The following is a 72,089-nucleotide window of genomic DNA, read 5'->3' on the forward strand; positions in this document are numbered from 1 at the left end:
GTTGTCCAAACCAGTTGCCTTATGTACGTCTAAAGCTAAAATATGTTTCAAAACCTCGTTTTCATCCACTATGGACAGCTGAAAGAATTTTGTTCAACACCTTTCTTGTTGTAATAACGTTTAACATGATCGGGGCCATATTTACCAGACGCCTGTGGTAATTTATCAACCAGTATTGAAGATATATTACAAAAGTAATCATTGGATTTCTTTGCAACCTTATGCTTATCAAAACATAGACTGTCACCTATGACCCAAGCTAATGTTAGTCAAGTTACTTTTGATTTTCTCTCAGACATGCCCAAATTCTTCAAGGTTTTCCAAATAACTTTACTGTTATTCCCACATTCGTTTAGTTTTGATTTGAAAAACTCAGATTTGGCGATCCTAACGAGTCTACTGACTCTGTTCTTAGCTGTTCTAAATTGACGCAACAATGATTTATCATCGGTTGATTTCATTTTCCGTAGAATGTTATCTCTATCTCTAATTCCCTGTGAGATTTCGCTATTAATCCATTGTTCTGATCTCTATTTTAAAGTTGCAATATGGATCAAAATTGTCGATTTTTTTTCGTAAAACTAAAGCAAATAGACCATACTACGTTGAAGTACTCTTCTTAGCTAAGCCTCTTACCAATCCCGACACACAAATACGTTCATTTTGATACGTTGCGGCCGCCTAGAAAAGCTGTTTTGTAAACAAACTTTCAAAACAAAAACATTGGCGTTTTCTGCTGTGCACGTGACAAGTACAACCAAGAGTGATGACGTCGCACTGGAGTGCACGTCGGAGGGGCGATGTTGTTACGCGGACAGAACTTGACATACATAATGATAATTCATTGTAAACTTTGCGTTTGCCTAACTTTGATAGCATCACAATGTTTCAGAAATATAAGTATATCGATATGATAAAGTACAGCTCTACAAAAGATCGTGATTGATTTTTCTCACCCATATACATGTATGTCAGTGCCGCGCCGTGTGCACCTACTGTGTACGTGGTCTGGACGCTCGATCGATCGAGCGTCCAGACCACGTATGCCTACACCGATCTGGTAACCTGTGTGCCTGACAGCGTTTCCGCAATCCTCTCCCCGTTGCATGTTGTTATATTTTTCATGTTTAAAGGCGAGGTATCTGCACGCTATATTTATTTGAAAGCTTTGCCCACTTCATTATCACCCACCACTGCAGAAGTTCGGCAACTGTCTTGCCCCTCAGTCTGGTCTTGCATGGCCATGTTAGCGCGTCGATCGACGCGTCGTAAATGAGACCATGCCATGACATGTAATGATGGAGACTGCCGTTGTTCTTTGTTTCCGAAAAATGCATTTTTGACCTGAAGGATATAGATTATCAATGAATGCTAACAGATCTAAGTTATTTCCTTGCGGGGGGACTATGGCCCGGTTCACATTACAAATCGTGGGGTCCGCACGGCCACGGTGTTGGTAGGTCGGTGTTGCCCGAGGAAACACCGCTGGCTAGCAAAGTTGATCATCACACAGTGGCGACGTTGGTGTTTTCGAGAGAAACTGTAGACAGAGTCTGCCTCCTTGTCGTGGTGCAGTAGTCGCGTATCACTCATTTTCTGGTTCCATCTTTCGATCTGACCAAACAATCTTTATTTTGCCGACATTTTTGGCCAATTTCTTCCATTTTTGCAATGCCGAATCAGTCAGCAGAGACCCAGGGCGCGGGCAGAGACCTGACCGCTTGCCCGTGGGAAGGCTAGCTAGGCATGTTGACACGATGTTGCAATTTCGCAAACCGTTACCATGCACCAAATACGCATGCGTACGTATTCAAATAAAAAAAATGACGTTTCAAATTCTGTGCTTTACTCTCGCAAACAGTACGTACCAAAACAGCAATTTATTCGGTAATTAAATCAATTTACTCAAATTACAGTCATCCCCGTGTTCCTGTTAATGGTCGAATCTGCAAATGAAATAGTTGTGGATTTTTCTATAAGGTTAAATCTTCGAAATATGAAGGTCAATTCTGATCCATATTGCAACTTTAATCGCACCTCTTTCATGGGTGCTATTTTGTCTAACACTCCAATAAACAAGGTCTTAAATTTATCCCAGGCATCATTAGCTTGATCACAGTTGATCACCTGAAACCAGTCTATCTCTTTGAGCTTTGATCTGAATAGCTCATCTGAATATCCCTTCATCGATCTCATCTTGACAGTGTTATGAGTCCCGATATAGTCTTTATAGACCTTTCTAGTACAAAACGTAACGTAATGATCACTTATTCCAACTGGCAAAACACCAGATTGACATATTTTATCCTTGTCTGAAGTCAGGATAAGATCGATGATTGTCGCACTTTCAGCAGTAACTCTGGTGAATTCTGTGATTAATTGTTCCAAATCGAAAGCAATACAAAAGTTTTTGAAGCTGTTAAAAAGAGCACTATTATTTGATTTGTCAAGATTGCAGTTGAAGTCGCCAATGATTATCATCTCTTGTATCTGATACCCATCTATTCGATACAGTTGATCTTCAAGTAAGTTGAAGAAGTTGTTGATTCTTGGCGGTCTATAACACACACCAATTAAAATTGGTCTTGATTTTGGCAGGATAAGGCCAATCCAAAGTGCCTCGATATTATCATTTTGCATATCAATTCTTCGTTTAAATATGAGATTCGATCTTATGTACAGACAACACCACCGCCCTCCCGATTACGATCATTTCTTTCTAATACATAACCAGGTATACTAATTTCACTGTCAGAGATTGAATCATCTAGCCATGTTTCGCTAATACCAATTATAGCCGCCTTGGTGTTATTCGCCAGAATTTTTATTTCATCTAATTTTGGTAGGATGCTACGAGCATTTAGATGAATAATATGAAGACCTCTCTTATGAAAGCAGTCATAAAAGGAATCATCAAAACTGACGTTTTCTAAGTCTTTGTGATGATCTTTAGTATTTGGCTTCGGGCTAGATCTGGTATTGTGAATAAAGTTTGATCTTCCTCGTGATTTCCATCTTCAAAAAATGAGTCGGTGAAATGTGGAAGAGAACAAGATAAACAAAACCATGGTTCATTTGGTTTATCATATAAAGCGGTATAGACGTCAATTGAAATACTCTGACATTTGATGTGAAACCATTTTTCGCAAGTGGAACATAGCAGCCCATACTGATTTGATTTTACAGATTTGCAACATGTGCCGCATGGATATTTTAGATTAGGACCTGGGTTGATTTCAATATCACCAGCGAGTAGCAGTACGTGTATTAGAATTGTAAATGTGTTACCACCTGTTACTTTACACTGTGCATCGTAATGATGAGTTTGCCTATTGTTGATAACAGCAGGTGACATTATCAAGTCCAGACAGTTTGATGAAAGTATCATGCGAATGCACCACAAACTGAGCGAAGTCATTTTGTAGCTCTCGTAAATGTTAGGTTGAGACGACAAATTAAACCAGATATGAACTGAAAATGCCCACGTGTTTCATTATATATTGCAGTTATATGCAAACTGAACCCTTGCCACATTTCTGCAACTTCATTGAAAGTGTTATGATCAACATAACGAATAATATTCACCACAGATTAATTCTAAATCCAAATATATATCCCCAATCAGGAAAGTTCATTAAAATATGCAAATAAGGAATTGATTGAAATGTTCTCATTAAATATGCAAATTAGGAATAGGCTGAAGTAAAAATGTTAAATGACTTTTAATAATCTCGTATCATAGTATCTTTAATGTACAAAACAATTTGTCAGCTTTTGGTCTGGTCAAGACAGGTAAATATCCTTAATTAGGAAAGTTCATTAAATTTGCAAATAAGGTATTGGCTAAAGTAAACCAGATATGAACTGAAAATGCTCACGTGTTTCATTATATATTGCATTTATGTGCAAGTTTGAACCTTTGCTACATGCTTTGCTACATTTAAGAGTTATGATTGATCAACACAATGAATTTCACCACAGATCAAATCTAAAGGTCATTAAGTATTCAAATATGTAATTAGCTGAAATAAAAATAATTAATTTCTTTGAGTACTGTCATTGTATCACAATATAGCATGTGTAATTACCTTTGGTCAAGTCCTTCAAGCTCTATATGCCAAACCGTGAAAGCTTGTTAGCTATTTATGCAAATTATGAATTAGCTGACATGAAAATGCAAAATGACTTTCAATACTGTTATAACCTGGTATAATGATCAATGTACACAGCATGTTTCGCCAAATTTTATCAAGTAAATGCCAGTATATATCCCTAATTTGGAAGGTTCATTAAATATGCATATTGGGAATTGGCTGAAAAAAATGTCAAATGACTTTCAATAATCTTGTATCATAGTATCTTTAATGTACATAGCAAGTTTTGCCAACTTTGGTCAAGTCAAAACAGATAAATATCGCTAATAAATGCGGGATATCGGACCGCAGGCGGGCGAAGATTGCATTATAAGCGCGCCAACCCAAACTCACTGCATGGACATCACATTTACGAAATCGAAGTCCAAAGTCAACTACGTCATTGTTAGAATAAGAGAGGTTTTCCATCACACGGGAGCATACCACAACAAATTTTGCACAGATGGCGTTGCACTGGCATTGAAAAAGGGTGCATGGGAGCATGGGAACGCGGGCAGTTTCCCTCGCTATGGGTAGGAAATGCATTGAGCAAGACACACTTCCGGGTTCGCAAAAAAACGAGGATCCCATTTACGGGGCGCTCAAATATAACTATTTGCTGTGATACATAGCAGAGGCGTATATGTTTGTGATGCTGAGAATAACATCAGTAAATAAATGACGGGTTTTAAAAGTTGACGTTTTTTGTGATGAAACAGACTTCTGAAGGTAGCTCGCTTGGGGAACACGTCATCCCGGCCGCTGTCTGCTTTAACCCCAGTAATTCACACTGGTTTTGGTCGGCCCCAGGTACCCAAGTCACTTCGACCCCGTCACACTTTTGCCTACATGTCCACGGAGACGATTCAACATATTCCACAACAAAGCCAAGACAAAAATTGAAAATATCAATAAAATGGCTTCACAAAGGCTGAAATACACGATACTCGATGAAGTATGAAGTTTATGAAATGAAATCAAAATTGACAACACAAGTGTTTGTCTCGGGTAATACCACTTGAGGTTGAACTATTCTACAGACTGTTTTTTCCATACAGTGCAGTATTTGTCAGTGACAAATTAATCTTTGCAATACATTTTTTTGCGATGAGCTGGAAATTTGATTAATATCGAGTTAATGTACATAAATATTCCGTTATTTACTGGGACACGTTTATTTTCTCGATCCGCTATCTGCGGACTACGTGCTGAAGTACATTGACTGTTCATGTCAACGATCGTTTCTCCCTCTGCAGAGTTTCTGTATCCCGTTCAACAATGCTGTACCTCGATCACACGATAGTGACGCTATGTAGCTGTGCAGTATTGAATCATAAAATGGCCACCTCGTCTAACAGTAACACGTATTGTCGGGATTATCGTACGGAAAAAAGACTGCAAAAGTAAGACTTATGAATCTTCATCAGAATTGAACACATCATGATTGTACACGAGTATCAACCGTGAATGCACGTTGAGCTCGGCAGTTACACAAGCATGGTACGCTACATGCGTAGCCCTACGAGTATGGCGACAGTGTCCGGCTTTGGCTACGCCGGGGGCTACGCCGCCTGCCGGAGGTGGGAGGCGGCGTAGCCAAAGCCGGACACTCTCGCCATACTCGTAGGGCTAGCTACATGCACTGCCGCGATGCCGATCGTATGCATTCCAAGGCCTATCCCGGAATTTGTTTCACAAACAACCTCAAAGGAGAGCAAACATACTTCTATGGACAATGACGAATACGTTTCTTGGCGAAGCAAAATCAAAACAGTGCAGAAGTACATGAAGTAGGTCATGGCCTTGGACTCTGTGCACGAACCTGATTGGACACTTCAATACCTTTGACCCAAAGTAATATTATTCATCAGCACTTCCATGCCATGAGGCTAGGTAGAGAACGTATTAGCCCTGCGTACGATGCTGTGTGTTCCGCTACAGCTAATAATAGCCCCGCTCACCACAGCCCTGCAAAGACCCGTACGTAGAGTTGGTGACTTCAAATCCATTTTTGGACTTGACGTAAAAAGCCAAATTACTGCCGAAATTCAGCGTTCTTGGCCCAAGTCGTATCCCTGCCTACCTCAGCTACTCGATCGCTTCCAAAAATGCCAGTCTTTTATTCTTTTTCGTAAATAACCGTCGATGTCGGCAACTCTCTCGCTAGCCCTGCGTACGTACGCAGTGTACGCTGTGTGTTAGGAACGCACACAGGAATGCACAGCGTACACTGCGTACGTACGCAGGGCTAGCGAGAGAGTTGCCGACATCGACGGTTATTTACGAAAAAAGAATAAAAGACTGGCATTTTTGGAAGCGATCGAGTAGCTGAGGTAGGCAGGGATATGACTTGGGCCCAAGATGCTGAATTTCGGCAGTAATTTGGCTTTTTACGTCAAGCCAAAAATGGATTTGAAGTCACCAACTCTACGTACGGGCCTTTGCAGGGCTGTGGTGAGCGGGGCTATTAGCTGTAGCGGAACACACAGCATCGTACGCAGGGCTAAGAACGTATGTACTCATTTCTGGCGATCGAGCAGCGAGGGAAACAATCAATTACCAAGGATAAAGCTAATTTGCTAAACGATATTTTATCTTGAATAGTGAGTTGAATGAGTAATAAAATATCATATTTTTAATGTTCAATACGAGGTTGAAACACGGAGGGACCGTGGTTGAAACCAGAGCTATCCAGCTGCAGCTGTAGCCAACCTGGACAAGCACATTTCACAGCGCCCTCAAACAGTCGATTGTTTTCACTTGTCATACGCGGCGTAACAGAAAAATTAAAACTTTCATAACTTCATTAATATCCAAGCCACGCCCACCAAAACCTTTTCAGTTCTAGCCATTTGAATTCTGAAGATGTCTACCAAATTTGACTGAAATACGTTCAGCCGTTTTTGAGAAAATGGACCAACAGACAGACAGACACACAGACAGACAGACATCGCTGCGACATATGCCCACGTGTTCACACGTGGGCAAAAAGTGGCAACGTACAATTCTAAATAAATTACCAAGGAAAGGAACAAACAAAAAATCGGTCCAGAAACTGTTTTCGCCATTATAGACAAAAACAGTAGCCTAAAGTGTACAATGTTCGAAGAGATATCTTCAGTACTCGATTGGTTTCTTCGTAACAGGACAAAATATGATTACTTCAATAATGCGGAAACAATGATCAGGGCCGCAGTGTCCATCTTTTGTGGTCGTCACTAGTTGACTGCCATATCCGCAATCCGGGTCATTTGAAGAAACGATGGTCTTGTAAAAGCACCTAGATAAAAGTCCACGCAGTACAAACAGTTGAATATTCTTGTCTTCTCAGTAATGTCAATATCACACGAGTCACAAACAATACGTATCATGACTTTCAGACGGTTCCAATAAGAAAGTGAACGAGCACAGGTGACAGTAGATGAATTGTCTTGAAATGATTGTACACGGAACGGGGATAAATGATTTTTCGGTGTTTAGTGCTTCTGATAAATCGTAAATGTCTTGTGACATTAGATGAGATGACGAGTGGAAATTCGATGAATATCAAAAATAGTCACTGCAAGTAACTTACGAAGACTTGACTTCAGTTTTCTTAGGTCTTCTCGAGTCCACGACGCTGTGCAGTAACAAAATGGCAGCTTACACGTGCTGACACGTCGCTATTTGAGTCATACGACAGAGGTGCTACCAAAAGCTGTCAGAAACGTCAATATTAGACAGAGACACTTTAGGCTACTGTTTTTGTCTACTGAGAAGACAAGATTATAATACCAATTCAAAAAATAGGTCTCTGTTATGAAATCTAGTCAGTTTTACAGGTTCTGTAACAGAGAATATTTCTCAGTGTGTGTGAGAAGTGTCTGAAATCTGCCTTTTTTGAACATATTATCCTCAAGTCTGTTGAAACAATAAGCCTTTGGTCTTTAAAATCCCACAAACTGCATTTGTTTGCATTACCTTTATTGTAAAATGAAATACAGTTCATGACAATGTACTTATTTGAATAGACCTGTAGTTAACAGAACGTATATTTTGGAGACTGTGGGATATTCAAGTTGAGGGTTATTCAAAGCTATTGAAAAAAAGATTATGCCCAGTTTACAACAATATTACAGTTGGAAACATACATTTTAACATGCAACATTCCTGTCAATCATTATTATCGGAATTTGTTGAAAAAACTACAATTAGCATTAAAAACATCATCTACTTTATCAAAGGTCAATTGAAGGTCATTACACAATTTCTTCTTTTTAGCTCCGCTGTCAGCAACGCGGAGCTTATCAAATAGGTTGATTTTCTGTCGTCGTCGTCATCCGTCGTCGTCGTCGTCCGTCAACAATTGCCTTCTCCTCTTAAACCGCAAGTCCGATTGCCTTGAAATTTTATATGCAGTTCAATTTGGGTGATCTCACTTCAGTTTGTTCAAATCGTGGTGAAATTTGCATATTTGTATTTTGGGGGCATTTTTTGCTGTTTTGGGTAAAAAAATCTTCTTCTCTGAAACCGCTTGTCCGATTGCTTTGAAATTCAATATGTAGTTTATTTAGGGTGACCTCAGTTAGATTTGTTCAAATTGTCTAAAAAGTTGCATATTTGTATATTTAAGGCAATTTTTGTCGTTTTTGGTAAAAAAATCTTTAAAAACCTACTTCTTCAAAACTACCAGTCAGATAACTTTGATATTTGGTACATAGGTGCCTAGGGATGATCTATGTCAGATTTGTTCAAATTGTGCAGAAATATGCAAATTTGCATTTTTAAGGCAATTTTTGCTATTTTTGGTCAAAAAATGTATTTCTCAAAAAGTACTGGTGTGATAACTTTGAAATTTGGTAACAGGTTTCTATAGATGATCTAAGTAATATATATTGAATTTGTGATGAAATCTGCAAATCTGTATTTTTGGGGCAATTTTTGCCACTTTTGGTCAAAAAATGTATATTTTCCAAAATTACTCATCTGATAGCTTTGAAATTTAATATACAGGTTCCTATAGATGAACTAAATGATATTTATTGAAATTATGATGAAATCTGCAATTTTGAATTTTGGGGCAATTTTTGCCATTTTTGGTCAAAAAATGTGTATTTCCAAAACTACTCATCTGATAGCTTTGAAATTTGGTATACAGGTTCCTATAGATGAACTAAATGATATTTATTGAAATTATGATGAAATCTGCAATTTTGAATTTTTGGGGCAATTTTTGCCATTTTTGGTCAAAAAAATGTGTATTTCCAAAACTACTCATCTGATAGCTTTGAAGTTTGGTATACAGATTCCTACAGATGATCTTAATGATATTTATGGACATAGTGATGAAATCTACGATTTTGCATATTTTTGGCAATTTTTTCCATTTTTGGTCAAAAATGTATTTCGTAATTGTACTGGTCTGATAGCTTTGAAATTCGATATGCAGGTTCCTACAGATGAACTAAATGTAAATGTGATATATTGAAATTATGGTGAAATCTGCAATTTAGTATTTTGGGACCGCCGCGTTGTACCCTACCCACACCCCTTTCTTGCACTATAGTGCGACCATTTTTCAAGTCCTCTAAAACACCTCCACTACCCCGGAATCATGGGCGTAGGACGTACATTCAGCGCATGCACAGTAGTAAGTACTACCTACTCCTACCCATTGATGAAGGGAAGCTACGAACCTCTAACATTAAAACGACATGTATAAAGACAGAGGGGTTTCAAGAACGGCTCACTCTGGTGAAAGATATCAGAGAGAACACATGGCTTTAGCCGCTCTTGTAGCTGGTATTAGTGCTATACTAGACGTGGTCGTGTCATTGACAAGTATCTCAGCAGCAGGTACAGCTATAGTTGAAACAGCAGCAGCCGTTGGAGTTCCAGCAGCTGTGAGTATAGGAGCAGATAACGTGTTTCTAGGTGCAATTGCAGCAGAAGCCGTGACAGAAGGTATTCCAGCATTTGCTGAAGCCTTTTGGTATAGAATCTGCCGTAGTCGAAGGTGGTGACCTCGTCGTAGAAAATATTCCTACATTGACTGTAGGAAGTAAAGTAAAGTAAAGTAAGCCTTTATTGAAATCGTATCCCAGTTGGGATCTTGATCATAAAGTACAATAAAGGTTTTGCAAAAACAACAATGAAAGAGTATATATAATATATATATAAATATAAATATCTATACATGAGGTCAACATATTAAAGGTTCATAAAAAATAGTTTACTTTGTCTTTTTCATTTTGTCTTGTCTGAGTTTAAAACATGTATGTATGTATTTTCCCAATTCACATAGTGATGCTTTATCTGTCCTTGAAAAGATGCTTACAAGGTCTTGTGTGCCTCTGAATGCGTTTTTACAAATTTTAGTTTACTGAAAAAATCATGCCTAATGTTTGTGTATCCTTTGCAATGAAAAAGAAAATGTATCTCATCTTCTACTTGTTTGTTTTGGCAAATTGGGCATGCTCTGTCTATGACATCAAGGTTTCTATATCTACCTGTTTCTATGTGTAGTATGTGTGCACTAATGCGTAACTTGCACAGGGCTGACCTGTGATCTGGGTTTTTTATAATATGAAGGTAGCTTTCGAGAGAGAAATCTTTTTTCAACTCTCTGTATGTGCGAAGTTTATTTTTATGGTGCCCTTGTCTGGTATCATCATGAATCAATTCAAATGCACATTTTTCAAATAGCTGTTTAACTTTTACATTAAAATTAGTTTTAAACTGTTTGTCATTTTCTATCTTTACATTCATGGCATCTCCAATATTTACGAGCAGCAACGATTGTTTAATTCCTGACACCCAATTATCTGTATGTGCATTGTCCAGTTGACAACCCAGATCATAAGCCTCACGAGTCAGTGTTGTATCTGCTTTCTTACTTATTTTTAACCAATATTTGACCATTTGTGTTATGCTTGAAACAATTAGAGGATATCTACCCAGTTCCATTAAACATGCTATGTTGGATGCTTTGTTATTCACTTTAAGTATGTGCTTGCAAAATTTAATGTGCAACTTTTCAATTGTGTTTGTTAAGTTTGTGAGTATGGTTTTTGCATTTGTGCATATGTCTGCAGTCCATACTTCTGTACAGTATAGCAGAATAGGTTTTATCATGGCATCAAACATTTGTAAATGGACCTTAATTGGAATATTTGACTCTGCAAAGAGTAACTGTCTCAATTTAAAACATGCCTTCATAGCTCTGTTTTTCAAATCAATTTGTGCTCTGTTTAGTTTTCCTGTAATATTTAACTTTATGCCAAGGTAAGTATATGTTGACACATTTTCCAACTCATTACCATATATAGTAAATTTAAATTTGTTGAAAATTTTCCCCGATTTGTTGAAAACCATGATTTTTGATTTGAGAATGTTTATGCCTAAATGCCATTTTTCACAATAATGCCCTATTGAATTTATAGCATTCTGTAGCCCCGTAGGTGTCTCAGATAGTAGAAGTAAGTCATCGGCATAAAGTAGACATGATAAAGTACTCCGTAATAAAGTTGGTGGGTCATTGGTGACACAATTAAGCGAATCTTTTATGTCATTAATGTATAGGTTAAAAAGCAGTGGGCTTAAGCCGTCACCTTGCCTTATTCCTCTCTCCATGGGAACTGTTCAGTGAGTCCCTCTTTCACCCTAATGCAACCCTTCGAATTTAAATAAATTGACTTTATGATGTTATAAAATTTCCCTGTGATACCATACTTTATTAGTTTGTGTAGAAGCCCCACATGCCAAATTGAATCAAAGGCTTTCTGTAAGTCTATGAAACAGCCAAAGATATATTTCCCCTTACTCAGATACTTTGTAAGTAATTGTTTTAAAACAAATATATGATCACATGTACTAAACTCTGGCATAAAGCCAATTTGTTCCCTAATTATAAGGTTTTCATTTTTAATATGAGTAATTAGTCTTTGTTTTAGAACTGAAGTAAAAAGTTTACTTATTGTACTTAGCAATGTTATCCCTCTGTAATTTCTCGCGTCATTTTTGTCTCCTTTTTATATATCGGTACAATAATGCCTGTGTTCCATGCATCAGGAAAGTGACCGCTAGCTAAGATTATGTTGAAAAGAGTTTTGATTTGTTTAATTAATACATGTCTACTTGCTTTTATCATTTCATTTGTTATTTTATCCATACCTGGGGCTTTCCTGTTCTATAAAGGTATAAAGGATAGCGTGAGCGCTATTTCTAAACCTCTTGTATCAGGATACGACGCTATACAACACGGTCGAGAATTTGGTAAAGAATTAGAAGAGTTAGTCAATGAGTGAATCAGGAACAAGCGGAACCTCTATGCCTGGCGAGGAATCTCAAGAGCATGAAAACTCTGATCGCCGTCAGATACGAAGCCGTGAAGACGACGATACAGACGGTCCGCCGTCACGTTGAGCACCGTCGTTCAATACCTGGAGGAGGTGACGGCGGAGGTGGTGGCGGTAGTTTACTTACTTTACAGGGTTCTACTCTCCCAAATATTCCCACACCGTCGCTTGTATCGAAGCCGGACTCAGCTAATAAGTTCGAAGTGTGAGGAAATATACCTTGTATTGGAAAGATGGGACGGCACTCAAAACGGGCTACGATAAAACGGAGCCGAACCTCGTGGACTTTGGTTTCGTGCTTTTGCCGTTTGGTATTGAAGAAATGGCTATCGATTACAACGACATGTGGGCCCACAAGATACAATACTGCAAGTGGCGAAGAGTCAGTAGCAGTCTAGTGGTCGACAGCGTAGTACCGTTTGAAACGAAAGTAGTGCCTTCACAGAGTGACATGGTAACGAATGAAATGAAGCCGTATTACGAAGTACTCGTTGACAAAGATGGACGGCTTGGACGACCTCGTAAACATGGGCATGCTGATGCCATCGATTACAGATCTCTCATGAGTTCGTGGAACATATCGACATTTGCCAATAACGAAGTGAAGGCTACACCGACTGGTAACTGTATAGACCAAGTGGAGCATGTATTTCCAATAGGATTATACGACCTTCAACAACGTAATAAGTTCACGTATAGACGTAGTTTATTCGACGTAGATGAAAGAGTGACTCCAGTCGAATGTGGAGCTGGATTTTCATTCCATCACGAATTCCATGATCACTGGAAGAATACAGCACAGCATGATATGTACGGATGGAACACCGGAAATACAGTCGTAACCATGCCGACCATACCTGGAGACAACACTGCAGTAGACACTACAACATTGAAATGTACAAATATGCGTAGTACTGAACGTTACGAATTTGAAACCAACAACATCAACATGCTGAAGAAATCTGCGTTCTTCCAAGACAAACGCAAAGACTATGAAACCAGACCAGCGTATCGTCGGTGTATATGCGTTCCGTACATCCTATCCACGATGATTCAAGATCAGTTACTCATCGTATTAACATTATAGTCGAGAATGTATGGGAACTCTCTCAACGAAACACTATGAGAGGACTGTTAGCCTACTTGAATGACATTCGTGTACAAAGACAAGCAGGTAATTGAACACTGAAAGTATGGAACGAACCTATTGTTAAAATCGGTGGTCCCGTATTGTTTAATCAAACGATCTCACAGTACGACGGAATCATGCAGAACGAAGCACTCAACTCGAATCCCAAACTTAAATGGAAGTACACAAGGACAAGTAGATGTAAAATTTACTCATGGAACATTTATTACTGAATAAAACTTAACTTGAACATTTAAAAAAAAACGTCTGAACAGAGTCGTGGTTTTACATTCTTACTTCTTACTTCTAATCTATTTAATTCACATTATAGTTAATATTATACAATGCTTTAGCATCAGATATTTCATCAGCTTCTTCCAACACATTAAATGTTTCACTCTCTAAGGCTTGCTCTACATCTCTTTGAAATTGTGAACTATTCACATACTCAACTAAGTCATCGCTTAAACTATCGGAACTCTTAGGAAACTACCAGAAAGCTTAACACTACCTTCGGAATCATGCAAAGGCAAACTAATCGGCTCTTGAACAGGAACAACAGATTTAGCTGAAAACCCTTCAATAAATGCATTCTCTGCAGCACTACTACCAAAACCTAACTCGATTTGCAAATCTTGCCACTCTTGCTGAAGATTTTCCATCTCTTGTCTCAATTCATTGCGATCCTGTTGCGCCAAACTAGGAACAGCTTGACTCTCAGGTACAATCACATCAACAATTTCACAACTATTACTCTTATTTTGAGACGAAGTACTTACAAGCGTACTCTCAGAGGCAAATAATTCAGGAGTGTCAGGGAAAAAGCGTTGAGCATCTTCCCATACTTCACATGAGTACTACTACCTACGCTAGGAGGAGTTGGACTTTGAACAATATTTTCTCTTTCTTCAATCTGAGTATCAGAGAGAGGATAGAGTTGCATTGCTTGAAGGATGGTTTCGTTTTTCACCATCTCAGACTTTTTGTTCACCGTTTTCCAGTCACCGTCACTTATACGCAAGAACGCTTCAAATGCATCAATCAGCCAAATGGGGTTATGCTGTTGCATATCAAACGTGACCGGCATCTTTCGCAATTGTGTATATAAACATTCTATTCTTTATAGCTTGCTGTTGTTCATAGCCACTGACAAACCTCCAAGGCGTTTCGTTTGAAGTCATAATGACAGGCAAACGAGACAAGTTGTAATTGGTCTGCATTTTACGCGTTACACTCAATGTAGAACCTTCGAGCAAAGTGAGACAATCTTCCAATAACTCTGTAGTAATCTTGGCCTCGTCAATAAGAGCTATATCGCAACCAATAAGTGATTGGAAATGGAAATTGAGCGACGTATTGGTGCTGATACCGAATTGGGATAAATAACACGCAACATGTTTACTAACATGGTTTTACCTGCATTACTCTGACCTTGCAATAAAAGACCGTTAATCTTAGTCTTACATTTCGATAAAACGATGAAAAGACAATGCAATAAATATTCAGCTCGTGAATCTTGCATATCAAACCATTCTTTCATATGAACATAAGTATCCCGAAGGGATGCACATATTCTCTGCCGTCATACATGACTGGTTGATCTCTGTCATGACTACGTTTAAATTCAGCGAAATGTTCTTTCAAGTCCAGATGTACTCGAGTTTCATCGTATTCGTTAGTCGCGAGTTCTTCGGCAATCTTGTACTTCCCGTACGCTTTATACTTATACCAGGATTCTTTGACTATGTAACTATGTGAATTGTCTGGATCGATGCTTCCGGGATGATCTTCGTGGTCTCTGACATACTGCGCGATGCGTTTTCCGACAGAGTTGGTCGTAGTGCATTGATAATAGGTCATCAATGCGATGGCGTACGAGATATAATGTGAAATATCAAGTTTACCTTTAAGGTAGTATGCACCTCGAAAGTGAAAGACTTAAACTTTTGCTCTAACTTTCCTCAAGGAATCTTTCAATCATTCTCTTTCAAAATCAAGAATAAAAATAGGGGGTCACCGTGCAAATTTTGGTACTAGAGAAACAAATAACCCAAGATTTACCGATATTAGAAATTCAAAATGGCCGCCATCCCTGTGTTAACTCTACGGAGAAAAATAAAAATTTTCGAATTTCGAAAAACTAAGCCGATGAAAAGTTTCCTTTCACCAGAGCTTCAAAATGAGCCCCACATGTGGTATATCAGCAGAGAATTGTGAAAGTTTGGGAGTCAGAATGTCTGTCCCCGAGGTGCGTTCTACCTTAAATGCAGGATTGAAGTACGGCGGTTTCCCAATCACGGCCGGAATCTCTGCATCGGTACTTGACTGTGATTCTGTTGACGTTAAACGTTGTCGTTTAGGAGCAGGTGGTTTAGTAGACGTAGTAGACGTACTAGGTAGTACTTGAGGAACTTCTTCTAATTGCTTTAAAGCCTCACTGGTGATTCGTTCACCTGTTTCTCCGACACTCCCAATATGATCTCTCTGGAGTAAGTACTTCGTAAGTCCTGGAATACTTCTAATATTTTGCGAAGTAACATTACAGTCCAGCATCTTTCGAACATCCTGCAACAGTAGTCAGTATAAAGCTTCGTGCTTTTCCGATTACTATATGACCTTATTATTTATTTATTTATTTATTAGCCGTGTTCACAATAATGACATTGGCTCAGAAAGAAAGAGAAGGGGAAGAAAATGTATAACACTGAAAAGTTTTCAGATTCACTTCATTCACATTAGCTCAAAAGTAATTAAACTTTCTGACTGAAAATCTGTAACAATTCATTCATGTATTTTGCAACAACATGAACAATGCAACTGTCAGTACATGACAAAAAGTACTTAAAAAGAGAATCATTGTCAAAGCATTTTAGCTGGTTCTGAATGTTAAAAATCATTTCTAAGTAAATTGTTCGTACAGTGTGTGCTGGTTTACTTGGACATAATAAAATACAATGGATTTCATCACCAACACCAGAATGACAAAGGGTACAAAGTCTAAGATGTCTTGGAATGTTTTTAAAACGACCAATTTCTATTGCAAAAGTATGATCAGAAATTCTTGCCTTTGTCAAAGCAATTCTGTGAAATGGAGACTTAACAAGTGATAGATAATTTTCACATTTAAACATGTTTTTAATACTACAGTATACATTTAATTTGTTATTTTTTGACAAGGCATTTTTCCAGGCTTCCTTAAATTTAGACTTTAAAGACTTTTTCACAAGTTCGATAACTGTTGAAGGTTTACATTTCTCACAATTCAAAATGCTAGAATTGCACAGTAGAAGAACAGACTCAAAAAATGTAAGAAACACGAGAAACCTTTCTTGTGTAAGCTTTTTTCGAGTTCAAATGCAGTATACAGCAAACTGCCCTTGGACAAATTCTTAAGGCGAACCCAAAATTTAATAACATTCAAAATAACTGATATCAGTAACGGGTAACGCCCAAGTTCACCAAGACAAGCATGGATGCTGGCAGTTTTACTAACACCAAGAATGTGTTTACATGCTTTCATATGAATTGACTCAAATTCACTGACAGGTTTTGCAAAATAATCTGTAAATCTTTCCACACTGACTTTTCTGAATAAGTAAGCACCCCACACCTCAGATCCATAAAGCAACACAGGTTTTACTAATGAATCAAATAAATGTAATTGAACCCCAACTGGTGTTCCATTGAGAGAGTTGAAAGCTTTCATGTAAGCGAACAACGCCCTCGATGCTTTGTTTTTCAAAACTGACCTGGCTTTTTTACAGTTCGCAGATGAAGTAAAAGTAATACCCAAGTAGGTATAGGAGGGAACAATCTCCAATTTTTTCTTTTGGATAAAGATACTAAATTTGTGGGGATTAAAATTAGCATTGAAAACCATAACTTTTGTTTTCTTGAGGCTTATTGAAAGTTGCCATTTACTACAATAAGATTCAAGCAGTTGAAGTGAATGCTGTAAACCATGCACTGTGGTTGATAAAAGTACAATATCATCAGCAAACATAAGTATTGGTAGTTTTCTATTGACTAGTAATGGAGCATCAATACATTCTTTGTTAAGTATAGATGGCAAATCATTCAAAAAGAGATTAAACAATGTAGGACTGAGATTGCAGCCTTGTCTGGTACCAATGTGTGAATGAAAATAATTAGTAAAACCAGATGGTAACTTGATACAAGATGTAATGTTGTCATACAGAGACTTGATAATATTTAAAAACTTACTGCTAAAACCTTGTTTAGATAACTTATAAAACAATCCCATATGCCAGACACTGTCAAAAGCTTTCTGGAGGTCAACAAAGCATGTAAATAAATGTCTAGATCTACTCTTGTGCTTGTAGTAATTGATAAGAGATTTCAATACAAAAATGTGATCTGAAGTGCGATGACCTTTTTGAAAACCTATTTGTTCACAATTAAGTAAATTATTCCCGTTAATAAACTTGTTTGCTCTGTTATTGAGAATCACAGTAAAAAGTTTACCAATACAACTACTAACAGTAATACCTCTGTAATTTGTAGGGTCATATTCTGACCCTGACTTGTGGATAGGCACTATATGTCCTTTGGCCCAAATAGTAGGAAAAAGTTCAGAACTCAACACAGTATTGAAAATCTTAAGTAAAGCTGGCATCAAAATGGAAGAACCACTTTTAATCATTTCATTTAAAATTGCATCATCACCACAGGCTTTCCCTGATTTTAGAGATCTGATTGCAGCTGACACTTCACTGGCAGCAACATCAGAGTCAAGAATTGCATTGTAAGAAAACTTAAAACCATTAGCAAGCTGTTTTCTTTACCTTTGCCTGAAAATTGGTATCAAAATGTTGAGAATGTAAACCTTTCTGTGCAAGTGATTTAAAGTGGTTGTACCAAGCATCAGGAGAAATTCTGTCACTAGCAGAGTTATTTTTGTTTTTCAGGGTATTAACTAACTTCCAAAATTTTTTTGGATTTTTCTTTTCAGCATCTGCAATAATTGTTAACATATTTTCTCTAAATGAACGCTTACGGTGTCTTACAGTCTTAGTGTACATTTTTTTATAACGGAAAAATATGCCTCTAATGACTGGGTCATAGGGGTTTTTGTGTAAAAGTTTACCCATCTTACAAGTCTCCCTTTTCAATTCATAACATGAGTAATCATACCATGGTTTGTTGATTTTTCTCTTCTTTTGTTTTGTTCTCATTTTAAGATTTTTACATGCCATGTGGATGATCTTAACAAAATCACCAACTAACAAATTAATGCCACACATGTCAACATCATATTTCTTACTTAATAACAAATTAATGTGGTTTTTAACCATTGGATTATTTAATCCCTTAATAAATGGTTCCGAATTTGACCAAATATAAGAGTGGGTAAAGCACTGAGAAGGTTGTCAAACTGTGTATTGGATTGAACATGTGGTAACTTAAAACCAAGTGAAATCATACAGTGATCAGATAAATGACTTGGATAATCTACGTGAAAATATTCACACAGCTGTAAAACATCATGACTAACAATACCATAATCTACTGTGCTACAACCATTATTATGATAGCAAGTTGTCATGCCCAACAGATCACCACTGACACGGCCATTTAAAACTAATAATCTACTTGTTGTACAGAGAGATATTAACTTCCTGCCATAAGAATTAACAAAATTATCTCTGTTCTTTCTAGCAAAGACAGATTCATCACAATCATTTTCCAGATTTTGGGGTAGCTGATCAGAAATAAAATCCTCTAACGTACCTGTGCGTGCATTGAAGTCACCCAACATGATGACTTTACCAGAAGAAAGATAGGTTTGCAACTCCTTTTCAATCATTTCATAAGGATCAAAATCAGTAACAATTTTTGTCATTCGTAACATGTAACTTGAATTTTCGGGAGGAAAGTAGACAAAGCAAATGAAAACGTCATGACTGATATGTGTGTGTACTGTGTTCTGTGTCTGTGTGTCGTCTGCTCCACGCACACCGTGGGTGCGTTTGGGTGCGCTGTTCTTGACCCGAGAACAACCCGAACTACTTCGGTTAGCGTTCGGGGAAAACCCGAGGATTGTTCTCGGGTCGAGAACGTACTCCTGTGAAAACCTAGGAGCAGACGAGAACAAGATGGCGGCAAAGACGGAAAGTTCTAAAGGTAATTTTTCATAAATAGTTAAACAAATCGAAATACGTGTTAGTGCATGTGCTAATGAACACGAATCAATCAGACGTGTTTGAAATTTTATTTTTCCAATTCTTGTCAAGAACCAGTTCAAAAATGACTTCATGTATTGCCTAGCTAGGTCCCATCCGTGGAATATTACCGTACGGCTAGTTCAGTAGTTGTAGCTTGCACGTTGATTTCCCGTTGACAAAATATTTGCTTTTACAAGGCATCGTTTTATCTGCTGTCAACAATGCTCACCTACCGCCGTCTGTCTTCATTCTTGAAGCCGATTGCGTGAATATATTATATTTTTTTTTGTATTTTCAAATCCCCAGTGATGATGAAATTGTCAATTTGGATGTTGTGTACAATGATAAAACGTATACAATACGAACTGGTCGGAGGAATGCTGATAAAATTCAAAGTGGTGAGTAAAGTCAACACACTTTCATGATTTTTCAGTTGCTTCTTTATTTCTGTGGCTTCACCTGTTTCCTTGTAAGTTATATTTAGGGAAAATGATTCGCGCGGTGTCTTGTGTTGTGATACACCTTCGTCAGGGTATGTAAATCATTAATTTTAATTGAGTTATAGGCTATGATTTAATATTTTAGCAAACCATTTTTTTTTCATCATTAAGATTTTTTTTCATTTTTTTTTGTAAAAAAATTAGTGAGAAGAGTTTTCTCCTATATTGGCATAAGTCTGTGGAACTGATCATCACGGCAAAATTTATTTGTCCTAAAAATGTTGGTTTTGTGATATCAAAATTAAATTAAAAATTGAAAAAAATTGTTGTTTTATTGTTGTCACTGTAGGAATAGAGATGTGAATGACCTTAGGAAATGAAACGAATCATGGCAAAACATGATCCCAGGCAATATGACTCTGGGTCCAGTATACAACTTACCTTTACTTCTTCTATACTTCTATAAGAATAACAGTATTTATACTTGGGCAATTCCGTAAGTCAAAGTGAATGTAATTATTTTCCATAGATTCAAACTTCTTGCTTGGCATCATGAAACAAGCTACAGCAAATGAAATCAACAAACTCACCGGCAATGGAGCACCCAAGCAACAACCTTCAACAACAAGTCAATGTGATGTACCAATAAGTCATGTCAGTGATAAAGCTGGAGCTGACCAACAAGTCATTGATACCCCTACAAAGTGGCCAAAGGGAGCAGCTACAGCTTTAGTTCAGTTACGGCTGAATATGGACGAAGACTTTCATAAACACAAGGTACACAAGCTCACAAAATTAAATGTCATGTATACATATGCAAATAGTTATTCATATATACTGAAATATGTTTTTGTCTGTCCATATATACTAATATATCTAGTTATTTGTATGTATCACTGTTTGTGTATAGTGTACACATATTTATTTAGTGTGTTTATCCATTTATCCATCTATCCTGCCATCCATTCATTTAAAATTAGCATATGCATATTTTAGAAATATTTTTGATGTTTGAAATTCTGTCTGATTGATGCTGTCAAAGTAAACTAGATGTTGTATATTTTTTGCTATTGTGAAAGAGGAAAAAATTATTTCACTAAATGGTTGATCAAATTAAAGTTCAAGGTTATTGCTTTCTGGAAGGTAGAAGCATTCAGATTCCTAATGATGGAGATCTTGGTTTCTGTGCAGTGTCTGTTAGGGACTGGTCAGTTTCTTCAGCCTTGGGGGGCCGGTGGATTCATGGGGGGGGGGGGGGGGTTTCACCCTGTTTTTGACTTTGGTGATAGGGGGTCACCATGTTTTTGAAATGTCCAATTGGGGGGGGGGGGGGGGTTCAGTGTGTTTTCGAATTTCGACACAGGCTCATCATTGCCTAGAATGCATCGTGTCAGCCACAGATTTCATCATTCAGTTGTATTTTCGGCGCGCCCTTTGGGCGCGTAACTTTAATAATCAGACATATTTTTCAGCACGCCCAACTTTAACATATCAGGCATACATATAGCAGAGATATCTGTATGTTCAATATTTTTCAGCGTGCTCTTCGAGCGCATTACTTTAATATATCAGACATTTTTCAGCACGCCCTTCCTGACAAGACATATCAGAATATCAGGATGTTTCATATTTTTCTCCATGCCCTTCGAGCGCCATACTTTAATAAATCAGGGAAGAACGTACCTCAGGAAAAGATATTTGGACACTCAAATTTTTACAATTCTATTCTCATTTACCTTAAAGGGGAAGGTTACACAGCGATTATATGTTTATCAATAAAAAAATCATGAAAAATAGATGGTGTGAAATCTGTTTTGTTATTCACTTTCATTTACTGATAACACGACGGCGCCTGTTTTAAAACCATTGGTTATAGGTAGAAGTGATGTAAGAGCTTAGCACTGCACTTATAGGGCTTCCCCATTCTCTACATCTGGGGAAACCTATGCTCTTCCACAGGTCTATAAACAAAGGTTTTCAAATGGGTGCCAGAAGCCCTATCAGTAAGTCAAAATTTCTCGCCAGTTTGTCATAGATTTTTTATTGATGGACACAACCCACTTGGCTGATCCGATATGTTTTGATATTATTATTTATAGTTAAAAAATATGATGACATCGTATATTTTCTTTTTAAACCTGTAGATCCATAAACAACTCTGGACCAGAATAAAGAATGAGATGCAAGATGCGGTCCGACCAATGTTTAAATAAATGGAAGAGTATCAAAAGAGAATATAAAAACACAGTGGATCACAATTCCCGCACGGGCAATGAAAAAAAAACGTGTTTGTTTTATGAAGAGTTGAACCAATTATACGGAAACAAGTCAAGCACCCGACCAGAATTTACCATTGAATCCTCAGTGGCAGCGAATGATGGTAGTCATCAGTTGAAAATGAATCAAGATGATGACGGTGATAGTGATCATGATAGAGAGAAATCTGTGACGAAATCAAAAAAACGAAATAAGCGCTCTAATGTTGGACAGTTGATGACATGGCTATCGTCATTTCAGGAGGAAAATAAAAAAATTGTCGCAAGACAAGAGGAGTTTCAGAGAAAAATTCACACTGAAAAAATGGCCAGATTTGATAGATTACTTAATATTCTTGATAAATAAAAATCACAAAAATTTAAAAAGCAAAAATTCAACCACAGAGCAGAGTGTGTCATCGTTAGTGGCTTGTTTGTTTTATATTTATTGTTAACAAAAAACAGTTTGAAAAATGTTAAAAAAATGATTTGGTATTTTTAAACTTTGACAGTTTTTCGCTCCAAGAATTTTATGAAACTGAAAAATTGTTCATTTCAAGAATTTTTGACAAATACAGAGTTTATTATTTATTATATTACCATACCCTGCCCGTCGCATTTTGATTGGTCGAGCTGAACCACGTGACTGACCACAAATACACAGTAATGGTTTGTTTACATGCCCGTGAATATGAATAATAAGATACACAACTCAAAGTATCGTAACTTTACAGCTCAAACGTAAATCATAATCAATCATAAAATAAATGGAGCACTTGTAGGTCAAGTTGAGATACTTTTTTCTGAAAACATCTCCGGATTTGCCAATTTTTTACAGCGCGCGTGACAGTGCGTCGCGTATTGCTCAGTTTCTGGGGCCCAGTTGTCGTTCGCTCCTGAAATTTTTGGAAATTTTGACGGTTTTCTTGGGTTTGCTGTTAATATAATGGAAATAACAGACTCCGCTCTGACCATTAACGTTTATTTGTGGGCGCGGGCTCGAGGAAAGCCAAATTAACGGCTCGGCGTTAATTTTTGACTTTCCTCTCGCCCTTGCCCACAAATAAACGTTAATGGTCAGCGCGTCGCCCGTTATTTCTATAGTAATTGAACAGTTTTTAATGACATCAGAGGCGCATGAACTTTGTTACGGACTGGCTATGTTAATATCCTTGTGAATTCATATATAACAGCTACTCACACAAAATTAATTATTGATTTTATCGATCAATAAAAGTTTTTTCTTCAGACAAAAACAACTTTTATAATGCGTATAGATCTGCCCCATAGGTTTAGATTAGACTTTGAAGAGTGACGAAGTTGCTTGCTCGTGGTATTGGGGGAATTTTTTGATATTGTTGTTAAACTCACTGGTTGTTACAATTCAATTCATACCATGTATATGGGCATAACATTTTGCAATTAAGTTCAATTCAATACTTCTTTATTCATCCCAAATACAGAGCAATTACAATTGTGACTCAATTAAAGACATGTACAAATTAAAACTACAACAGAATAAATAATAAACATTTGCCTTAAAAGCTTAGATATCATTCATTTCATTTCGTTTAAAAGCTGTATTGTGTTTGCAATAAAAGAATGTTTGTGCCTGCTTGACCTGAGCGAGCTAAGATAAATTTGTCCATTATATTTTTTACTGGATCACTTGAACAATTCTATCACGGAGAATTACACCATTTTTCATTATTGTGGTAAATATTTTCATACCCATTGACATCTTCAACAGCTTCTAAATTGATGTATGTTTCAATATCATCATCGGTCATTACACAAAAATTATGTAAAATACATGCACACATGACCATTTTACACACAGTAGAAATATGGGGGCTGCTTATTTCTTGCAGCCTACGAAAACGTCCCTTTATATGACCGATAGCCCTTTCAACAACTTGACGCGTAGAACTTATTACTCTGTTGTAGTGTCTCTGTGCCTGTGGCAAGTTACCCATATCTCTAAATGGTGTCATCAGCCATGGTTGTAATGGATAAGCACTGTCCCCTATTATGTACATTCCTTCTGGTATACGTTGGGCTGCTGAAGTGTAAAATTCAGAATTACGAAGCACACGAGCATCATGCGTTGAACCTGGCCAGCCAACAAAAGCATCATTGATGATCATATGATCATCAACTACTAGCTGAAGTTGTACTGATGGGTAGCCTTTCCTGTTGATGTAATCACCATCTTGACCTGGTAGATTTGTGATCCTGATATGAGTGCCATCAATCACTCCAACTACTCCTGGCACTCTCTTCTGTCGCCGGATAGATGTGGCAATATCAATCATCCTGTCATTGTCTGGCCATTCAATGATCTTATTCTGTCATGCAAAAGAAAACAAAGTTATCAGTAAATACACAGATGCATGATGTTAAGAAACCTGAGGCATTCCACCAAATGGATTATTCAATTATTTGATTTCACTGTACTTGGCGCATCCCAAGGGAATTGGGGCTTTTTGTAACACCAAAGAAGGTTACCTACCTATTTGGCAAATGTAGCAAAGTAACTTCCTAGGCCAAACTGTTTCCTTACTGCAAGTTGATAGGTGAAATAGAAAATAACGCAGCAGGGCATCAAGCTAAAGCTGCCCTGCTGTGTTATCTTCTATTTCACCTCTCAACTCTTAGGTAAGTAAACACAGTTTGGCTTTGGAATACTTTGGCACATCACTATATCTCTATCCAAAGTGGTAAATAACCTACTTTGGTGTTAAAAAAACACGTGTCAAGTCTGAAAAAAAAACCAGGTAACATTGAGAATCACCGCATTGATAACCTGTATAATTTATAAAAAATAACCATGTCCTGTGTTAATGAAACATAAAAACTACATGTGTATGTTCAGTTCAATACTGGTAATTTCAATATATTATTAAGGGTTTGGAAAGGAAAATGAGTTTGATACATTATACAAAATTGTAAAATAATGATTTATTTATTTTGGCAAAAACATGTGAGGAAAAATATAGTTAATGCATTACACATGAAATGTATTAAAAAATACAGAGAAAAAGTAATATAAATCACAATGAGTAGTAATTACCGAGGACAACACAAAAATAAAAATTTATCTTTTCCATTGCCATATACTTTAGTGTACTTTGTTTCACTGAAATTTATTTTTGCTGAAAAAAAAATTCTGGACATCACAGTGATTTTATTTTCACTCTTCCTTGTCAGTCTATGTGTAAAGAATGGGAAATATGAATATTGTCACTTGGATTTTACTTTAGTGGAAAAGTGAGTCAAGCAAAAATAATGAAAATAAGTTCAAAGTGAAAAATACAGTATTTTAAAGTATACTAGGTCACCCACAGGCATTAATGTTAGTAAAGAAATGTGAAAATTATTGTTATTAAAGGAAATATAAAATTATTATTATTATTATTATTATTATTATTATTATTATTATTACAAGTTTAGGGGCTATAAGTATTATATAGAAATTTAATAACAGTTCATTGAAGCTGTGGGAATTCTGAAAAAGAGGTGTTCGAATGCAGGTTTATTTTAATTTTGTCAAAAGGGGTGACTTCTAATTGTTGTACGTGCAGTGCAGAATTATACATAATACTGTACGGAGAGAGGGACATCATTAGGCCAAGGAGTAATTAAATGCTTGTCGGAAAAGTGACAGTAAGCAGTTTAAAGCGATACCCAGCAGGCCCAGACTTTTAACTTGTGTGCGAACTTTATGGATACACATTCAATCGGAAGCCACAGAACAGTGCCACAAACGGCAAAAATTAGAGAGGCACCATTTTCATCATATAGGCAGAAATCAATGTATATTTATTGCCTTATTTGTATTGTACGGTGATTGTTTTAACAGCACAATGGCAAATTAACTGTAATTTATTGTACGTGATTGTTTTAACAGCACAACGGCAAATTAACTGTAATGTTATTAAAAATTACTTCAAACCATAACATAAATGATCAAAACAGGCACGTGCATATAGAATAAAACATTTTTTTTTATTTCTTGAAGTGACAAGACTCAAATAAATTACATGTACCGATAACAAAGTTTCGGGCAAACATCTTTTACAAACTCTCTGAATATCAAAAGTAACTTATCCCACAAAGTTGCATTTTAAAAAAGGGACAAATAAAGAGCTAAACAAAAAATATAGGAAACGAAAAGGAAAGGTACACAGAAACTGAAAAAAATACAAATTGAAATGATCAAATACCTTTATTTAAATACAATCTGAAAATACAGACAAAATTAAAAAATGAGAAATACTTGAAATCAAATGGACACCTGCAACTTCCAGGGTCGTTGTATTCTGTAAATAGATAAGCAAAACAAGGTTATTTACATCTGTACTTGTTAGTATATATACTAATCATAATGAAAGCATTTAGAAGTATTTCATTCTTATTTTCATGCTAAAAATTTAACTTTTCCAATGATATTTCATGTAAGATAAAACTGAAGGAAGTTTCATTTGAACATGTGAAAACATCCTAAAATGGTAAGTCATCATTACATATACTGGACTTACCATAAAGATGACTTTTCAAGCATCAATTTTAAATTGAACAAGTCGTTGATGGCACAGTCCCCACTTGTTCGTTGGTACTTTAATTAAAAGTCCTCAGAGAGGATAGAGTCCTCTTCATTAATTAGGTCTATGATAAAAATACTGTGATACAGATGGCGCTAAATGGCCAAGAATGAGTTCCATGGTGGTGAAAACATAAAACCAATGTAGGCCGCCATCCTAATTACAAAATGTCATTAAATGAGTCAATTAGTAATGATCAACAGGATGTTGCCGAACATTTTTGCATACTATCCTAACACTAATAGATTATCACCGGTACCATATTTCATAAAGTTTGATGCAGTATTTACAAACTATGAGATCAACATCTGTACCTAGTTTCATCAAATTTTGACGCAGTATTTGTGGATATATAACTCTAATTAGGAAAGTTCATTAAATAGGCAATTACAAATTAATTAAAATGACACTGATAAATGCCTTTTTCATGTTAAAGCAATGTAAGCTTAACATGTGTACCAAGTTTCATGAAATCTGATGCAGTATTTCTCGACATATCAGTCTAATTATGAAACTTAGGTAATTGACATGATACTGCTACACGCCGTTCAACAAATCAATGTGCATATGTATGACAAAGGTCAATGTCCTTCTACCAACTTTGAATGATACTGGTGGAAAGATGTCTGAGTTATGGCTCTGTACATGAAAAGATCGTAACAAAATGGCAGCCATGCAGCCATATTTAATCTTACTGTCTAAAAAATCTATATGCATATGTATGACATAAGTCAATGTCCATGTACCAACTTTGAATAAAATCGGTTGAGACTTGCCAGAGTTATGGCTTTCGACATGAAAAAAAAACATAACAAAATGGCCGCCATGTGGTCATATTGGATCATATCGTGAAACAAATCGACATACATATGTATAACATGAGTCAATGTCCTTGTAACAACTTTGAATAAAATCGGTTGAGATATGATTGAGTAATTGCTCCGTACATGAAAAAATTGTAACAAAATGGTGGCATGGTAGCCATATCATGTTCATATGTATGACATAGGTCAAAGTCCTTGTACAAAGTTTGAATAAAATCCATTTAGACGGGCCTGAGTTATGGCTAAGGACATGAAAAAATTGTAACAAAATGGCTGCCATGCGGCCATATTGGATCATATCATGAAACAAATTGACATGCATATGTATGACATAGGTCAATGTCCTTGTACCAACTTTGAATAAAATCGGTTGAGATATGCCTGAGTTATGGCTCCGTACATGACAAAATTGTAATAAGATTGCCGCATGGCAGCCATATTGGATAATGTTGTGAAACAAATTGATGTGCATATGTATGATGAAGGTCAATGTCCTTGTACTAACTTTCAATAAAATCGGTTGAAACATGTCGGAGTTATGGCTCTGTACATAAAAAAATTGTAATAAAATGGCCGCATGGCGGCCACATTGGATCATGCATATGTATATATATTGGACGTGCATATGTATGACATATCAAGTAATCCTTGTACCAAGTTTGAATGAAATCGCTCCATGTATCTCTGAGATATCTGCGTGAACAGACGGATGCATGGACGGACAAACGCACACACTGACACACGCTCGGACATGACCAAACCTGATAAGTCCCCCCGGACGGTATCTTGGGGACTAAAAATACAAGCATCAATTAGTAAAAATATGATTCATAGAAAGAACCAGATTTCAATGTTTTTATTTACATATTGGTTTGTTATTGACTTAATTAATTTGTTCTTTACATGTTTATTTTATCATGATTTATCTTTACTTTTATCACTATGGCCATCATTATTTCACGTTGCTTATTTGGTTCTGTATGAACCCCTTTGTGTTTTTGGCACTTTCACATGACTTGAATTGGTCATCACATGATGCTCCCTTACCATAAGTTCTAATTTCTTTAAACCATTATGGCCAGGTACTTTACTATACCGGTCCATTCCCTTCCTAATCTCATGATGGATACTCTCTACACCGTTCTGTGAGGAAACCAAAGCCAAACCCTGTGTTTTCAATCTGAGGGATGACATGATCTTCTAACATATGCATTTGGTGGGATACTTTCATTAGGAAAGTGTTCTCTGTAATATGCCATTAAATGTGATATGTTTGAACTGAGAATGCTAATATATTCATCTGACATTCTATTGCTTGTACTCTAAAGATTATGGCAGGCTGCAAATTTTGAAAATATTGGCTTACACAGACCACAAATGTGTGCAGCCTGTTCATTCAGCTATGGGCATATTCTTGCTGTGGTCCTGATGACGCTCTTGCCAACGTTGAATGTTTTCTTCCTGAAACACAAAAATAAAAAAAAGGATATGATAACTTTCTTTCAAAGAAGCAAACAGAGTTGTTTCACTGAAAGTAGGTCAAAATAATGTAGACGAAATACATCTTCTGTAGTATATATATAACACACAATAAATCTGACACTGAAAGCTTGAAAATCCTGACAAGCAGAATACTGAACCTTTTAATGACTTTAGCAACAAAACAGTTTACAGTTGTAAAACACATACTTTACAGCACTTGTTCACATGATTTCCGATGAATGCCTGCCCGTGGTAAGAATGACGTCCAACACCAAATGACCGCAGAGCTTGGTCAATACCGCAGACTACAAAACCACATTGTTTTGGCAGTTTCGCTTTTACGTCTGTAGCTTCAGATATCTAAGAAAACAAAGATAAACACTGTGTTGTCTGGAAATGACTGCACTACAAATGTGCACAAGCCAAAATTCTGAAAATGCAGCATAGACATGACTGTGCACTTGAGATTGACAATGTTATTGCTTATCATCACAAAAATGATCTTACTTCTGGTATCAATATGCCATTTTCAAAGATGAAGGAGACCCTCTGAGATCTCAGGTTGCTAGACAGGTTATCTGTGGGTGTTCTCACATGATACAGGCTAAACAAACATTACATGTTTATTTAAAATGGCAACTATTCCAGTTTGATAAAAAGTTTGACTTGGCTAGCAACTCACTGCCACTGTAATTAATTGTGTCTCACAAGATTTCAAAATTATCACAAAATCATGTATTTTTATTTTGTTAATGTAGTATGGTCTTCTATTAATAAATACTAACCTTCCTGTCAGCTTCTTCACTGAGTTCCTGCACTTTCTCCTGGGCTTTTTTAACTTTGCCAAAGGTCATTAGTGGCAGTCTGCCATCATCTTCACTGTTGTCGTCATCATCATCATCATTGTCACAGTCATCATCAGCAAGGAGAGCCTTTTCAACACTATCAGCCAAGGTCTTAGCTTCTTCTTGGAGTTCTTTCGCTTCACACTGTAATCTCTCTACTTGTTTCAACATGGCTACATATGTGTCAAATCTAGCAGGCTTTAGCACGGGTTCATCAATGTCATCATCTCTCTCCAGAGTCGTGATGATCTTGATATCCAGTACTGCACAGCTAGCTTCCATCATGGTGAAAAACTTTTAAAACAAGCCAGGACTGATGTGCAACCCTGGGACTGCAACCTGTGATAAAATATAAGGGTTAGCACATTTATCTTTTACTTTTAATGTATGACAATATCTTGTAACTTTCATACCTACCTATTTATGAAGAAAACACTACATACAAATATACAACAACTAGATTGATCACAAATGCTGACATATGTGCTGGCTTCATTGTCAACTTGTTTTCTCATATAGCTTCACTAATAAACTTCTATTTGTGCACACCATTATGGACATAGTGGCATGCATACATGTAGATAGGTCACAGTGTGGTCTGTTGAACTGTTCAGAGAAAGGTAAAGTGAACTGATTGAAACAGAACAGAGCTATATGTTTAGTTGGTCAATGGAAGCAAACAACATAGTGGATTGAATTGATTAGTACATACTCTGTGCAGTGGTACATTGAAAAGTGGCTTTCTGACGCTATTGTAGTGCTGCATGGCATGCCTTAGGTTTCCACCAGTTGAAAGAAATTCACTGTGACATTTTCTGATATCATCAAGGTTCTCATCTTCATGATGACAATAGTTGTTCCTCCTTCAGCAACTGTGCTTGTTCCTTGCTGATCACACAGCATACGCAAAAATATTTCCCTAAAATATTTCAATGTGAGGAAGACAAGGAACAAAAACTGACATAATTACTTAAAACTTAGTAGGTATAGACATGACTGGTGTTCATGAAGTCAATTTGATGTGCATGTGTGAACTCTTGGAGAGGATGTACCTGTAATATGCAAACTTATCAATTTAAATATTTATTTCAAAGAAATTCATGGTTACTACATTTTGCATTGCCAGTATACATATTAATACTATGTGTAAGAATTAAATTGAGAAATAAACACAAGAATTTCTACAGAGGAAAACAATCATTTGTCAAAGCTTGCAAATATTTATCAAGATCTGACCCACTGTGTACCCTTCCTTTAAATTTATCTGACTAATCAATGTTAGCTGTGAATGTCTTAAGTCAACGAAAAACTACAACAAATTATCATAATTGTGTTCTACAGCATATCATACACAATGCATGCTGATTATTAACAGTCGCACATATTGCAAACTGATAGGTCAAGGATGTACACATGTAAATCATAGGTAAAACTGAAGTGTACACAATAAACTGCCTGTCCTGTCAGTGCCTCAACTTTTCTTATGTATAAATCATAGCATGCAAGTATACATTTCATACCATTGGTCCAGACAATCCATAACTCTTGGCCAGATACTCATAATCTCCCATCATCCGTGCTAAAAGTGTCTTGTCCCTGAAATAAATCAAAGTGGAATGTAAGACAATTGTCCACACCATTCTAAATTAATGCCCATGTTTCTACACATCAATGCATTTTGTACATGCAAGAAAACAACTTTGCCTTTTGTACTATTTAATGTAGGTATCATATTTATGCTGCATAAGTTTGGTCAGATTTGCACATTGTTTTTCAGATTTTTTGATCAGCAGTATAATGCATGTATTAAACTTGGATAACCAATATGTATGTATCTTAAGTTCCAAATATTGTACCAAAATAGATATATGGTACAATCTGTTCATTGTTTAGTAAAACACAGTATGCATGTTTAGACTTACTTCCACTTTGTGCCATCCAGTTTGTCTACCTGACCTCTGTTAACAGCTAAAGCTATTTCTAAATTGTAATAGGAATCAGGTGCTGCAAATGTACTCCAAATCACTGTATTATCTGCTACATTTGGATTGCTGATGTTAGCAACTTGGTAAACCATTCTCAGGGTTCCCTGACCCTTGTCCCCACCTAACTTTATCCAAATTTCAGTGGTAGGTATTGTACCATGCCAGGTAAGTTTGCTAGACCTGAAGACAAATATGAACAAGATGCAAAAACAACAGTAACACTTATATTTAGTAATATGTGATAACAAGATTACTTATCCACAGTCTTTCTCTACATGATCATAATAGAGTTTGCACACAATCCCAAAGATCTGACTGCAAGCCTGCTGTCCCAATATTAATACTCATGTGCTTATATAAGAGCATATAAGAACAATCTAGAACTTTTATTGACATGCTAATCACTGTTCTAAATTCTCTCTCTTACACAACTAATTAAATTTCCAGAAAATTCCAAACATGACTTATTAAATTCATGGTTGTGAGGTCAAGAAGGACAGTGACCTTGATGAGTGTGGGGGAAAATGACCTGCATAACATACCTCACTTCCAATATTCACATGCCATGCCTTGAAGTAACGCCGTAATTTCCTCTTAGCAGCCCATGTTGTTCCCATAGCAACTTCCAAAGGAAGGCCAGCACCTGGAGGTATGTCAGGAGTGAGTCCCAAGATCTGGAGGATTTTCCTTCTTGTCCTTTTGTTGGTGTCTCACCTCCTCTCACTCAGCTGCAGCATTGCATCACCACCACTGACAATGTCTCTCCTCTGACTTAACTGCAACACCCTCTGACGTCTTGTCCTGGTGCTAGCTTGTGAGGTTGTTTTTCGTGGCTTTGGTGTATATGTTAAACACAATGGCTGAAAAAAATCACACCAAAAATTAAAAAACCAAATTTATCTTTCAAAAGTATATGTGGGTGATAAATTCATGAAATTGGACTAGCTCATTACTTGATGAAATTAATTTGTTGAACCACTACCAGGTCACACATGTACTACAAAACCAAATAAATGTTATTACAAATACAAATTTACAAATTATCATATTCCATGATAGCTTTATCAGAAGAATTTACTCCAAAATCTAACTGTATATTGATATGTGGGTATAGATCAGCAAGAGTAATGCTGGTAAAAAACTCACCTGGCCCTTGGTTTTAACCTTTATCAAACTATCATCACTTCTGTTTGCTTCTATTTTTTTCTTGACAAGTGTTGTTGCCATTTCTTCATACTGTAGCAGCATATGCACCGCTGATACATTCTGCAACACAATTTCTGCGGCCTTCACTGCACATATATTGTTCTGCCTATCCCTTGATGTTTCATCATTTGATGTCTCGGTATTGATTGGGTCAGGAATGGGGACTGGAGTATGGTGGCTTCTGATGGGAAATGGGCTCACTGACGAGAAGCAGTGGTCTCCAGCAATGGACTGGTAAACACACCGTTCCGTGTTGTGTTGCAGATCTTGCAGTGGCACAACTGACTTACAACCGACATTCCCATAATCACATGTGACTGTGGCATTTGATAGCATGTTTGCAAAGGCAATGGGGGACTTACAATAGATTCACACATAATAGAGAGACGGCACACAGGACAGGATGAAGAAACTTGCAACCACTGACACAAACATTCAGCACAAAACACATGTGGTCCATCACACAAAAGTTGTATTGGTCCATCTATTATGTCTTTGCAAATGGGACACTCCATTTCTTCAATGAGATCATTGAACCTCTGTCTCTGCAAGGGAATGAATCTTCTCATCTTTTTTCCTGCCCTCTGTTTTACAGCTGCTGTTAGATTTGTACTGCCATGAGTTTCACTCTGTAGTTTCCCCGTCTTTCCTGTCTCCTTGCCAGTGATACCAGAAATGTCACTGCCTTGGTATTGACTTGGTCTGCCCCTGTTTTTACTGTCTTTCTTTTTCTTTCCTGCCTTACACAATGCATCACACACCGCACATCTCCGTACTCTACAGTGTCTGGACCATTTCACTACGTGTGTCCCTGGCCGATAGGTTTTCGTTATTGCTTTCTGCCTGCTGCCATGAAGCAATGACTCTCTTACAGAGACAACAAAATTGGACGGGTGAACATCAGAATGTCTTCACTAAAACTGTACTCTGAAACAATTCTTTAACTCCACGATAAAATTGGAGCATGGATAACTTGTGCCATTTATTTTCCATGCACAAATACGACACCGGTTTTTTAGCACACGAGCATGAAATTCGAATGACATTTTCACAGTCTAGGCCAACAGACGATTGAAAAAGGCGCCAGAAAATATGCAGTGTGTAAACAAACCCGTTACCAGGGAGACATGCGTGATGGTCCGAAAAAACTATGCTCAACTGCAACGCACATATGGACGTAAATAAAAACCAACACGCATAAAAATAAATAACCCTTGACAAATCACACCATAAAATGTACAGATTAAATCACTGCGGACACGGTTAAATCGGTTTCAATCTTGTTAAAATTGATTTACTTAAAATCTGAACCTCGTAAATTACACAACACATTAATGAAAATACTTACAGACCGCATGCTTTATGTTATCAAGTTGTCCGTGCTAAGAAACTTCTCCTACAAATGTCGCGAGGTCAAGGTAAACTAGCGATAAACATCCAGCTATGCTGATATGCCACCTTATTAATTGAGAACAGCTTTCACTATCACATTTGAATGCATTTTTTAAATGATTATGGGTCAGAATTCGAGGAACAACACGCGCACGGCGAGCGATCGTCTCGGTATGCTGCCATCACTGAGAGTGCGTTCGGCTGTTCGTAATTTGTTTCCTCAACCTAAGTTGCCAAGTCGGCCGCGCCGGAAGCAAAACACAGGTGACGTAGTCTGCCAGTATGAGCATGCGCAATTGAGCCTGGGAGCGCGAGAATGTGTATATATAGTACCGTAGAACTGTCTCGCGCTATCATGTCGTTGAGCTATAAAATGTGTGCATGTTAACAGAAACTGGAATTACTGCAGAGAATACTTTCCAGGACATCACATGTAAGTCTCTAAGGTACCAAGGAGGACGTTTAGGAAATCCTTTCAGAAAGTTCACGCCGTCTGTGGCCATTTTGTGGAGTATATACGTACCTGCACTGGCTGCAGCGTATACAGTATTTCTACTGTACAGTGCACATATTGCCGGTTAATATGCGATGGAATTTTGCGTTTCACGTCGTTCAATCATTCAGACGGAAATACCGCCCTTCTCAAAACTTTGAAAAAAAAGGTGACAGGTTTGGAATGCTAACTCTTGTATATCAAGAATGACGTAATTTAATGAGAAGACATTTGTATTCGAGCACGGCTACAGTTTTTGATTCGAAAACTCTCATCATGGACCGTGGTTGTATTCAACAATCGAGAGGGTTAGGTGAGTCGAACTTTTCCTATGTCCATGTAGCACTTGTGCAAAAATAACCGAATCCACAGGCCTTTGGCGAATCAATAAATGCGTTTTTCACCAAGCTGAAAGGTTGAAAGATGCGTCCGTCACTTTGGGACGAGCTAGATAAATGCAGTCAAACCCAGCTGGGCATAGAAATTTGCCATAATATGACTTTGTTCTGGAAATTACGAAGACAACCGGCCGTGCGGTGGAACTTTGCAACAAAGTTTCAATATCTGAACTGGCATACTTGAATGACAGACACAGGAAACGATGGCCAATAAAAACGCATTCTCGTAGCATTTTGATAATAATGTATCAATCACAATGACACAGAAATTATGCCTCCTCCTGACAGAAGGGCCATGGCCTATTTGTAGCCTTGCTACACTATGTCTTATTGCTGAAAAGGCCATGTTGTTGTCAGGTTGTCATGGCGACTTTTAAAATTTGCATACAACTCTGAGGGTTGAACAGGTTGTTAATGGGTCACAAAACTTTGGAGTCCCACTGTCGTCCATTATACCTGTTTCCTTGGGTATTAAAGGTGTGAAGTATACACATCAAAAGACTAGAAAATTCACTTCATGGGCAGAATCTTATAGAATATAAATAGCCAATGTCTGGTTAAAGAAAAAAGATACCCCTGATCTAAAATATGCATGGGCTACAAGCCACTGTCACCGGGCTACAAACTTCAGAAAATGGTAGCCCAAGTGGACTACCAGGGGAAAAAGTTTATTTCGAGCCCTGGACAGTATTAAACATGAAACATTTAACTTGTAATATTTCCCCCTTGTCTTGGCCTGCTGGGTTAAAAAAAATGTTTAAAGGTATGCAGGCACCATGTTCAAATTTAGTCGTTGCTTCCGTGGAAAGGGAAGATCTAGCTAATAATAAAGTTTATGGGGTCACACAAAAAATATTGCACCACTACATGGTCATTATTTTACTTTAGTTAAACAATCAGAAATAATTTTTGTTCATTATTCTTCCTGGAATGAGGCAAAGAAATCAAAATAAATTATTTAGAGGTTATAAACGGCAAGCGAGGGTATTTGGTTGCGGATATAAGACCTCTGGGGTGAAAATTAGCATATTTGGCGGGAAATAATTTCACCCAAATATGCTAATTTTCACCCCAGAGGTCTTATATCCGCAACCAAATACCCGAGCGCACCGTTTATAACCTCATTATAATATGCTAAAGTTAAAAACAAGTGGGCAATTTCGTTATTTAGGGCCGAAGTTGGAACGAGAGTTCAGGAGCGCGCAGCCTCATACAAACTCTAAAAAAGAACGTTTCAGAACGCGCGCGCGTGCACAGTTGAATTCATAAAATACGGTTACGCAACGCATCAATATCGCGATTAGACATCGAACTTGAAGAATTTTACTTAAAAAACGCTCAAAAAACTTTAAAAAATCATGTTGTTGTTACATAGCCTCCGCTCCTTACAGAAACTCTTCATTTGTTGGTTCGTCAAGCTGCACTAGACTAAAATTTAACAAACAAAATCAATCTGAAGCCATAGACTTGTTCGACATTATGGCGCGTTGAGCTCTCAAGTTGGCGTTCGAAATTTGCGCGAGCTCAAAAATGTTACGCGGCGCGCAGGTCTTCTTGTTGAGAATATAAACCCTGGCTCCAGCCAATCAGATTGCCGGATTCCAGCCAAGCATATTATAATATAGAATGAATATTAATACGTTGTTCATTATAATATATAAAATAAATAAGCACCAGTGAATTATGTTTTAAATAAAAAAACTGTGCGCTACTGTAACTGCCTGTGATAAATAATGGTACACTGGGTGATAAGGGGAATTGGGTTCATAAAATTAATTGAGATACTAGTAGAATTAATTTTAAGCACATAAAATTAATTTGAAGGCATAAACATAATTCGATGCATAATGAGTTAGTACTGTACTATATAACACTTAGCCTATTTGGATGACTGCATTAAACAAAATAAAAAATACTTCAAAAATTATTTCTGGTCTATATAAAATTAATTCTAACACACTAAAATTAACGGAAAATATAATTTTGACCAGAATGGCCCCAATATACATTATGTTTACTATTCATCCTAGAATGAAGGCAAAGAAATTACAATTATTATTATTATAGAACAAATTTCTTAGTTGTTACTTAGAAATCCATTAAATAAATAAAAAACAGTGAATTATGTTTTAGCATAGATCCTCTCGAGGGTCTATGGTTTAAAAAAAACTGTGGTTCCAAAATGGTTACCAAGGCAACATAAAACAAAAATGAACATGGAGTTCATGCTGTGATAAATACACTTAGGAAAGCATTTGCATAGTAACTGGGATTACTTTTAATGGAATTTGAAAAAAAAATTGAAATTTTAAAATGCAAATAGGTTACTATGGAAACACAGGGCAGTAAAAATTGATATCATATTTTGTCTTTCTAACCCAAAATAACCCTTTGGTATAATATTTCTGTTGATTACTGGATTTTTACACTGGATATTTGGTCTTTCTAACCCAAAATATCACTTTGATATTACACATTCTGTTGATTACTGGATTTTAGGTGAAATCTTTAAAAAACTGGTAATTTTTACTCCTGAATGGTTGCCATGGAAACATATCACATTAAAATGAGTGTGATATTTTTTGGTGTGCAAACCAGAAAAACCCTTATGATCAAATTTGAATCAATCGTTCTCTTATAGGAATTAGGGAAAAAGTAACATTTTCAATCCCAAAATAGTTACCATGGCAACTCGAAACATTAAAATAATTCTGGTTTTTGTGTTCTCTGACCCGAACTCCCCCACTAGATAATTTTCATATAAAATCAAAGTAACTTTTCATGGGATATTAGAAAAACTGAAATTTTCAACCCCTAAAATGGTTACCATGGAAACATGGGGCAGTGAAATCAATATCATATTTGGTCTTTTCGACCCAAAATACCCTTATGGTGAAAATTTCACGGAAATTGAACCTACTATTATTCGCGTTATTATTTCTATATAATACTTATATTAATTATTATTATTATTGTTGTTGTTATTATTATTATTATTATTATTATTATTATTATTATTATTATTAAAGAAATATGAAAATTGCAATCACCAATATCATCATCATCATGCTGCACCTGCACTGGCAGCACTAGTGTTGAAAATCCTACCAGAGTTCGTCCGCCTCATGTAAAGTACATGTACTATCTCCCCTATTATAACTATAGTTAAATAGTGAAGAGTACTTTAGATGAGGCGGACGAACTTTGATAGGATTTTCAACACTGCCAATGGTGCTGCATGATGATGATGGTATTGGTAACATTTCTTTAATAATAATAATAATAATAATAATAATAATTATAATTATAATAATAATAATTTTCATATTTCTTTATTAACATTAATGCCTTCTGAGTACCTTGTGGGTCACCTTAAGCATGGCTTCACTATGTAAAAAATACCAGAAATAGCAATAAAACAAGAAACAAACAACCGCTATTTTTTTTCATATACAATTGCATTTCACCAAATAACTTCATTTATATTTCAAGAAGTGGTTTACACGTTTATCCTACTTACCTTTAAAGTTAACAAAACATCCATTATCCTCTGGCAACAAAAGTGGATGGTATACTTTGAAACACCAAAGCGTTCAGCAACGTCTCGCATACATGACCTGTTACTTATGTACCAAATAAAAATTAGAAACTGCTTGGTTGGCTCTACTGGTAGGTGACCTCCATTATTTGCCAGAGTTAAAAGTGGAGCGACGCTTTGAAAAACTATCTCAAAAGTCGTCCTGCATAGGCGAAAATGTTGCCGGAAATCATCAAGGTTGTAGGAGGGAATTACGGTTTCAGCGTAATCGATAATTTTGGGAACGTTCTCTCTCCTATTAAAGTAAAGAGCTATCACCATTGGTACTGTGCGACCGTTGATGTCAAAAATAACATCATCCTGAAGAATTTCTTTCAAGAAAATTAAAAAGTGCTACGCTCGTAATATCGTCGCCGATCATTACAGGCGCCGCCATATTGGAGAACAAAGTTGCTTTCGTTTGGGCGAGCGTTACGAGAACATGTATCGTATTGCAGCGATGAGGGCGTGATTCCAATCGCAAGAACAGTGCACCCAAACGCACCCCGTGTTGTTTGGTCGCGCTCAGAATTGCAACATCTAAGTCGGTTACTGTGACCAACTCTTTTGGGTTGGAAACAGTGGCCGACTGGTTTTGTGTGAGGCCTAGCAGCTAGGCGATGTTGCCGTGAGTGTGTGGGGGTTCGAATCCCGTTTGGGTTATAGTAAAATTTATATTTCTTTAACCTGAGTGGACAGTCCTGCTGGTGGATATTTACTTGTCCCGAGGCTGTCTGATAGCTCAGTATAAAGCTTCGTGCTTTTCCGATTACTATATGTGTGTGTACTGTGTTCTGTGTCTGTGTGTCGTCTGCTCCACGCACACCGTGTTGTTTGGTCGCGCTCAGAATTGCAACATCTAAGTCGGTTACTGTGACCAACTCTTTTGGGTTGGAAACAGTGGCCGACTGGTTTTGTGTGAGGCCTAGCAGCTAGGCGATGTTGCCGTGAGTGTGTGGGGGTTCGAATCCCGTTTGGGTTATAGTAAAATTTATATTTCTTTAACCTGAGTGGACAGTCCTGCTGGTGGATATTTACTTGTCCCCGAGGCTGTCTGATAGCTCAGTATAAAGCTTCGTGCTTTTCCGATTACTATATGTGTGTGTACTGTGTTCTGTGTCTGTGTGTCGTCTGCTCCACGCACACCGTGTTGTTTGGTCGCGCTCAGAATTGCAACATCTAAGTCGGTTACTGTGACCAACTCTTTTGGGTTGGAAACAGTTGCCGACTGGTTTTGTGTGAGGCCTAGCAGCTAGGCAATGTTGCCGTTAGTGTGTGGGGGTTCGAATCCCGTTTGGGTTATAGTAAAATTTATATTTCTGGCCACTTGCATTGAGCTATCAAAGATTTCCACCTTCTTCATCAACATGTGTCAAAAATAGTTATTCTCTACATAAACACAGCGGAGCTATATCGGCCGCTAGGTCGCTTGTTTTGTTCTGTAGAATTATCATTTAAATGTTAAAAAATCACAAAGATTAAATTATGACAAGTGACTCTGGACCAAACGGTATGTACTCATTTTCCCAGTGTGAATTGCTCTCAGGTGAAAATACTTGATTTCAAGTTCTTTAAATATATATTATACTTACTATATACATATATATTGTATGTATAATTGAAATATATGTTTCACAATACTGCATTTTTGTTCAATCACAGAGGAACAATACAATCTGGTGTAAATAGGATAACATGTGGGTAACTGCATAGTCTTTACATTTTCATCAGACAACACTTTTCTATGGAATAAAAGCACCATTAGCTGTATCTTTCCATGTTATTTTTATCCTGACAATGTAAAATCAAAGTTAATTTAGAATGCAAAAGTAATTCCCAAAGTATGACCATAGTTAACAGAAAGTCTTCAAACATTAGTGAACAACATACAATTTATGTTTTGACCAATAAATAATTTTTGGCCTGCAAACCAAGTACGGCTGCCACCACTGACTATTATAGGTGTTCAAATTTGATTGACAATCCATTGCCAAGGATTGAAAATAGTAACATTTTCAGAGGTAATATGTCTTTATGACAGAGAATCAAAAAACACATCTTTGAAGACTGGATGTCAAATTTTGGTTAGCAAAATACTGAAAAGATACAGCTAATTTAATAAAATTGCAGTAGCATGACTGCTTTGTTATAAAACACAAACTGCCTGATCTTTATTTAGGCTTTGAACATATACAACTATCCCTCATGATGGCAAATTGCAAGTAATGCTCACTATCACCTTTGACCTATGACCTCATGATGTATCTACAGTATCCATGGCAATTGTACTCAACCACAGTATGTGTAATTGCCCATAATTCTGTATGACCTTTACATATTTCACCATCGATGAAATATTTAACTGTTGGCATGCAAACATCAAATAAAGATATGTTGAAAAAGAATCCAAATTGTTAATGTTAAACTGCATTAGAAAATCTAAGCTTGTGCATGCTGTAAAGTCTTTGCTTTTCTTAGCAATGATACAGATTACAAAATGTCACTGGCTCAAACACAAATTTCATTTGTCATATTCATAAAAAGCCGAACCTTATTCTTGGCTAAATACGAATGCAGTTCCAGTCTACCTATTTCACTACAAAATGTTTCAGATGATTTTCAAAATTGTTGTCTATATACAGAATAAATAATTATTTTTCACAATATCAATCAAAATATAGTATTTGGGGAGACATGCATTGGAATTACTATGGCTGATTTTGAAAAATATGGTACTGGGAAAATTTGTTCCCAGACTGGATTATGGGATATGTCACATGCTGTGAGGTTGAACATGTAAATACATACAAACAACACATTATTAGCTACAAGTTTGCATTACGTTTCCTAAGAGGAGTATCATCAATTAAATTGTGTGGATCTTCACCATGTGTGTGTCCCCTCTTTGGCACCAGAGCAGTGGCACCAACCACTCTTAGTTTATTCATGATGTGCCTTACATCATTCATATACAGTTGCATTAGTATATGACCCCCCTTTATGCCTGTATTGCCCAAAATGCTGCTCAGTTGGGTCATAATTGAAGACACTGGTTAGTACAAATGGCATACCAAGCTTTAAGACCAATTTGGTGGTGTTTCACACAAGCTACAATTGACATAACAGTTATCTTAAGCCCGTTAAGAGTCTTGTGTGACAACATTCTGATATGATCACTTTTTGAGAAGTTACCTAGATGTGCATTAACAGCTGCCACTCTTCAAATAGCCAAGAAACTCCTGTAACAAATAATTAAATCTAACATTATTTATATCAGTACATATGGATGTAGATTTCATTCCTTTTATTGACATTTTCATAACAATTTCTGGTATTCAGGCAATCAAAGAATTTGTTCATATGTCTAATAAACTGTATGGTTTCTTGTGTTTGATCTCCATAAAATAAATCTAGTGCATTTGCAACAGTTGAACTCAGTACCTGAGCAGCTAGACTGACGTTCATTTGACTATATGCTATCAGATCTATGTGTGACCTTCTAAGTTTTGGACAAGCAGTATATAAATTATTTTCACAGTGATCTTTATATAAATCAACAATATGCATCCAACTGATGTCCCTTCCATCCTTCCACAAACGCCTTGACATTTTATGTGCATATGAATTAGTAAAACAATTACGGGATGTTTGAGAAGGTGGGGAACATCTGAGATGAAGTACAACTTTCTCATATCTGTAGGATAGATGTTATCAGTGGAGAATACAATTTCGTTACCCAGTTCTCTATCTATGCATGTTAAAGAATTTTCTGTTAGGTGATGCACCGTTACAGGTTATAAACAGCACTTTCAGAGAAGCTGAAAGCTCAACTATCTCAACAGCCTTCCACAGAATCGAATATAACAACTCACATTTGATACCATCAGTTGCAAATGCTGCCAGTGGGTATTTCAAGTCGCTACCAGCCCCACGAACGATAAAAAGAAGTACAAATTTGGCAAGAGGGGCGGGCCCTGCTTGTCACTGCCCTCCCTATTCAATATGTGTTCCTGTTCCAAATTCACTAATTGATTGCCAGGTTTATCCAAATATATATAACCAATTAGTTCACCTGTATGATGGTCATAGACAAGATCTTCTTTCACTTTGACTTCATCTTGTAAAATATAATGCCTATACATAATTATTCTAAGGTTTATCAGTACAGTACATGTTACGTTTATGAGCATCTCAACTGCATCAACCTGAAAACCTAGCTGTCACAGTTTTCATGTAGTGGAAATAGTCATACAGGGTTCTCTGTGATGGTAATTTAATAAAACCTAAATCTCTCAAATATTCATGTGTTGGTGATGATCTTGACTGAATATAAAGGCACCAGCAGATAATCATTGGCAGCTATCATTGGATGACATCTCATAGATGATTTGTTCTGCTGTTGGTTGAATTTGATTTGCTCATTCCAAAACAATCTCTGAAAACTATTGGGATCTGGCCAACTCTTTTCTACATCCTCTTTACATGCATCAACCAAATTTAACATATCTCATTACATATATATGTATTACGTATATTACATTTACCATACAGTGTGTGAGCATGCTCCTGGATAGATTTCTGAATATCTTGAGGCATTAGACTGAATTTGATGTTCCAAAGACTTGACATGACATTTATACTGACCCAATTTTTCACAGAGTTCCGTCCTGGGCATATTTGAATGCGCTTTCTTGGATGACAGTAAATTATCATAACCAATCTCAGTTTGCTTACTTTTTTCAGATCTACACTTTCAAAGAGCCTTGGGATATATCATACATTCTTTACATCTCTGCCCAATACATAACAGGAAGCATGAATATGTCCTTATTGTACAGTTATAAGCCATGCTTAAACCACATTCTCTGTAATGCTAACTGTGTGGTATTTGTAAATGAATGACCTAAACTCATGCCAACTGGCAACATGTTTGCAAAATCTTCGTCAGGATTACCTTCACATATGCTGCATTTGTCAATTTTGTTTAAAACTGACAGCAGATCATAATGTTCTTACTTTACCAGGCAACCCTTTCCAAATTCATGTTCAACATCAAGATGCTACTCTGTGAACATACAATGTAGGGACAAAATTACAATCTATTTTCAAAGACATCTTTACAGATGGACATTCTGAGTCCGAATAATGAGAAACAAGCTTGAGATTACATTTACTGTCTGAAGTGTATTCAAAAATCGTGAATCCAAACAAATATTGTTACACTGTTTAACATCATTACAAAGCTTACTGAAAATAAAATTATCAACATCAATAGCAGGGTCATACACATAAGGTTTATCTAAAATTACAATAAATTCATTAGCAGAATGACCTTCAATATCAATTTCTTCTGACCCAATAACTTTTTTTCATAATTCGTAAAATCATTAAAGAAACCAGCAACATGATAGATACTGATCATCAATCTCACTGCGACATAAATAAAGTGTAGATTCTGAGATTTCATCACTGTGTGGTTTCTTAACAGATGCCAACGCTGAGCCTTGGATGTAATGGTATTTTCTGTGTGTCGCTATTTTCTTGCGTCTTCTTTTCCTGGAGAGTATACGTTAAAGTTAAAAATTAGTTTTTAGTCTATGACCATACAATGTAGGGACACAATTGATTTCTTTGGGTGATGTTCTGATGCATTATGGGTGAGGTTTAGTGCAACAGCAGCCTGTAGAAAATTGATAGCTTTGAAATAGACATTATTTGTGAAAACACTAGTCACAAAACAATATCAAATTATAAAATCTGACCATCTAGTTGAAATGGTTTCAGAGTTTTTGGTTGACTAACAATGAGTGTTAAAGTTAAACATCTCCAGAGAATTTTTTTCAATTTTTTTTTATATCTATTATCAATCACCCAGATTCAAAACCATAATACACCATGTCCAAATAAAATCTACACCATTTATAAACTTAGAACAAATAATGAACAAGTACACACCTATTTCATTCTTATAAAGAAAACTGAGACATTACGGCTTTGACTATCATGAGTTCACAGTAAGTAAATTCTTGGTTTTCCATTATTATTGTACCACAGATCTATTTTTTTAAATTACAATGAGATTGCCAGTACTATTTAATTTTTTGTTTATCTCAAAACTTTTTATGCGTAAATTATACTTTGCAATGAAACTTTAAACATGTGTTAAATTTTCTGAGTATTTTGCAACTACCTAGCAGGTTACTTTTCAAAGTTTTGAATTCATGCAAACAGAGAATTTACATATTTTGGCCAGACCAAATAAATAAATAAATACCTTTTAGGTCCCTGGGTAGCAACTTCATCTTCATTCTGGAGAGACACAGCTACTGAGAGGAGATGGTCTGAGGTACATGGCAATGATACAGCAGTGGTAGCCTGAATTGAACTGATAAATATATAAGAGAACCAAACATTGTAAATAAGTTGCTGTAGCAACTATTTGCACACACCTGTACCAGCCCTGTGACTGTTGCAGGGGTGTGTGTGTTCTTCTATATATCAAACATCTATCTCTAGTCTCAGCTTGAATTAGAAGCAGTCACCAAACTTTGGAACTTATGAGATATATATTTAATCGGTTTGCCAAAATGGTTGGAGAAGTAAATTACCTTGCCTTATTCTTGTTAGCAACTTCCTCTTGACTCAGTTCAGACACAGATTTCTTGCAGTGATGGGTGTGACTTGAAGGACAATTAACACCCTGAAGTGGATTGACAGACCTGAAGGAATTGTTAAAAAAAACAAGTTAACCAAACATGCTGATTCATAAAGCTCAGTGTTTCAACCACTAAACAAGCACCAAATCTTGGTGTAAAATTGTCAAATACACTTGACTTTCTAGCGTCACATTACTATTACTTGCAAATATGGTGAAATATGACTTCAAGTGCACTTTCCAATGACAACCAGAAGAAGATCCAATTTAGGCCCATTAAGTTGAAAGGTTCTGTGACGAGGGTTAATTTTCTGGGGCTGATCAGACCCTAGCTGTAACAACCGTGTCCTGTAAAGAGCTCATATTTCAAGCTGTATATTCCTTTGCCATAAACAAAATGCTGTGAACGCTCTCAAAACATACATTTCAGGTGTCCACTGACAAACAGTAGTATGTGGCATACACCGTTTGCAACTCCCATAGCACTCTGTAACCAGAAAGTATAACTACCTTGTTGGTGATTGTATTCAACTTCATTCTTATAAGTCAACAAGTCATCGTTGATGACACAGTCCCCACTTGTTAATGGGTGCTTTGATTACAGGTCCTCAGAGAGGATAGAGTCCTCTTCATTAGGTCTGTGATAAAAATACTTTTGAATAAATTCGCTTGATACATGTCTGAGTTGTAGTTCAGGAGATGAAAAAATCGTAATAAAATGGCCACATGGTGGCCATATTGGATCGAATCACAAAACAAATCAATGTGCATATGTATGACATAGGTCAATGTCCTTGTACCAAGTTTGAGTAAAATGGTTGAGATATGCCTGAGTTATGGCTCTGTACATGAAAAAATCGTAACAAAATGGCCGCATGGCGGCCATATTGGATCGTATCACAAAACAAATTGATGTGTATAGCTATGACATTGGTCAATGTCCTTAGTACCAACTTTGAATAAAATCTGTAGAAACATGCCTGAGTTATGACTCTGTACATGAAAAAATCGTAATAAAATGGCCGCCTGCTGGCGGCCATATTGGATTGTATCACAAAACAAATCAATGCGCATATGTATGACATAGGTCAATGTCCTTGTACCAATTTTGAATGAAATTGGTTGAGATATGCCTGAGTTATGGCTCTGTACATGAAACAATCGTAACAAAATGGCCGCCTGGCGGCCATATTGGATCGTATCACAAAACAAATTGATGTGCATAGCTATGACATTGGTCAATGTCCTTGTACCAACTTTGAATAAAATCTGTAGAAACATGCCTGAGTTATGGCTCTGTACATGAAAAAATCGTAATAAAATGGCCGCCTGGCGGCCATATTGGATCGTATCACAAAACAAATTGACGTGCATATGTATGACATAGGTCAATGTCCTTGTACCAAGTTTGAATGAAATCGGTTGAGATATGCCTGAGTTATGGCTCTGTACATGAAAAAATTGTAACAAAATGGCCGCACGGCGGCCATATTGGATCGTATCACTAAAAAAATTGAAGTGCATATCTATGACATTGGTCAATGTCCTTGTACCAACTTTGAATAAAATCAGTTGAAAAATGCCTGAATTATGGCTCTGTACATGAAAAAATCGTAATAAAATGGCCGCCTGGCAGCCATATTGGATCGTATCACAAAACAAATCGACGTGCATCTGTATGACATATGAAGTAATCCTTGTACCAAGTTTGAATGAAATCGCTTCAGGCATCTCTGAGATATCTGCGTGAACGGACGGACGGACGGACGCACGCACGCACGCACGGACGCACGCACACACGCACGGACATGACCAAACCTATAAGTCCCCCCGGACGGTGTCCGTGGGGACTAACAATTCACTGAGATGATAGCAGGTTTCAGTGACATACACTAGTACTGATGGCCCTCCAACAGTCTGAAGTAAATTGGTAGCACTGAAAGTGAAGAAGATTAATATACAACTACAGTTAGACATTGCCTCTCTCAAATTAATGTACACTGAAATATTGAGTTAAAGGATGCATTTCTTATTGTTCACCTATCTTTTTAAACTTAGGAAAGCTCTCAGTCACACCCTCTGTTTTTAGTCCTTGCGGGTGCAGTCCACAGTAACTTATAGATTGGGGTCTATCTGTCTAGATCTACAGCTGTTACTCAGACACTCATGAACCTATATGGTTCAAACTTGACACAAGGATATTTCAGTATGATCATCAGCATATGCAAGTCAATTTATTTTTATGATGATCCAATATGGCCACTTTGGTTCTTTGATCATCATATTGCAGCAAAGATTGATGACCTTGTGTATGTCACAGTAAATTGTCCCTGTCCCAAGTTTGAACAAGATTAGTGTAAGGATGTCTGACTAATGGCTCTAAACATGATAAAAATTCAAACAAAATGGCTGCCTGGATGATTTGTTTCTAATCAGAAGTAAAGATGCAGTATTTGTAAATTCTTATCAATGTGAACATCTTCTCTGTAAGTTTTTAATATCATTATATTGTATTACAGAATTCATGTCAACTCAGATATAAATTCAATGAGATTATTGAATGTGAAAACATTCACAAAAGTGGAAAAAGTAAATCAATATCCTTGATTGTTCCTTGGTAACATTATCCTCGCTGCGCCATATTCCTTAGTGTCATATTCTGTGGTACAAGTGTAAGCTGAGGCATGAAGTGGTGACATTGAAGTTATAGAACTGGAAGAGGGTATATGTAAATACATGATAATGTTACTTAGATGCAGGCATATAAATACAGTGATATCAAAGATACGTATTAATTTCAGCAACAAGTAAGATAGATCTCGTTAGTTGTTTTACATATTCAATCATGCCATTTTTTACTAATATATGTCATACACTAATTGCCAGGTACCATTACATGTTTTCAAATCAGATAACACTATAGTACTATGATATGCAGTGATGATCTGCAAACACTATTTGCTATTTGTCAAGACATCACTGTTGTATTAACAAACCAATGTCTAACAGGAATGAGAATGATTGAGAATGAACATGATAGGACTACCAGCCAAAAGGAGCAGCACCACTTGATTTACTAAATGAGAACTTGAATCAAAAACATAAACTTACTCTACCAGTACATTTGCTAGGCACTTCATGTCTACAATAATCAGAGTACAAATTTAAACAGTAATTTCTAACAATTATCCCCTTGGTAACAGATAATTAGTGATGGCGAATACATGAACAACAAATTTGACAATGACTGATAGTAACTCACTTGAAACTATCTTTATCTTGACTTCCACTTTCAACCTTTGGCTTTGTATAATAATGGTACTTTGGCCATTGGGAAAAAGTTTGTCTTTTCTTTTTAGGCATCCTGTATATTAAATCTTTACCACAAAGTCCAAATTAGTTTGGCTATTCTGCACATCACTCATCCATTTCATTAAAATCACCAGACAAGCAATATGACAAGAATGTATTGTATATTGCACTAAATAAAAATCTGTCTTGGTGTGCAGATTGTTTTTATTACTGTAGATACTTTGATCAATTTTTCAAATAAATTAATATTTCCATTTTTCAAAAATAAGACATTGTAATCATATTAGTGAACCTATGTTTGTGAAATCTTTTAAATAACAAATTGATTTAAAAAAATTTTTGAGCAAAATATGAAATATGTTAAGATGGAGTTAATTCAGACAAAATTTGGATCAAGAAATATACCATTGTTATGCTTACAGGAAAATGCTATTCTTGCATCCCAAATGAATGATTGTACATCACTTTTGCATGAAAATAAAGTCTCATGCAATCAATCTTCAACAAATCTTCATTTTAGTATATAAGTTGTCCATATAAAGTGATTTTTTACAAAATAATAGGAAAACTTGTGTGCTATCATGAAAACTGGTAAAAATTTTGGATTTTTTCACCAATGTTCTGACTTTGCACATGACAATGTAAACATTATTTTTATAGGAAAAAGAACCATTTCCTGCAATTTACTAGTACAAAACCTACCTTTTGGTGAAACAATTATCAATATAAAATCTTTTTTCACCATATTTTAAACAAATTGCTATAATTGACCTGTTTAAGTGAATTTCCGTGAGCACAATTTGTGGTTTGAATAATATAGTTTTATCGTGAGACATGACAAATCTTGTATCAATTCCACAAAAAATAGACACTTTCTTGCAATCAAACATCACAAACACTACATTTTAGCATGTTTATTTAAAAAAAAAAACGTTATGTTAAACTTTTTTATTAAAAAATCCTGGTTGGGTGTATTTAGGTTGAAATTTTAAAGGTTAAACATAAATATTCTTACATTTGACACAGTAAATTGAACAATACATTTAGGAAAATAAAAAATGTCTCTTGCAATCATACAAGTATATCTCCAAACTTTTGTTTCTTACCAAAATTATGTGGTTGTTATCAACAAAATAATAGAAAAAATGCTTGCTGATGTTGTCATCTTATGAATCTCGCGAAGCATTCTTCAGCGTATATGGAGCAGTAAGTGTGTACACTAGTGGGGATTTTATCAAATAAATAAAACTAATCTGAATTTATTTGGTCTTAAACAAATACAAAAGTAATTTTCTTGGTTTGCACAAACTGAAGAAAGTCATCTACTTACAACTGTAATGTTTATAGTCCAATCACAAAATTTATTATTTTTATCAAAATTTGAGGTTGATAAAATTCGAACATACCTGCACCAGAGTAGTGTATCGAGGTCAAGTTGTTGCCAAATGGCATCTATGTTACATGTTATAACTCACATAATTTTTCCAACCTTATCATCCATCACAACACATAATATCATCTCAGATTATTCTCTGTTGTTTAAATCTCATTTTTGTAAAAACTACCAACAAAAATCACAATATTGTGTTACATGATGGTAAACAATGGGGTGACGTATTACGTCACTCCATTCCACAGCATGTTTTCGAATTGCCTAAAAAAAAATAGCCAGAAATTTTCTGTCTGTCTACGTTGTTTCCAGTGTTATCAACTCATTTTTCTTAAAAACTAAGTGTAATACCTTGCATTTAGACTGAAATTTTCAAAAAAAAGTAGGAGATTATTTACCATTTCATTCCAAAATGTGCCGACTGAAATCATCTGTTACAGAGTGTCTGCCAGGTTGACTCTACGCACTGTTCTGGAAAACAAGATGTTGCTATGTGACCAGCATAAACAATAGGGCTTCCAATCCCTGTGTGTATATTCATCCCACGTTAGAGTTTAAATATATGGGTGAAAAGACCAAAGTCATACAATGATTTGAGAGACAGCAATATGCTGATTCTACCATCACGAAGATAGCTGGCTAGATACAGACCATGACTTCCAGACAGCTGGCATCAATGATCAAGTTTTCCAATGGATGTACATGTACTCAGCAGCTCAGGAGGCTAATTGCATACCATCTCATGACTGGGCTGGTGGGCTTATCCATGATGAGACTATAAGTTACAACAAGACCTGATTCCGTCAATAAGAAATGGAAAACCAAAGCTACCGGTAGTAGTATGGGTAGATGTTGGAGAAGAAAGTTTCAATTTGCAGATCTTGAAAGATGGCAATGTCACACGCAAACTTTCTACTGAAGTAGTACAATTTGTATTTCTTGGATACACAGGTTTTCGCTTCCCTATTTGCCATTTTCCGACATGTGGTATAAAGGCCTCAGAGCTCCATATCATCATTTGGAATGTTATTGCAAAATTGCAAAATGCAAAATGAGACCCGCTGGTTCAAAAACTGGATGACATTAGTTACAAATTGATGCAGATGAAATAAATAAATAAATTGCCAATTTTAACGGTCATCAGCTGACTTTATCCTTTCACCAGTCTGCTTTGGTCCAAAACCATTGTTGCCTATGTTCAAGTTGGATTTTTTTGAGTGAAATGGTATACACACATGAATACTGTAATATCACCGTGCTGTTTTTCAGTCAAAGCATGTAAAATTGTGTGACACTTTGTGTAGTCTGGCTATTTGAGGAGAAGATTTCACTGAACAGGAATAGTTCATTCTGCAATGTCGTTAATAATCCATCAAAATCACAGTGTTCTGCAGTATTCCTCGACAATTTCCTGAATGGAACATTATCCGTACAAAAGTACAAACATTATGAATCATTCAGCTACATATACCACAGCACTAGAAATTCAAAGTAGGACAGTAAACAACAGGCTGGCGCTGTTGAAAAAGGGCCATGAGGCAGACACAAGGCATGCTTACTTTGACATAAAAGTGATAAAAGTTGTTCTGTAATTGTGATTACAATAATTAAACTAATTGTTGAATAATGACATACACAATCCAGTTTTTATATAATCCCCTATGAAATTTGATGTTTCCTTTGCCTCATAATGTCAGATGGGCCTGTTTGCTCTTGTTTCATATTGTACATTCTGTCTGCTCAGTCACGGGGAGTGCTTTCGGAAACATTTTACTGTTGTCTTTTGTGTGTAGAAAATGCGTAACAATGAAAAAAATGCGTAGAGAGTCAATTTCAATGTGTAATATATGCATTCTGTTGCGTAAACGCGAACACTGATTAACCTTTCTAAAACACTTCAATCACTTTACTCATGCATGCATATTGTGTAAAAATAATTACACCTTTACAACTTTTGTGTGCCACGAATTGAGCCCAACTGTCAATTCTCTGTTTTTGTCAGCACTTGGTTCAAATTTATAACACACATAATTTCCAACACTGTAACCTCAAAAACATGTATGCAAATGTTTCGTATTTCTATTGCTTTGGCACATCAGTGTATCAAAGGCAATGAATTACTAGAATACAAATGTCACAGCCTCAACATTTATTCATGCCTTAAAAACACAATTAAAGCCACACTTTTCATCATATATGGCCATACTTAAAGGGAAACCTAAGTCCAGCGACATTGACCGTTTATCCCTTCCAAAATCACCCTTGAATAAAATGCAGCTCAAATTTGCAACATAATTGCACGCGCCGACGACTACGGAGCGACGAAAAGAGACATTGAAGTAGACGACATTTATGGAAATAAGCTCGGAATCCCATGGGCGCGAAGGGGCTCATGGGAGAAGCGTGCGTGACGTCATCGGTGATACACGAACATGCGTGACCGTTTACCAAAGCATTGGAGTCTATGACTGCAGCAGTGCAGTTCTGCACGTTACGACTCTTTAATGCTCAGTTGCATAAAAATGATTAACTGTTGTTCAGTTGATTGCAAAAATCACTCAAGGAAGAACAAACGGAGTCAGCTTTTATCGTCTTCCCACAGAACTGCTTTTTCGAAGACAGTGACTAAAGAAAGTCGGGCGAGTTTTAAATCTCAAAGATACAAAGTTATGTTCTACTTCTTTCAGGATGATTGTTTTATAAGGGATTTCGGGACTCTGATACCGATACAAGACTATACTACACAATGCGGTCATCTTGACATGCTGAGTCAGCCTACTATCGCCGGTTTTAACCAGATAAATGTTAATATGGCGATTTCGGGACTCTAAATCCGAGGACGAAACTACACAAAGCGTCTCTCATCTCGACAGCCCGGATCTGCGAAATCGCCCTTATATACCCGCTAAATATAGGCAATTTCGTGACTATACCTGGTAATATTGATATTACAACAAGATACTGGAATGACTTCTTGCCTATTCTCGACCGCGGAGTGACGTCAGTAGGTGAAACACATACGGCGAACGAGGTGAATGAGAGATCAGACGATACAGAAGAGCGAATGATTACAGAAATTGTGTGGAAAAAAGCAGAACTAAAAGTTATGTCATTTATGTATATTGAAACTTTGAATATTTCTTTGGTGGTTGAAAAATTCGAACTTCCAACGGCGCTATGACGCAAAAATGACGTAAGAATCCGCAAGTACCCGGATGGCCCGCATTCGAGAATGACGTGTCTCGATCGGCACGCCGGGTCTGAGAAATTGCCGATATTATATCTACCCAATAAATATCAATTGCGCCGGGACTCCTTGGCTAATATCGATATCGATACCAGACGATACTAGATTTACGTGCACTGTGTGGGTCTGCGAAATCACGGATATTTATCCGATAAATATCGGCGACTTTGGACATTAACTCTGATACTAGACGATACTTTGTCAAAATGTGGGTAAATATCCGATGTATATCGGAGATTTCACCACGTGCCTAACAGTTCTGACCACCCGACCACCTCTGTCCGACTCTTAGTTCATAGCATCCGTGGCCGATAGTCAAGAATACTGTATGTTTTACATTATTAGAATTATTCATGCACGAAATACATTTTTTACATGTAAAGGATTTTTTTCATTAAATTTCCACACGAACTTTCATACACTACAATCGGAACTTCGTCGAGAGGGCCGATCGGATATCACCGTGAGTTGGGGAGCGCCTTGCACGAATTACATTCTTTACATGTAATACATTTTTACTTGGCGATCGGGACTTGAACAGAGGACATATCGGACATCATCGAGAGTTTGGCTGGTCTTGTATGAAATACATTCTTTACAACAATATAGACGATACTTTTGTTTTAAATAGCGGGCAAATATCCATTATATCGGAGATTTCATCACTTTGTAGATCTGACTTCGACACCAATTTCGAAAAAAAGACGACACTATACATTTGTCAAATTGCGAATAAATATTTTCCGATATATATCGAAGATTTCGCAACCTTAAAGATCTGGCCAAGCTCGACTTACGTATCATTCACGAACCAAAAATAATTTTAAGCGACTGATAAAGAAAACTCTGTTTTAGAAACGTAGCGCTGAAGGATCGCAGAGTCACTCAGTGTCTCCAATCCAGTTCGGGGTCTGTACAAGCACAGTGACTCCCTCCGCGGAATTATGAACGATGTGTGGAAATGCTTTCCCATTATTACATATCTTGGTTCAAATTAGTATGGTTTGATTTCAGTCGGGAAAAGTAATACTCGATGTCAGAAATATCGCTGTCCGAACTCTCCAGAGTCGTCTTACGAACGCGCTGAACTGTTCACGGTACTCCTCCAGCTGCAAGCTGCAATCGTCTGTATCGCCGATGACGTCACGCACGCTTCTCCCATGAGCCCTTTCGCGCCCATGGGATTCCGAGCTCATTTTCATAAATGTCGTCTACTTCAACTTCTCTTTTCGTCGCTCCGTAGTCGTCAGCGCGTGCAATTATGTTGCAAATTTGAGCTGCATTTTATTCAAGGGTGATTTTGGAAGGGATAAACGGTCAATGTCGCTAGACTTAGGTTTCCCTTTAAGACAAACCACATAATATTCTTCCAACTAATCTACATAAATTTTTCACAGACTGAAAGCTTCCTGACATTTCTTTATTGTAGTCCATATCACCAACTCCCCTACACCATGCTTTGATAAATAAAAAACAACTGAAACACAACAATGCTTGAATATGTACAATAAGATTTCCAAATGTATGAGCAATATTTTCTCTTGTGAAGGTTTCTTTCCATATACTGCATTCACTTATCAATACACACAAGAAGATAATGCACATCACATATTTAATCCATCTCACTCTTCTATATTTTTTGCACCAAATGCCAAAACTAGTGAAAACAAGCAACCTAGCGGCTGATATAGCTCCGCTGTGTTTATGTAGAGAATAACTATTTTTGACACATGTTGATGAAGAAGGTGGAAATCTTTGATAGCTCAATGCAGTGGCCAGAAAAAAGTGGCTAAAATAGCTGCAAAAATACACAATTGAAGATTTCATCATACTTTGAATATATCACATCGGATCATCCCTAAGAACATGTCAAACAAAGCTATCTGATGAGTAGTTTTTTTGAGAATAAAATTTTCTGACCAAAATGGCAACAATTGCCCCCAAAAATAAAAATCGCAGATTTCATCATAATTTCAAAAGATCAAATTTAGTTCATCTATAGAAACCTGTATACAAAATTTCAAAGCTGTTAGACCAGTACTTTTTGAGAAACACATTTTTTGACCAAAAATGGCAAAAATTGCCCCAAAAATACAAAATTACAGATTTCATCAGAAATTCAATATATATTACTTAGCTCATCTGTAGAAACCTGTATACCAAATTTCAAAGCTATCAGACCAGTACTTTTTGAGAAACACATTTTTGACCAAAAATTGCAAAAATCGCCCCAAAATTACAATTTTCATCATAATTTCAAAAAATATCATTAAGGTGATCTGTAGGAACCTGTATACCAAATTGCAAAGCTATCAGATGAGCAGTTTTGGAAATACACATTTTTTGACCAAAAATGGCAAAAATTGCCCAAAATTACCAAATTGCAGATTTCATCATAATTTCAATAAATATCATTTAATGCATCTGTAGGAACCTGTATACCAAATTGCAAAGATATCAGATGAGTAGTATGGGAAATATACATTTTTTGACCAAAAATTGCAAATATTGTCCCAAAAATACAAAATTACAGATTTCATCAGAAATTCAATATATATTACTTAGTTCATCAATACAAACCTGTATACCAAATTTCAAAACTATCAGATGAGTACTGTTTGAGAAATACATTTTTTGACCAAAATGGCAAAAATTGCCTTAAAAATGCAAATTTGCATATTTCTGCACAATTTGAACAAATCTGAAATAGATCATCCCTAGGGATATATGTACCAAATATCAAAGCTATCTGACCAGTAGTTTTGAAGAAGAAGATTTTTAAAGATTTTTTTACCAAAAATAACAAAAATTGCCTTAAAAGTACAAATATGCAAATTTCACCACAATTTGAACAAACCTAAGTGAGGTCACCCCAAGTGAACTGCATATAAAATTTCAAAGCAATCGGACTTGCGGCTTCAGAGGAGAAGGCAATTGTTGACGGACGACGACGGACGACGACGGAAAATCAACCTATTTGATAAGCTCCGCGTCGCTGACAGCGGAGCAAATGAAGAGTGGTCAGGAAATCTCTGCTGACATAACAGTAGGAGATGATACAGGCTCAATCCATGCAAGTTTATGGCGTGAATTGGCCATTTCGCCGATAAAAGTGGGTAAAAACATCTTGTTGAAAGATGTTACAAGGAAATACTCTTCATACACCAAGGACCAGTACTTATCAGTAAATTACACCATACCGGACTCACTATTCTTCGATTGTAATCACGTGACAAAAATTTGCCCTCAATCGGATCGCTGCCATTTGTACAGAAAAGTGTACTGTTGCAGACGACATATAGGACATGTCAGCCATGGCAATGACCATAGACCTTGTGTTGGCAGCAATTGTGAAAACTTTTCAGAGTATTTTACATCCTTGGATGGCATTTTGAAAACATATAAGCAGAAATAGAACTTTGTGATGGTATCAATCCGTATACATTGCAGAACAAACAACTCTCTCCCCGACCCGAAAAGATTTCCCAAAGAACAATATCCTGATATCGTCGACTACCTTGTGCTACTGACATCCTTCTGCACAGGAGAACAGGTCAAAACTGGAAGAGCATGGATGCCTATACAATTTTTTGATTTCTGGATGGGTGCAACCTTTTTTTCTAAAACTTGACGGGAGATAAAATCTTGATTCTTGGCAGGGTAAGTCTTAGCTGTAATTATTGCTTGCCGTGTTGGCTACTCATCCTATAGGCCAGGCCTGAATAGCCAACACAGCACACAACGGCCCATGGGCTACAATTATTGCAGCTAGGTGAGTCTATTGTTTATGCCCATGGTGTGATGTTCACTGAGCTATTTTTTACGTGTTTTGTTTTCATAAGCACGTTTCCATAAAATGCATCTTAGTCATCATCAGAAAGTCACCATGAAATGTGAAAAATTACCAATTCGAATCAACAGAGTGCATGAATTGACGGCAATCCAGTCCAAAGTATTTCTTGTTTAGACTTTTTGGAACATCGATTTATGAAAATTGTCTGATAGCAAGGCAATAGAATAAAGTCTGAGTTATGATTTGAATGAAACGGCCAATATTCTAAAAAAAAATTACCCTAATTTCTAGATTGACATCGTTTTAGTTTACTCACAAAAATATCAGGATCACTTGAGAGACCCTAGAAATAAATAAAAATCATTGAAAGGTTGGAGAAGCCCTGTCACTAGTACATGAGTTACAAACACATACTTTATTTTATTTGATTGACTACACATACAGAATTAGAGGCACAGAATGTAATTAGTACTTTAAAGTAATTTCAATTTTTATTTATTGTATTTACAAAACTTACAGAGAAATCTCCGTTCCTGTTTTCAAACTGAACAGGCTATCAGGAAGTCCTATTCTAATACATGTACATGGATTACATATATTCATTCTATTCCAGTGTATTCCATTCCAGCAGCTATCATTTCCCTACCCAAGCTATCCTGCACAGTGTCAAGGCTGTCATTTTCATTTAAAAGCTACAATTTCTTAAGTAACCCTGTAATTTCCACTGTAGCTACGGACTCGCATGAATTTTTCACAATTTAAATTACAATACTATGTATGGTAACTTAACAATTCCACTATAAATAAAAATTCAGCTACATGACGTGTTTGTTACTCCATTTGTATTATTAAGGTAGCTTTCCGCCTAAATTGGTATTTTGAGTCAAAAACACGATTTTTTTTTTTATCCCTGAAAGTATTCCTATAATATTGATCTTCCTTGTGTGTAGAATATCTTGGTCATGAAGTTCCTGTTTTTGGGTGAAATTTTGGAATAACAAGTCATCGTTGATGACACAGTCCCCACTTGTTAATGGGTACTTTGATTACAGGTCCTCAGACAGGATAGACTCCTCTTCATAAGGTCTGTGATAAAAATACTTTTGAATGAATTCGCTTGATACATTGTCTGAGTTGTAGTTCAGGACATGAAAAAATCGTAATAAAATGGCCACACGGTGGCCATATTGGATCGTATCACACAACAAATAAATGTGCATATGCATGACATAGGTTAATGTCCTTGTAGAAAAATTTGATTAAAATTGGTTGAGATATGCCTGAGTTATGGCTTGTACATGAAAAAATCATAACAAAATGGCCGCACAGCAGCCATATTTGATCGTATCACAAAACAAATTAATGTGCATATGTATGACATTGGTCAATCTCCTTGTACCAACTTTGAATAATTCGCTTGATACATGTCTGAGTTATGGTTCTGGACATGAAAAAATCGTAATAAAATGGCCACACGGCGGCCATATTGGATCATATCACAAAACAAATCAATGTGCATGTGCATGACATCGGTCAATGTCCTTGTACCAAGTTTGAATAAAATTGGTTGAGTCACGTCTGAGTTATGGCTCTGTACATGAAAAAGTTGTAACAAAAAGGCCGCACAGTGGCCATATTGGATCGTATCACAAAACAAATTGATGTGCATAGCTATGACATTGGTCAATGTCCTTGTACCAACTTTGAATAAAATCTGTTGAAACATGCCTGAGTTATGGCTCTGTATATGAATAAATCGTAACAAAATGGCAGCATGGCGGCCATTGGATCGTATCACATAAAAAATTGACGTGCATATCTATGACATTGGTCAATGTCCTTGTACTAACTTTGAATAAAATCAGTTGAAACATGCCTAAGTTATGGCTCTGTATATGAAAAAATCGTAATAAAATGGCCGCCTGGCAGCCATATTGGATCATATCACCAAAAAAATTGACGTGCATATCTATGACATTGGTCAATGTCCTTGTACCAACTTTGAATAAAATCAGTTGAAACATGCCTAAGTTATGGCTCTGTACATGAAAAAATCGTAATAAAATGGCCGCCTGGCAGCCATATTGGATCATATCACAAAACAAATCGACGTGCATCTGTATGACATATGAAGTAATCCTTGTACCAAGTTTGAATGAAATCGCTCCAGGCATCTCTGAGATATCTGCGTGAACGGACGGACGGACGCACGGACGGACGGACGGCACGGAAATGACCAAACCTATAAGTCCCCCCGGACGGTGTCCGTGGGGACTAAAAATGTACGAGAGGCACAGGTGTACATTTTGGCGTTTGAGACTACCGTTAAGTCTTGATTGACAAGGGATTACGCTAAGCAAGCAGCGTCACAGTATTCACATGCACTTAGACAACATCCGCTGTGAAAATCCCATTAACACCTACCGTTCACTGCGTGGGTCAAGACCATAGTGTGTACCTGGCAATTATAGGCGTCGAAAGGTGGGTCTTACCGTTTTTCTCATAGGGGTGGCCGCTCCCAAAAGATCACAATTTGTCGACACAATCGGACAAGGTCAGACTTATGACATTGCTGACGGTACAATTTCAGATTACACAAATAGCCCACACACTAAATGTTTTATCTGGGACATTTTTGTGCTTTTGTAAAAGCACCAGGAGTGGTGGATAAGTTTCGTAATGTTAAACATCTTTGAAGAGGCCGTTCCATATACATAAATGATACATTCCACTGGCTGCCTTAGTGACAGCGGGAACACTATACCGCAACAGACACCCTTCACATCTTCAACATTCAAGCAACATTCGGCCTCTTTCGGCCGAAGTTTCGGCTTCTTTTGGCCCCAAGACATTTCCACACCCCGTTACGATTTATTTTTTCCCCATTACGATTTATTTTCTGACAGACCAGTCATATTCATAAGCGTGACCTTTGCGTTCTGACCAGTATGATTTTTACAGTGCCGTTTAGGCGCCACTTTTTAAACTTTGACAGTGTCGGCGGCTATTGCTATTGAAAATGATATGAAACTCTTTTCTCACGGTTTTTCACCATGTTCTCACAAACTTTAAAGCATGTGAATGCTGACACTGTACTTCTCAGTGTTTTGATTTGTAACATTTGGCACGAGCTCCCCCAACCAGGTAGTGCCGAAACGTCTTTGGTCGCGTTGCCTAAACATCTTGGGGTCGGAAATTGTGCGGTCGAAACGACTTTGCGCCGAAAGGTCTAGAAGGTAACAGGTCAACTCGACCCCACGTCAACTCGACCCCGTACCCAAGTCAACTCGACCCCGAACCCAAGTCAACTCGACCCCGAACCAAAGTCAACTGGACCTGATATATAACTTGCCCTGTCAGTTTAAGTATTTACCTGGCACTGAAAATCAAGAGTTCTAGGAGTTGGTTTTGATTTGTGTTCATCATGTCCCAGAATGTCACTGCTAGGGGACCATAACCTAAAAAATACACCTTCAGAATGTAATTGATTAGGGCAAGGATGCTTTGGCAAAAATATTTTAGGGTCCAGTTGACTTGGGTGCAGGGTCCAGTTGACCGGGGTCCAGTTGACGCGGGTACCGTCAGTTGACCAGTTACCCAATGCAACCACCTTACCACTAAATGAGAAACCGACCTTGACAAGGTCAAAACATACGTCGACTAACAAATGTTCATCGTACACCGGACGAATGTGAATCAAATGATTTATGGGAATGGACACGACAACATTGTTATCATTTATCATGGCAGTAGCCAAAATGCTGCAGGACCGAAGACAAATTTCAATATGAATTTGACCGTCACAACGTAATAACGCAATCGCCCTGAGTTTTCATCAACATGTCATCATTGGTCGGTAAACCATTGAATGAGACGCTTACGGGCGAACTACTTGAATACAGTGCAAAACACCATCCTAATCCTGAGATTTACATGTAATGAAGACGGGTCTAATATCATACTCGCCTGGAATCGATGGTACTCATGTTGGATACGAACAACAGCAGAGAGTTATGCGCCAGTCAATGTAAACCCCCACCCCCCCCCCCCCACCTCGGGCGATACGGGAAAAATGTGGGGGATTAGACCGTGTGTGCCATGAAACTGTGCCCGAGGGGGTGGGGCAATTGCCTCGTTTTGATCCCCCTATTCCTTTGACGGACAGGCCCAGAAAATGTTCGTAAATAACTACGCATGCGCACGTATGCAGGGCCTGAAAATTACCCTGATCCGAGGTCCCGAACCAGTACAAATTACCTCTAAAAAGTCCGCAGACCAGTGCAAATGGGAGCCAATTTATTTTGCAAGGGAATTTCCAGTTTTTCCCAGATTGTGTTCTAGTGTCTTTTGACGAAAAATTAGAAACTACGTCCCCCCAAAATACCGAAGTTACTGAAACCATGGAGGTAGCAGAGACGAACTATTCTAGTCTGGTTCCCTGCCCCCTTTCTACGAAAAGGGTCAGGTATGCGCCATTCTATTCACGGCACTGATTGGACGACACTATGGAACATGTCGATTTGCTAAGGGGAGCACCTGCGTCTGCTGCGTCCGCTGCAGTGTTATATGTTATTTCAAATTTCAAAAACAAACAAAAAAATAATTCGATTCTGTCATTCGGATGACGTACATGTACGCTCTTTCACAAATATATCACCTCGTACGACGTTTTGCATAATGAAACATTGATTTTTGAAGACTTGTGTAATGTTCATGTAACTGCCCCTCCTACTTTGTTGCTGAGTTACTGTCAAGGGCGCAGTCATTTCGAACATTCCAGCCTGACATCACGCGCCACGCGCATCCGCCATTTTGCCCAAAATCTGGGCAAAATGGCTGCCGCATACCTGACCCTTTTCGTGAGTGTAGCGCAGCCAACGGTAGAAAGGGGGCAGGGAACCAGACTAGAACTATTCTTGACCGCGGACATCCGGGAACTTGCGGTTTTTAACGTCATTTTTGCGTCACACTGCCGTGAGAACAAAATATTGAAGTGTGGATTTTTCAACCTTACACCAGTATTCAAAGTTTCAACATTATGTCAATGATAAACACTAAGTTCTGTCCTTTGTCACATAATTTCTGCATTGTTCACTGTCCTGTATAGTCAAATCCCAATTCACCTCACTCGCGTGCGTGAGGTGAAAGTGACGTCACTCCGCGGTCAAGAATAGGCTAAGCCATGGCTCCATGGTTACACTAAAACCAAGAGCCCATTGCGAGACTACGTCTTCTACCTAAAAATTACAATAATTATTGCGTCTTTAAGTCAATCAAACATTTAAAATTTAGTCTATTTCTTTCATCACAACGTAAACTCTAAAGGAAAATCAGTTACTCTCTTACAGTTTGCGATGCATGATATGAGCCAGGCGATGTGCGTCCACTAGCCAGGCCACAGTTGCGAGTGGAGTGATACGTACCGACCGCCGCGTACTATGCATACTATGCATAGTACGCGGCGGCCGGTACGTATCACTCCACTCGCAACTGTGAGCCAGGTGCTTCCTGCACTGCAAAAATCAAATGACGGGCCACGTACTCATTTTACATGTAAAATTTAATGTGGTAAAAACCAGACCATAGCCTCAGCTAAAAATATCAACCCACAATTGTGTGAAAATATTATATCTCTGTCTATCAAAGTAGTATTTTGCAGTAAAATTCTCTTAAAGGAGTCTCATTACAACTTTCCGATCATCCGTAGCAAGCAAGCTTCTGATTTAGAAGGTCACCATGCTGAATTCCTTATATAGTCAAGATCCCCTAGCTCGATTGTAGTTCACCTTAACAAGAACCGCCTAGCTTGTCAAAACAGCGTTATGGCAATTTGCTATTGCTATCAAAGGAAAAGAAGTTCCTCTCAGGTATTTGGTGTTTTCAACCTATTTTTTACAATTTAAATGGAAAAGAATCAACCGCTGGGCAATTATAAAAATGAAGTGAACTTTATAGCAATAGTAAAAAAAACATGTCAAGTGTGTGTACAAGAACTTGAGCAAACTACCAAGTAAATGTTTATGCAGTGTGTCTGTACTATTACAAAGATTGGCAGTTTATGCTGTATGTAAATCCCAAGCAAATCTGATAGAAATGCATATATAATAATCGCAATCATACCAATCCATAATCCAATAACACTAGGTCAAAATTTGTAAGACAATAGTTGTAAACATAGACACAAAACAGCACAGAACAGACAGTAAATAGACGGTACAAACAAAGTCAAATTCATGAAAGAAAGATATATGGACCTCTGGCCAAAAGACCAAGAAGTGATGTCAGGTGTTTCGAAAATAGTAAGCGCATCCTGCCCCACATGTGGCACCCGCCATATATCAATCTGTAAGTCAGATAGGTAGTGGTCACTAACTAAGGCCCAATGTCACCGATGCCATCAGTGAGATGCCATCAGTGATCATTTGTCGAAGAGAGATATTGTATTTATCTACCAGCTTGCGATACCTGCCAAAAAAGTTTGAATGTAGAGACAAGTCTTGCTCTGGTGTAACCTTGATTTAACAGTTTGAAAGAGAGATGGCCATGTCTCTCTACAAAATCACCATATGAACTGCATGCTCTTGCATATCGTATAAGCTGGGAAATGTATACCCCATAAGCAGGTGAGAGTGGAATATTACTGATGAGGTGTGGAAAATTAATTATACTAAAGTTGAAATCATCTCTCTTGTCATATAGCCTAGTAGAAAGGTGACCATTGGAGTCAAATTCAAGTAAAATGTCCAGATATGAAGCAGAAGAGGCCGTTTCTGTAGTTTCTTTAATCTCCAATTCTGGAGGATAAATCATAGCGAGATATTTACTGAATTCAGAGTTATTCAATGAAATAACATCGTCTATGTATCTAAATGTTAGGTTGAAGTACGAGCTACAGAGACCTTTTCTGCTTGATAAGGTTTGGATAAATTCTGCCTCGTATGAGAACAGAAATAAGTCGGCAAGTAAGGGAGCACAGTTAGTGCCCATGGGAATTCCTATACACTGTTGGAAAATGTGTCCTCCAAATTCAACAAATATGTTGTCAATGAGGAAATCAAGCATACTGATAATGTCTTTCTCGGTATAAAACACTTTAGCATTAGTTGTATTTTTAACAAAATATGTCGAATTATACCCTAATACCACATATTTGTAACGGCGTGAACCGTTTTTGTAGAAAAATGCTTGGTTGATGATGTTTTTCAAGCGTTCTTTCAATTTATCATGTGGTATTGTGGTATACAATGTGGAAAAATCGAAAGTTTTAATAGATGTTATTTTTGGAACAGATCTTGATTTCAAATTTTCCAAGAGTTCCTTCGAATTTTTTAATATCCACATTTGATTTATACCACTCCGAGAAAAGACAACATCACAGTATGATTGAAGTCCCCGTTTAACAGTACAAAGAACAGAAGTCAGTATCTTCGATAACTCTGTTGTTGAACATTTTGAAGATCCTGCGATAAACCTAGCTTTGTAAGGTGTTTTGTGGAGCTTTGGTATCCAGTATAAGCTAGGCAACTTATTATGGTCATCCTTTGTTGTAATATTAAAATTATCCATGAATGACTTATGGTTTGCCAAATTTCAGATTTGTTGAACATTGATTGTCTGTAAGTGGAGTTGGTGGAGGTCTTAGTTACACCAAGTTCGTCTATAAGACATTCAAAATAATACTTCTTACAGACAAATACAATGTTATTGGCAGCTTTATCAGCAGGGACGACAACATATTTGTCATGGATATCATTCAAACACTTAACAGCATCAGGATCTTTAAATACAGAATAGGGTCTTCTGCAAACATGTGATCTTAGTCGACCAATACGGCCACGCACTATTTTCCTCACAGATTTGACCCATTCTGACAGTGTGTCCAACTCTACATCCTCCCTTTTAGCCCATTTCCTGGCATAATCTTCAACTGAGTCCATAATGATCTTAAAATTATGGTTCCAGTTGATCCTGCGAGGTTCTCTGAACTTGGGTCCACAAGATAATATCTTACGAAGGTGGTGATGTTCAACCAAGTTCAGATCACCAGTGATGACATGGCCAACTGGAGTATATTTGAAGGGAGATGTAGAGCAGTCACAGGATGCTGGTGTTTGAAGGAATTCATCAATTTTTAAGTGCCGCAATGCCTTATTGTAATTGAATATTTTATTGGAGATTGTCTTGGTGTATTGATATGACAGAATAGGTACAGACTGGTTCTTAAAGTATACAGGTATAGTTGATGTAACATGAGTATGAGAAATGAATCATTCTTGTATTGTTATGCAAATTTTTGAGGACCAGTGGATTTTACCTTTGGACCAGTGAAAAAAAAAAGGTCACATGATCCTGGGACCAGTGGGAAAAAACAGAAATTTTCAGGCTATGGTAATGGTATGTTGTTGTTCAGAGCGGTAGCATGGTGGAAGGTGGCTGTCAAGGCCATCTGGGCCGGTAAGCAGCTTTTCGACAGGCTATTGATGAACGCGATGCAGCAATATTCAGAGGTGTGTACCGGGTATGACAGTATATTTGTGATTGATGGCTGAAATATCGATAACCAAATAAATGATTTTCATCCGCCGTGTATTCTTATTTTTTGGAAAATTGAACATACCATACGCAAAATTTCCCACATTTTTCCACGTGAGCGTGACATTTCGGACGTTCACGATGCGTCATCGACATGATCCAGCACTAAAAAGACCTCCGGGTCAACTCTATTTTTGATAAAACGTAAAGGGACAAAGTCAGCCATTTTTCGTGAATTTTGTTTGATGTGAGATACTACTTATTTTGTTTGACATGTTGAAAGATACTGAGTGAATGAGTGACCATACATATATTCGACCCCGGTTTTATACAAATTAAATAAAACCATCGCGAAAACGAATTAATGGTCATGACCATGAATTCATTCTCGTGATGGTTTGCATGTATCGTGTCTAAAACCGGGGTTGAATACAGCATGGTCAGCCATTCATTCGGTATCTTTCGACATGTCAAACAATATAAGTAGTATCTCACATCAACAAAATTCATGAAAAATGGCCGGGACTTTGTCCCTTTAAATTGCTCGTGTATTTGGAGAAACATGTTCGGTCACGACGGGATTCCCTTTTATGCCTGCTAAATGTATTATCAAATTTATTCATGATGACCCATACAGCTAGGGAAACAGTTCTGTTTCATCAGTGTGATCATTCTGATCATCTGGCTGTTCTGTTGAGTTTTTCACAGTATCTTTCTGTCGTCGCTGTTTTGTGATGAATAAACACGGACCATTGTGAATTTTCATTCCTCTACTTGTTTTAAATCAGTGCATGACTGACGTAGAATATTGTGTCATTGTGCTTGTAACATGAGAGCAAGAAGACAAAAAAGCTGCACTTGTGAGATTGGACACATATGACATGTATCTTGTTCATCAGCTTTAATTAGTTTATTGAGGCGACATGTCTTGTGTGATACATCTGGTGTTTTGATCTAATTAAATCATTTGTTCTAGCCTGAAATATGTTTATGCCTGACAACATACAAGCAAACTAGACTGAAAAATATTGTAAATTCTTGCTCCAAAATAGGTGAATTACGTGACAGTGACACCTCAACACTTTTATCTGGTCACAGTATAAGTGGCTGAAAAACAAATGCGAAAAGTATGTTATTTTCCTGGATCTATTTGTGTTGATTGTGATAGACATTTGTGAACAGCATAAATGTCACAAAACCCTATTTTAAATGATAAAAATTGTTCTAAAGTTGAACATGAACTTTTTATATTGATGCAGGTTGTTACGACATGAAAATTCCAAAGAGTGGTTGTGTGTAGGAATTTACAAATTCCCCACCCCCATATGTGGGGGATTACTTGGTTTAGGTGGGGATTTTCCAGATTGTCTTGCCCCAGGGGGTGGGGCATTTGGCAGATTTCACAGGACTAATTTCCAAATCCCCCACTAAACCCCGAGGTGGGGGGGGGGGGGTTTTACATTGACTGGCGCATTATCTGTGACGTATGACGCTTGACGAGCGGTCTATCGCATGCAACTTGCGCTTGATGAAATGACGTACTTTTCTCTATGTTCATGTTTTCTCAACTTCTCTCCTTTGACTTTTATGCCGCCGACAGGCGATTGGTTCATTTTAGCATAAATGACTCCAGAAACGGTCTTCACCCACAGAAATGCTGTACAGAGTGAGGACGAACTATTGTCTCAGAAATGCTCGTAGTTTGATTAGTGTTAATCGGTTTTCAAGGCGCGTGAAGATCTAAAAAATGGCTGCTCACTGAATCCTCGGTTACTCTAACCGTAATGAATCACAGCATGGAGCTGTTCTTTTTTATCTCCATGATCACAGACACCGCAAATGTACATCCACATACAAACGCAGATATTTTGTTGTCAGCCAATATTGTTTTCCCTATATCACTCATCGGGCTCGCTTTCATTCCGCAGCCGTGAGTCGTTTCCGAGGTCGAATCGAATGCTGCCATAAACTTACACTGTAGTGTACGCTTGTCATGGAGGTAATTAGTCCAAGCGCTCGTGTAGACGGCATCGAGATGCCGTAGCAGTTCCGACAGTTAGGTCAAACAGTTAATACTCTATTTAAACCTTACAACTAATCAGTCAAATTATGCATAATCCCTTCCCTGGCACTCCCCAAGTTTATTTACTCATCAGCTACTGTGTAGATTGCGCTCTAAAAAGAGTACAACGCTCCCAAAATTCACCCTGTTTAGCCTCATTTCGACCGTTGACACTGATTTCAATGAGTGAATATACTGTTGAAGTTGGTAGAGTTGACTTTTCAGATCCTCAGATTCAGATCCTCAGATCCTCAGATTCAGATCCTCAGATCTCAGACCTCAGATCCTATAACTTCAGACGCAGATTCGGAATTAAAATTTCACAACTTTCAAAGTTTGATGTAATATACTGATAAATAAAATATAATTTAGATTTGAAAAGGCTTTAGAAATTATTTTATTTCTATCTTGAATCTTGAACTTAAAAACTTCGATCTCAGAATCAGAACGTCATCAGTCGAAGACAGGGTGCGCAATGATTTGACTTGTTATATCATCACGTGAACGTTCCCTCTATAGTCAATACATAGAGACACAGAGATAAACACACCAGCGATCGAACGATCAAGACCGCGACGATCATGTAAATGCTGGCTATCGGCAGTCCGTATTTTACCATCGTTCGTAATATTGATGGCGAGGGAATATAACTAATCCATGTTGGAAGCCAGTGACCCCGGGCTAAATCAGAATTCAGGAGGTCGGAAGAAGCAAGTTAGCTATTATGTAATTGTAGACCCGTGTTCGTTGAAACTTGTCAAGCGAAAATGTTTATGTACACGTCCGACTATTTGTTTTCATTCATAACTGCCTTGTATATGTCAGATTCAAATTATTTTTAGCTACTATAGACTATAGTCTATAGAAGCTATTGGGATGGGTATCCGTCCGGCGTCCGGCGTCAGTCTGTATGTATGTATGTATGTATGTATGTATGTCCGTTTGTGAGGCGTCCGTCCACTCAAATATCTTGAGAACCGCAGTACTTACTGTTCGATATTTGTTGTGTAGATTAAAATATGATTTTGAGAAACTATTTTTTTTAATTTTTTGATATTGTTGAAAATAGGCAAATTAATGCCAAAAAAGGTGTTTTTGATAAAAAATCTTCTTCTTCATAACCGCTGGTCAGACAGCTTTGTTATTTGGTATACAGGTCCCTAGGGGTAACCCAACTTAGATTTGTTCAAATTGTGATGAAATATGCAAATGTGTATTTTTAAGGAATTTTTTTGTCATTTTTGGTCAAAATTTGACTTGCATTGTATGTAATTCTTGTACTGTATAAACCTATCAATTCACCCAGAAAAAAATAATTAATATGATTTTAAATAATTGAATTAATTAGGAAATCATCAAAGCCAAAGTAATTTTTATGTAGAATTATCAGAAAGTTCAACCTTTTTTGACAGTTCATAGTGAAATGCTTACCATCTTGGAGGATTAAAACATGTAAAGGCAACTTTCCTGAATCCCAACTTTGACATATTCTGAACCGTCATTTATTGTGCCCTGTATGTTATCTAAAAGAAATTGCTCAAAATAGTCAATAGAGATAGAGATAGAGAAAGTTCTAATTTCCATTTATGGTTGACTTGGTAAGGATAAAATAAAATTACTTTTTGAGGAAAAAAATAGAGTGGTCAATTAAAAGAGTGGTCAAAGTGATAGGGTTTTTATGGTAAAGCTTGGCTGTAAGATTCCTCATGTGCTATTTATAGCAATTGTGCAATCTGTGTAAACAGTGCAATGAAAGTTACATGATTCCTTATAATCCTTTTGATGACCTGAACTACTTAAGTTTCAAACATTTGTCTCTTCAGTGTGCTTTCTCTGAGTATGTACAGTCTCAACTTATTCAACAGAACTCACTTACAATGTTAATGAAAGATATCCACCTTCTTCATCAATACATGTGTCACAAAAGGTTATTCTCTACATATTACACAGCAGAGCTCTGTCAACTGTTGAGTTGCTTGTTTTTTCAAAACCGCTGGTCAGACAGCTTTAACATTTGGTTTACAAGTCCCTAGGATGACCTATTAAAGTGAGATAATTTCATACAGTCAGGAAATACTTAATTTTGTATCCATGTCTATTGTAGCTTCAGGGACTTTGGCCCTATGTTTTTAAAATAGCAATCATACTGTTAATTCGGGTATTATAAAAGGCTTGTAAACTTGAATCTGCATCTGAAGTTATAGGATCTGAAATCTGAGATCTGAGGATCTGAATCTGAGGATCTGAGGATCTGAATCTGAGGATCTGAAAAGTCAACTCTAACCGTTGAAGTTGAACACTTTGATTTCATTATGTGGTTTTAGTGTTTTGTCGGTTGAGTACATTGTTTATTGCCATTCAAAGGGAAAAAACCGAACCAATTTACTAAATCGCCTTTTTCTCAGTTCGGCATTTTGTCACATTGCAGCACGTTCCAAAGAGTTTTAACTCCAGAACGCGTGAACGGAAGTTCACCAGATTTTCACAGACGTTTGTCAAGTAGGTTGTCTCCAAATCGTGTCTCAGTTTCTTTATGAAGATTTTTAAAGACGAGTTATTGCTGCTTAATTAGGCGGCATTGTAAGACTAATCGGTGGATAAACTTTGACTCAACGATGTGAAAAAACTAAGGCATTTTTCAAAATCTGAGACACGGTTTTGTAGCCAGTATTCTGAAGACCAATTGCCCGTTAACACCTAAACAATAGCCCCTCTCCGCTCAGACTTAAACTCTTTTACGTGAGACCACCCATTTTCTTTACACTTTCACTAAGATCTTCAAAAAAAATCATCGCACACTAATTTTCATGATAAAACAAAAAAATTCATAGTAATAGCTTTCAGGTGATATATAATACTTGCAATGGGTAAAAGTACACATCTTGATGGCAAAATTCACGTTTGAAAATAGGTCGTCGCAAAGGCGGAAAGCTACCTTATATAAACACAACAAACCTTGACAATTTTACTGAGAGGTGTATCTGTTTCACCCGACTTCTTGGAAATATACTCAATAGGTAAAGTGCCCTTAAGGATTTGATATTTTCTGCATACATGACCATTTCTTCTTTCTACATGAATATGGATGTGGGCCAGCTTTCTAGTTGTCTCTACTTCAAAAGCAGGGAGTTGTGGTTTACCTTTAGTAAATGCTGAAATCTTCAAAGTTGTACAATAATACCATACACTGTCAGCAATGTTGAAACCTCAGTCAAGCACAAAATCCACTGGGAGAATTTTCTCAAGAACGCTTGAACGCTCTGTAATTTCCTTATCACTGACACACCCACCCCATACTTTAGAGATAAAGGAAACTACCTTGGGGTCTAATTCTGATTAGAAACTTCACAGTGTTGTGGTGCTTATAATTTGACCAAGTTTCAGCATGTGGTTCAAGACCAGTGAGGGCCTTTCAATAAAGATTTCAAAGCAATCTATCATTACTGCCACCTTTCCAAAAGCTTTCCTGAACTCTACTGGCATGGTTTCCTGCAACATATCCCTCCTTGGCCATAAAACTAGAATACATAAACTATTCAACAAGATATCAAGACACTTATTGAATATTCAAGATGCAGTAGCCCCTAAAATGCAAAACCTGTATGTGATATATATCCTGCAACTGTAAATGTAATCTGAGTCTCATCAAAACTGAGATTAATTCCTGGAATGGAGTTAAAACATTCCTTTGTGTTGAATTGATGTAGGGTGTACAGAGTTCGAACCAGTGTTCCTGCTAAGCTTATTTGCGCGCTAATTGCACAATGTCTACGACTGCTCTCACAGTGAAATATCATGTTTTGCGCAACTTTAG

General features: G+C 37.1%; 2 protein-coding genes and 1 long non-coding RNA gene across 4 annotated transcripts; 1 reads left to right on the forward strand and 2 right to left on the reverse strand.

The window, feature by feature from the left end:
* Window positions 1-19,837: 19,837 nt before the first annotated feature.
* Window positions 19,838-22,410, forward strand: LOC139118569 (uncharacterized). Its single transcript, XR_011548762.1, has 3 exons — window positions 19,838-20,181; window positions 20,753-21,000; window positions 22,368-22,410. It is a non-coding gene; the product is annotated as an uncharacterized lncRNA (long non-coding RNA).
* A 6,986-nt stretch (window positions 22,411-29,396) lies between these two features.
* Window positions 29,397-31,209, reverse strand: LOC139126532 (uncharacterized). The gene is made up of 3 exons (XM_070692819.1): window positions 30,946-31,209; window positions 30,174-30,572; window positions 29,397-29,748 (listed from the first exon to the last, which is right to left on the reverse strand). The coding sequence occupies exons 2-3, from the start codon at window positions 30,516-30,518 to the stop codon at window positions 29,575-29,577; spliced, it is 519 nt and encodes a 172-aa protein (XP_070548920.1). The 5' UTR covers window positions 30,519-30,572; window positions 30,946-31,209; the 3' UTR covers window positions 29,397-29,574.
* A 527-nt stretch (window positions 31,210-31,736) lies between these two features.
* LOC139118477 (uncharacterized) lies at window positions 31,737-34,511 on the reverse strand. 2 transcript variants are annotated; one of them, XR_011548745.1, is made up of 4 exons: window positions 33,365-34,511; window positions 32,761-33,078; window positions 32,156-32,398; window positions 31,737-31,829 (listed from the first exon to the last, which is right to left on the reverse strand). XR_011548745.1 is itself a non-coding variant. In XM_070681854.1 (2 exons), exons 1-2 carry the CDS (start codon window positions 33,758-33,760, stop codon window positions 32,929-32,931), a joined length of 546 nt encoding a protein of 181 aa, XP_070537955.1. In that variant the 5' UTR covers window positions 33,761-34,511; the 3' UTR covers window positions 32,643-32,928. The 2 variants fall into 2 exon arrangements, 1 of the variants encoding a protein (XP_070537955.1); XM_070681854.1 differs by lacking the exons at window positions 31,737-31,829; window positions 32,156-32,398 and having other exon boundaries at window positions 32,643-33,078.
* Between the last annotated feature and the right edge of the window lie 37,578 nt (window positions 34,512-72,089).

Source organism: Ptychodera flava, chromosome 1 (assembly GCF_041260155.1).
Source record: "Ptychodera flava strain L36383 chromosome 1, AS_Pfla_20210202, whole genome shotgun sequence".
NCBI classification, from domain to species: Eukaryota; Metazoa; Hemichordata; class Enteropneusta; family Ptychoderidae; genus Ptychodera; species Ptychodera flava.

Coding starts and splice junctions, on each gene's coding strand:
- LOC139126532 (XM_070692819.1), bottom strand. CDS start 30,518: ATGATGGAAGCTAGCTGTGCAGTACTGGATATCAAGATCATCACGACT. Junction 29,749..30,173: donor GTGAAGAAGCTGACAGGAAG/GTTAGTATTTAT, acceptor TTGTTTTCTTAG/ATATCTGAAGCTACAGACGT.
- LOC139118477 (XM_070681854.1), bottom strand. CDS start 33,760: ATGCTATCAAATGCCACAGTCACATGTGATTATGGGAATGTCGGTTGT. Junction 33,079..33,364: donor AGGTTAAAACCAAGGGCCAG/GTGAGTTTTTTA, acceptor GATTTTTTTCAG/CCATTGTGTTTAACATATAC.